The sequence below is a fragment of the Apis cerana genome, linkage group LG2 (assembly GCF_029169275.1).
Source record: "Apis cerana isolate GH-2021 linkage group LG2, AcerK_1.0, whole genome shotgun sequence".
Classification (NCBI taxonomy): Eukaryota; Metazoa; Arthropoda; class Insecta; order Hymenoptera; family Apidae; genus Apis; species Apis cerana.
The window spans coordinates 10,971,839-11,036,877 of NC_083853.1; the positions used below are offsets into that span (position 1 = coordinate 10,971,839).

The window sequence follows — 65,039 nt, forward strand, 5'->3', positions numbered from 1 at the left end:
TTTATGGAATCCATCGAAGAATCTGTCTACTCAAGTATCTCAAGTATCAAGTTTAAAAAAAAAAAATGCAAATTATAAAATCTTTTCGAACAATTGGAATCCCGTATCAATCTGTGGAATACACGCCCGCAGAACACGCCCCATAACGACAACAACAGACGCGTGAAAAATCGTGGTACCAAGTTGCGGGTGGTTCCACGCGAAAGACAAGACGAGAATCTGGGGGCCTGGTCTCGATTATACCGATCCGCGCTCAATGGAACATTGTGGAACTCTTTTTTTCGATATTCCGGACATGGTCCATGGACGGAGCGGAGAGGATGGTGGAAGTTTTACCCCGGCGATATCGAGTGTCCGTAATTCGAGATCGAATCCGTGCGAGCCAATTTGGCGAGCCAACGGAAAAATAATACACCGCCTACCAGCGTGGACGAGGCACGGGACGTCGCGAGAAAGAGGCCGTGGCGCGGAGAGACGAATTTTAACGGTCAACGTAAAACACGTGGGCAGGCAGCCCCGAGTATATCGAGGATATCGTGTTTCCGGCCAAGTAAATACGAGATCCTCCCTTAAGACGCCTCGATAGCCCTGCCGATATTTTCGACGAGGAAAAAGAAAGAGGAGGGTGGGGGGAAAGAAGAGAGAGAGAGAGAGAAAAGTGGTGTACAAAGATGGTCGGAAATGATTGGAGGAATCGAAGGGGAGAGGAAAGATAAATTCGAAGGAAAAGGGGGATGATGGTTCGCTCGATGGAACGTGTCCTTTCTTTCTTTTTTTTTTTTTTCTTATTCGACATCGAATCTCGGTTCTATATACATACGTATAGAAGGTTAATCAAACGCGTACACGGCTTACTTAGCACTCGGTGAAACGTATTTTCGAAATATCACACTTTCCATTACGATTCGTTAAGCCGGTGCTCTTGCATTAACTAAGCTGACCTGCTAATTACCGTACCTCCGATAGTTCGCCCCGTTTCCTTTCTCCTCTCGTTTCCCTCCCGTTTCCTCCGACATTCCGCCTACTGTTTGAAACGACGGCCGAGGCCGCCGGAAACGCGGAAAAAAAAAAGGAACTGCCGCGACGGCTTCGAGCCGAGCGCAGGGAGAGAGAGAAGAGGTTCGACGCAACGAGAGATCGGGATCTCGTTGGTTGTAATTTCATTTTCGTTTTTTTTTCTTTTTTTTTTTTTTTTTCCATTCCATTCCTTCGTGCCGTTGTACTTCGTCGAAAGGATAAAAGAGGTTTGTTTATTCGGAGATTTTTAAATCTAAGATTTCAAAGATCACGTTTTTAGCGAATGATTATAGCGACGATTTAAAAGATTTCGCATATACGGATGATTATTATTCGTTTCTCCCCTTCTTTCTCTTTCTTTCCACATATCCGCGCTCCTTCTCCTCTTTCATTAATCATATTTGATTGGATTACAAACAAGATAAGCGATTGTTCGTAAGTCCAAAGGATATACGTGTATCTATGGTAATAGAAGAAGAATTATGGGCGAGATGATTAATTATCTTCGGTTTGTGGAGCACACTTTGTACAGTTTTTAAAGAAATTAAATATTTTCCCATCCTTTCTAACATCCTCCTCACCGATCTGATTAAAATCTAAACAAACATCAACACGACACATACCATAACCCATTATACACATTATAACTTTTACTACATTTCTCAAACTTTCCTCAATTCTACGATGCATACTATTAAATCATTATGCATTTCACGCATAAAAAGAAATACCGAAACCGAGCTACTATAAAACCCACCAAAATTTCTTCCAATTGATTCCAAAATATTCCAAAAAATCCCTGCATAAGTATACATACATATTTCAAAATTTTTCTTTTTCAAACACACATTTCTCCACATCGCTCCATCCTATTTTCCTACGCTTCAAAGAAAAAAAAAAGAAGAAGAAGAAACGTTATGGACGAGACGAATTTTGTCAATGGACAAAAGCGAGAACTCGAAGGGTGTCGAAAATATCGGGGTCGCACTTTTTTTCCCCCTTTTTTTTTTTTTTTCCTTGACGAAGAAAGAGCGGAACGGCGCGGCTCGGTTTAGCGTGCGGCGATTTTTGGCGTTCCGGGGTTTTATCTGATTAAACCAACATAGAAACACGGGGTTACGCGTGTAAGCTTCCCTGCCATCATCCATGGGGGAACGGGGCGAACAAATGAATAATGAAAATAAAACCCACGATGGTATCGGTAAGCACCACGGGATTACATACGCATCAGCGCGCCCGCGATGAACTTACTTACACATTATGGAGTTCCCTCCCTGTCCCCTCCCCCTGTGAAGAGACTCGGTGTACTGTACGGTGAGACTACTTAGAGACGCGTGCACACGCGCTCGTTTAAGCGCGTACGTTACGCGCGCGAGCGCAACGCCTGCGAAGAAAACTGCAGTTTTTCCTCCCCTCCCTCCTCCGAGATTTAAACGGCAAATCAGGGATTCCGCGATTGCAAATGGTAGTTTTCCCTTGTGCAATTTCTCTAAACTCGGGAAATCGTGGATGGAGAAGAGTACGATAAATGTACGTATATATATATATATATATGTGTGTGTGTGTGTATTGTCGATATAATAATTTTGAAATTATGCACTGCTTCGTGGTTTAATTCTTTACACTTTTTCGTTACAATGTTAGAAGAATGATACAAGTAGAGGAAACGATATTAATACGAAAATTGCATCTAATCGGTTTTTAAATTTTAACTTTGTAAATTTTTTCGAGATCATCGATAATGAAAATGGGAAATTGGCTCGTACGATTGGTAATTAGAATGCTTCTGTTCCCTTCAAGATCGAATGGAATTAAAAATTGCATCGAACTTAAAAGTAAGGCGGCGGTAAAGGAAAAATTATTTTCACACGAATCGGGGCCATTTAAATGCGTGTTCCCTTTTGTGGGATGGGCGCGTGAGAGTGTCCGTTTACGGTGTAAATGTCGCGGCTCTAATGGTCGGCCGCATTCCTGCTTTCCCGGATACTCCGATTATGCCAAGGTGTGAACTTACGAGGCCGGGCGAATGGTGAGGCACAAAGGTAAAGTCCCCACAGGGCAAGCCGCTTACGATCAATACCTCGATCCTTCGATCTCTCGTCTCGCCTGCCTCTCCTCTCTCAACGCCCAACGACCGAAAGTGTCCATTCGACGGCGCACAATGCCAAATGGACGGAATATGCTTCTTAAATACCCAACGGGCACTTCTCGGGGATGAGAGGCTCCCTCAAGCTTCGGCAATTCAGGCCGAGGCACGTTCCGGCCCGCGAAATAATATCGCAACGAGAATCGAATTCGAATTCGCCGAGACGCGACCCGTCATTTCCGCCCACCCGTCAAATCTCTCTCCTCCGTTTCTCGATTTCTTTTTTCCTTTTTTATCGCGTGGACATATCCGGGATACATCTTCCACGCGTGCGGAATATTTTTTCGTATTCAAAGATCAGAAAATTTAACGCACCGTTTCTGGAATTCCCTTTCGCAAATTCGTTGTATCTTAGAATTTGGAAATATTTAGTTTAAGGAGCTGAACGATGGACGTGAAAGTAATCGGTAGATTAAAAACAGCCTCTCAAACAAGTTCCACCGAATTTCATTCACCAAACGAAGTCGGTGTATAATACAACACAATCTCCTCCAGGCTAGTAATACACCTTGTCTCGGTATACAGTTACAGGCTGTGTGCACCGTTTCGAAATCTCGTACGAAGAGAGTGAGAGAGAGAGAGAGAGATGGTATCGCGACTTCTTCCGCAAGGGAGAGAGGAAAAGCATCGGTCACTAATCCCTATGCCCGTGGAATCGTCACGTTCGGCATCGCGACGAACCTTGCTCTCCTCTCCTTTCCACCTTTCGTTTTCCACTTTTGAAGGATCTTCTACACCTGAAACTTCTTCGTAGAAAGAAGACCTCTGTTGTATCCTTCGTAATTACTTCCAGATGTGACGTTTGCCAGGTTATAGGGAATATATTCGGGAAACGGCGAGTGTAAGTCGATTTCGACTTTACTGTCGTTCCTATGGGCCCGACATACAATGCCGTTTCGCTTCTCTCGAACGACCTGTCGAAACTCGGCAATATTGCCAGAACCTGTCCGGGATCGGGGCATTCGGCCTCGTCGCGTGCACGCTTTATACACGAGAATACTTGGGACCCACTTCAGATCGATAACGTTATTGATCATCGCCAGTTGTAAACTTGTAAAAAAGACGGACAACGGTTTAGAGCTAAGGTGCGTGCTATTAGGCACCTTAGCGACTCGTTACAGTCGATTTTTAACGCGACAATCTCTTCATCTTTAAGAGCTTTCTTTTTCCTTTTTGTCGTCAAACGTTGAACGAGAAGTATGCGCTATGTATCGATGATAATAATCTTTTCGTATTATTCATTATACATATTCGTTCAATATATATTTTATAGATAGTATCTTTTTAATTACGAAATAACTTTAACAGGATTACTCGATTATTATTATCTATATATGTGTATCGTAAAATACAAATTTTCGTTTTACAATCTCATCTTCCTCAAAATATAAACACTTTTTGACTCGCAATTTACTATACATACACACACACACTCTCTCTTTCTCTCTCTGTAACAGGCGGCAAAGCTCCAAACGAATCTTTTCCCTGTTACAAATCACCAGTCCGCGAGAACGTAGCGTTTGTTATTCCAATCCAAAGATTTGTCCGCGCGAAACCTGTCGCCTCCACCAATATTTTCCAACCAACGCGTATTTTCGTACGTCGGTGCGTCTTTTTTCCATTTTTTCTTCGATCGAAGCGAAAGAGAGAGAGAGAAAAAATATATATATATACTGGCGACTAAATGCACTGGTGAGAAGGTCCGTCTATTCCTGATGCGCGCAAGGGTGGGACTCGTCACCCGGACGAGAGACGTCCCGGACGGGATCGGCGAGTGCAACGGCGCCACGAGCGCGAGAAGACGATGAAGAAGCGCAGGAAGTGGAACTCGATCTCGAGCCGGGCAAATACGTTTGGGGCTGTTTGTTATGTTACATCTTTGCTCGGCGAACGGGGTGGCCTTTTAAAACGCCTTCGTTGTCACTTGGTGTGCCGCTCGTCTCCCTTGGAAACAGGGGCGACAAAGGGGCGCTGTCTAATCCTCGAAAAATCCGCGAGCTTTCACGCGGCTCGCCTTTCTCCGCCCCCTCCTCCTCCCATTATCATCCCACGGATAACAAACGCGGAGCTGAAATTAAACGTTACACCCGGTCCTCGTCCATCCTCGTCCATTCCAACCCCGCTTAATACGCCAAAATTTTTGCGACGCGCAAAGTGGCAATAAAGCTGCACCGCGGATGAAGGAGGAGGGGGGAAGGAAATCGAGCAGTCGGACATTTTTGGATCCTTCCACTTGGATTTAAAATTTCCCCAGCGAGGAATTGTCGATGATATTTTTTCTCGACAATATTCCCAAGTATCTTAAGTTTCTATCCACCTTTCCTTGCCCAATACATTCGTATTATTAAAATTACACTCCATCGACCTGACGAGTTGCATTAATTACAACGCGTGCACGCGTAACAAACGATAATCTCCCCCCTCGTGCAAACGCGGGATCCCTCGGTCGCGAGTCTCATTAATATTCGCGGAAACGAGGAGGATTTTCGTCGAAATGAAAAATCAGGAGAACGGAAAACGAAAAAGCAAAAAAAAAAAAAAAGGGGGAAAAAGAAAAGCGAAAAGCGAAAAAAAGGGAAAGAAAAAAGAGGGAAGAAAAAAGAGGTGGGGGGGGAAAAAAAAGGGAAGATGAACGGTGAACGATGGTTATGGAGGAAAGGAGGGGGGAGAAAAACAGCGGAGCAACAACACATTCGCGGAATGAAGGGACGGGAGATTGGCCGGCGATAATCATCGGGGCCGTCAATTTTCCGGCGAATGTAAAATCACCGTCACGTCGGCGAATTATGGCCGCGTCAGGCCGCGTTCTTTGTACATATTTCGCCCGAAATTCGAGTGTCAGTGCATGGGATAAAACGTAATGAGCCACGCGTTCCGGTCGGCCAGCTTTGGCCACCAGCGGGGAAATTATGGCGGAGGCGACCGATGTTAAAAGCGCGATGTAAATTCGGGCCAACGTGGATGCATGCACGCGCCTCCCATACACGAGCAGAGTAGAGGAGCGCGTGTATATATATATGTGTGGCCGATATATATATATATATATAGAGAGAGAGAGAGATACACGGACGATACGGGCGGCGAAGGGCGGCAAGGAAGGTACTTGGCGCTCATGATTGCGATAATGCCAAACGCAATATCGCGGCAAAATTTATCGGTCGCTCGAGCAACGGCACGCGTAGCGAACCATGCGAAAAATAGTAATGAGTTGCCGGAGAGAGCACGAAAAAGCGCGATAATGAGAGGACGCGCGCGGACGACGAAAAGAGAGGGGCATGTTGGGATGGAGGGTGATAAACGTGGAGAAATGGAATAGAGAGGAGGAGAGAGAGAGAGAAAGAGAGAGAGAGAGTTGGAACAAGGATAGGGATGTGTACGGGAGCAAAAAGATAATGGAAGAGTGTGGGAATAAAAATCACGAGGGTAGAGGGGCCGGGAGTGGAGGGGGCTGGGATGGAGAGGAATCGAGAGGACCGCGATAAGGGGATAAAATCGAGAAAGAGAATAAAAGAGCGGGATGGAGAAGTGTTGGGAGAAGAGTAGAGACTGGTAAAGAATATAAAATGACGATCTCGCGAAGTGGGAAAGGGAGAGAGGGTTTAAAAAAAGAAAAAAGAGAAAGAGAAAAGAGGAACGCGAAAGGAGGGAATCGGTGGGCGAGGAAGAGTCGAAGATGGAATGAAAAAAAGCGTGGAACGTTTAATCGGCGCATGGCAAAGCTCTATTCCTCTTCTTCCGTTTCTCTGGCGAGGTGTATTTGAGGAGGAAAAAACGAGGAGGAAAGGGTTTGCCTTGAAAAAGCCTGTCGCTGCCAGTCTTTCGCGATTCGGATATGAACGGATATGAACGATGAGGTTTTCCCGGCGCGAAGCTAAAAAAGCGCGGGCTAGATGAACGCAGCAAACAGGATTCCGCAGAAAAGCAATTTTTTAATAAATCCACTTTGCACCGGGATACATTTTCTCCGACGTGCGCTGTTTAAAAGTTTGACGACCGAGCAAGGATGGACGTTGCAACGATTTCAAAAATGAATCGTTGTTAATCCGGGAGGCGGACCCTTGCAAGCGATCAATTATGCGCGATTTTAAGTCTATTACGGGTGACGTAAAAGAGAAATGAAAAAAAATACCACGTTCGTTCGATTGTTTTATTAAACGAATTAAAAACGATTTAAAAAGAAAAAAGAGGGGAGGAGAAAATAAAAAAAAAAAAAGGAAAGAAAAGAAAAATGCGCGAGAGATGGAGCTGAAAGGAAAAGGACGATACGAAACGAACGAGTCAAGATCACGGTGTTGCTGCTCGAACGAAAATGAAACAAAACTATCATGGACCAATCATTGGAACGGAGGATACGATATTATCTCGACGGAAAGAAGGCGCGGCACAACTTCTCGGCCAAGATAGCGGAATTAGTTGGGAGCCTCGTTAACGACCTCATTAACTCATCGGTTTAGAGTCGATGGAGGGCCGGGTTAGAAGGTAGCCTGCCCAGAAAAGTAAAACAAACAAATGGCCGTGGCGCCATCGCGCAGATGAGTCCTGTCAGAGTGGGCCCGATCCGCGTCAGCTTTTCCCCCCCGTTTCCGACCTCAAATTTCATCCCCGGTTTCCGAGGTTCCTCTGTAAACATGCCATGCAACGAGGAGGGACATCCCGGGCGCCACTTGCGACCCTCGACGACCACCTATCCTCCAAAAATCGACTTCTCGACTTCTCTACCAACTTTTTCCTTACTCCTCCGCCTCTCCTCCCACCTTCTACCGTGCTTAGCAACGTTTCTGTTAGCTGATCGCCGCAGATAAGAAGTTAAGCTTCCCGAATACTTTGTCGGGAAAATGGTGGCGGAGGGAGGGGAAGATATTTTAAGGAAGGGAAAAAAAACGAAGGAGAGAATCGATGGAAGAATAAATATGAAAACGAAGCGAGGTTACGTTGGATAATCCGTAAAGGAGATTTTAATAGGGGGCGCGAATCTTGATTCGACCCCAATCCCGAAATGCATTCGCACGCGAGATTGCACAATAATACGAGTAGCGGGGCAAGCAACGCCCCATTAGGATACCGTTAAATAATAAAACCTCCATATTAGAAACGGGCACCCCATGTAGGCCGCGCAACCAGAAGAGGATTATCCCACAACGATATGTCTCGCTCTCCCCCTTTCGCTGTGCAAGCAACCAGCAACACCAACGTAAGTTGGCGTCACCAATTCGATACGAAAGGCTTCCTCGTTCGATCCGGGCCGGGTTTGAGAGCACCACGGAATCGTTTCGACGAGTGATTTATACGATTTAATCCGGCGACAAACAGGAAGGTTTTATTCGACGACGTAATACTGAATAATCCGTGCGCGTTTTCACGCGTTGCCTTGTTAGCTTTTAAACGTTGCCAAATGTGTAATCTTTCAGTATTCGATTATAGAGTTTGAACGAGGAGAGGGATATCTTTTATATTATTAATTACAGCGTGAAAAAAATCTTTCTCTTCGCCAATATTTTCGAGTGAATAACTCTCGAAATTCATCCCATCGTTGAAAATTAATCCTAGAAATTTTCTTAAATTTATTCTTTCGCCCGACCATTATCGAATCACCTTACTTGATATATATATATATATCGAGTTCGTTTGCCCGATATTCTAATCCGTGGAGACACGCGTAATTCATTATGCGTGTCGCTATAGTACAATCCGCGCGATACGCGTTGAAACGCCACTCCGACGTTTTCCTTTCTTTGGTTTCTAGACCGTGATTAATCTACCCTCGGTAACGAGTCCGAGCTTGACAGTTTCTCATCGCGGAAAGTAATAGTTGCGCCCGATGGAATTCAATGAAAGAACCTTTGCACGTACAGAGATGGCGCCTTGTTACGTTAGTCGGCACGAGCTTGTACGAGGAACGCGTGTCTCTCGCCCGCCGCGTGAGAGATTTCCACGTCGAATTTGAGGAAAGGATGGTCGGAGAAAGGGTGAAAGAAAGATTGTTGGAAGGGAAAGGAACGAGCGAAGTCTGGAAACTGGAACTGGAATTGGGATAGCGTAAGTATGTGTGCAGTCACATGCGCGGAAGAAGAGAGGTGAAAGGAGAGGAGAAGAAAAGTGGGGAAGAAGAAGAAAGGGAGAAATGGTTGTCGTGCGACGAAATCATTTGTCCAGGAAGATCAGCAAACAAACGGACGCCGGCAACCGGCCACCCCCTCCCTCTCAAGATAGGTCGATCTGCGTAATCGGGGGTTGGATGATGGAACGATGTAATGCGCCCAGCTAGGCCTAACCTGTCGTTATCGTGACATTTATCTGCGAGACATTCCTCGCCCGATATTCTATTATATCGGACGGTGAATGTGATTCGTCATCGTCAGTGGCGCACCGTTAAACGCGTTTATCCTTAAGGCAATTAAGAATGAAATTTCACGTGTATCGGGCGTGTGAATAAACATTGTGAATAACGTCCCTCAAATTTTGAATTTTTATCGCGGTATATTGTATTTTTACTCGCGAGGGAACGAGATGGCGTAATTATTTTTTAACTTTTCCTTTTTCTTTTCTTCTTTTTTTCAAATTCAATTCGAGAATTGAGAAATTGGTAATTGCCTTAACTGATAAATGAAACGGGATTGACAGAATTTGTTCGTAACATTACGTACGGGCGGATGATCGATATTCTATTTCAGAGAGTGGAATATATTGTGAAACGAGAAAACCAATTTTGAAGAGTTTATAAAGGAGATGCTAACTAATAGGATTAATTAATTTTAATAATGCGTTCGCACGTTCGTTGATTACGTGTATTTATTGAAAACGATTGGAAGGGCTACCCGCGAACAATCGTCCATCCGTTATCGTATTATACGATGTGCGTAGTCTACCGTCGCCTATGCAACTGTACGAACGTGCATTCGTCGCTTTCCCTACTAATGCGCGCAATCAGAGGAATTTATCCATTAGACGGGACGATTAATTGTTTATTATTCGCGGGAATTAAAGGCAAGGTCCAGATCGACCAAGAATTCTTTAAACGCGTCTCGTCTATTAGTCGAAGATTAAAAATTTTCTGCAAACTACCTGCGATGTACCTCGTTTTAATTAATCCTGTTATTCGTGCTTTTATACCTTACTTTCGAAATAAAATCGATATAGGAATAAAAAATTACAAATGTTAACTACGATTTTATTACATTGTTTATATATGTAATCTCAATTCGAAACGTTGATTCATGGACCATCGAGCGCAAACGTATTTATTAATCATTAGTATATCTGACAATATACGTTCGATCAAATAGAAATCCACTCGATCATCAATCAAACAAACATCAATGATTGGTATTTAATAGCGGCGCAAGTCTATTTGCAACAGTCTGTCTGTTAATAAAGCGATTTATTGGCAGGTATCAGAAAGAATGGTCATCGTCGTATCGAAAATTCGATAATCGTCCATTTACAAATCTGGTTAAAACGAATGGATCGAAATTCGTATCTTCGGGCAGTGTGATTCGTAAGGAGCGAGATATAAATTGGAATTGGAAGAAACGCAAGAAAACGGAGAAAGAGGAATCTTAAAGAGCACAAGATGAGATGATATCATCGTGTCGTTGATTGGAAAGAATAGAATAAAACCACCGCCAGTCGGAGGATAATCGAGTCCTATAGGTATTTACCAACTTTCGAATTTACTGGTCGGTCAGTACTCTCGGCAGGGGACTGTTAGTCTTTATTGTCTCCTCTCCATCTAATTGACTGTACATTGTCGAGAATTTTCTTGGGGAAAACCCAAGCTTCGCACTTTTCAAGGATCCACCGGTGTGAAACATGTGTTTTGGATTTGAATAAATCATTTTCTAGAAACATAGCAAACCGATTTTTAACGCTTTCAGGAGAATGGAGAAGAATTCGTTCCGCTCGTAAATTATCTTTTCCAAATCTCATCTCCTCCGTCGATTATCCATCTTCCATTACAGATTCGTAGCTAAAAAAAATATTCGAAATCGATCAGACGTGTATCTCTCTGTCCGTATACCTACGGACACGACGAGAACCTGAAGAAAGGCGCAGATCCTCCCTCTTATCTATTTTAACCATTTTAATTGTCATTCAACATTTTCCAACTTCACTCTCAATTACAAAACACTGCAATTATAACTTGTAACAGGCACAGATTTAAATATTTAACGAAGTCGACGCGTTCCCGTTCCCACGAGACATCAATCGAGCTCTCCGACGACAGGACGAAGAATTAATTATTTTTCATATTTATCGAGGAGACCGATAATGCATCCTTGCGTCCTTTCGTCGAACGAAAACGTAAATTGGCCGGTGTGAAAGTGGTTGCGAGCGATAAAAACGATCGACGAGCGAGCAAGAGGAAACGCGATTTAACGCGGCCAGGTTTGAATCGGGGTCAAAGTGGTAGGCTGGGGAAAATGGCATAAATTTACGTAGACTCCTCCGGTAACAAAGTCGCGTCATTATCCGGCTCTAATGCTATGAGAGCTGTATTGTCGCGTAGCTAGATTACACGAGGCGATTTCGTGTCACGGTTACTCTGAAAATTTGCACCGCCGGTAACCCTCCCCTCCCCTCTTCGAGCCCCCTCCCCGCGTCATGCGCGCCGGGGTAGGCTATCGAGTAATGACTGTTATACGAATCGACGTTGCGCAGACGGATGGATGGCGGATCGTAACGTAACGCAGGTAGCAGGCAGGGAAGCAGGGCGGTGTGTTTCGTGCGTTTCGATAAAAACTATCGATAATCCAGCTTTTCGCTATAATCCGATTTAACTAGGGCCAATGTCGTCCTCCTCCTCCTCCCGACGACAACGAGAACGAGACCAAACGAGACGGCGAGCGAACGGCGATTCATCGACGAATCGAGAATTATTATATTTCCTTCCTTCCGTTTCGTCGGACCGGCTAACAAACTTATCGAGCAACGAATATTCGCGATTGTTCGCTTCTCCATTCTCGAGAAGAATTTACTTAATTACATTTAAGATAATTCGTCGAAAACGCAGGCGTTCGAGGATTTCGTCGGATCGTTTCATCAATCTTTTAACGTGAGTCGGTGTTAAAGGAACTGTGGAACTGTAACGCGCGAGTTTCTTTGAGGATAAACGAGGAGGAAGCGCGGTGAAAAAGAGGTTGGTAAAGAGGCTGGCGACCAATATTGGCGAGGAAGGAAGGAAGGAAGGAAGGAAATAGACACGTCGGCCTGGATACGTCAGAGTTACAAATCGGAATATTTATCACGAGACTGAAGCTCCTGCGGCGGCTGTGCGCTCGATAAAACGCGGAGACGCCTTCGGCGCCGTCGCGCGTCCTCGGCTTCTCGATACGCGTGCACCTGTCGTCTTGACGAGAAATGAAATCTAGTCGCGTGTCGATAAAGGGCTTCTATCCGTATTGCCCCGATACGATCGAGATAGAAATTCTGTCCAAGTTCCAAGAATGGAAAATGGAGCGAGAATTCCTTCGCGGTTCAACGTCCTCGGTGCGCTCCGTTTTAAAGGAAGACTCGGTTAAAATTAAAATTCTCTCTGTTTGAAGAAAAAAAAGAAAAAAAAAGAAGAAGAAACACGAACTTCAACTCCAAAACGCGATATCCTAAAAAACACCCCTTTCGCGAGTCTCGCGTTCCCGATTCGTTGGAAGATCGAGAAGAAAGAAAGAGAAAGAAAAAAAATCGAATCCCTTCGAAATGGAATCGCGACAAACGAGTTTCGTATCAGCGTTGGGAAACGAGGGAAGGCACGTCGCGGGGGCGACAAACGTAGAGGCGGAAAGCCCGAACGGACCTTAGCTCGGCCGTGGTGCACGAAAACGAGAGCGGTGAGCCTCGGTCGAAAGCAGCTCGTCGAGAGATCACGGCAGCAGGAGCAACAGAAGGTACGGAACGGCAGCAGGAACGGCAGCGGTTGAACGTGGGGATCATGCCTTCGCGTTTCCCCGTTCCTCGCTTCCTCCCCACTTCCCTTCCACGCCGGCATCGATCGTTCTCACTCTCCTCGTTCTCCGTCTCGCTCGGTTCTCGGTTCGCGAGCGAGAGGGAGGGGGGGCGTGAGAGACGTCTCTGGCGGGAGCATTCGCGGATCCGTGGCACGGGAGGACGGGCGAGGGAGCGCGGGGAGAGGGCGCGAAGGGTTGGGGAGTGGGGTGGGGGCAGCGTAGCTGGTGGTGGGGAGGTGGCGAACAGTGGTGGCGCGGTGGTGGCACGTGGAAGGGATAATTAAACGGACACGAACGTGAACACGGACACTGGTGTACGGAAGGACGAAGAAAGGTTGCCATGGCGACGTGGATGGGATCCGGCCAATCCCGGTATGGCTGGTGGGCGTGGCCTGTACATTGGCCCCCCGAGCGCCGTGCACCCGTCTCTTTTTCTCCAGCTACCCCTCCGCGGTGGGACGTTGCCGGGGCAGGGAGAAAGGACGAGGACACGGGCGAGGGAGTGGGAGAGAGAGAGAGAGGGAGTGAAAGAGAGGACGAGGTAGAGGTAGGTCGCAAGAGCCGGCGGGACTACCCGGTTGCAACGGGCGCGTACAAACGTATCATGCTGGGTAGGGCCGGTGCCGAGATGCCGGCTTGTAAACGAAACCAGTTTGCTATCCGATACGATCCAGGCAACAGCGGCCTCGCGTGATATCCCCACGGCCGAGGAGAACGTCAGCGTGCGCTTTTCGCCCGATGTGACCCCGGAGGATATCTAGCTGGAGAACTCGGCATCGGGGCTCACCTGACGCATACCTGCTCGGGGGTGAGATTCAGTCGGTGAGAGGCGAAGCGGCGAACAACCAGCCCATCGGTCACTCTCGTTCCGAAAGTCAACCCCGTTCCGAGATTTTATCCGAGATCTTCGAATAATCGATAGTGCGGCAACATTTTCGGCAGGCTCGAGATTAGAATAGGAACGGACTTAGGGGACGATCAGGATCGAGGATCGAAGCGATTTCGTCGAGAAACGGGTTTCATTTCGTCGACGAAAATTCGATCGAGTGACTTCGAATCCTGTGCTCCGTACCGATATTCGAAACGATATATATATATATACATATATATATATATATGTATATATATATATATGTATATATATATATACACATATATATATATCATAATTCAGTGTCGTATTCCGTATTGCCGTGAAGTGATGACGTACGTATTGATCGAGTGATCGAGGAGAGTAACGGGGGAGTAATGACAACCGTTGGAGACGGACGGAAGACACGATGAGAAGCGCGAAGAGCAAACACAAATCGAGTCGGATAATTTCTTGAGCCCGATTGAGAGGAGGAGAGGAGAACGGTGACATCGATGCTTTGAAGTAGATCCTGTTGGCGCAGACACGGAGCATAAGTGGATCCTGGAGCGGGAAGGATCTTGGACAATCGAGACGGAAGAGATGTCAGCCGTAGCACCAGCGGGGACCGGTGCCACGGCACCCTCCGCCAACGGTCCAATCGTACCTGCTCCGGTTTTTGCATTGCCAACGTTATCGTTCACCGTCGGCCAAGTCGCCACCGTGTGCGAAACCCTGGAAGAGAGCGGGGACATCGAGAGGCTGGCGAGGTTCCTTTGGAGCCTTCCAGTCGCGCATCCCAACATCCAGGAACTGAATCAAAGCGAGGCTGTGCTGAGAGCAAGAGCTATCGTCGCTTTCCACTCGGGACATTACAGAGAATTGTACGCCATACTGGAGAGGCACAAGTTCACCAAGGATTCCCATGGTAAACTCCAAGCGATGTGGCTGGAAGCGCATTACCAGGAAGCCGAGAAGCTTCGAGGAAGGCCCCTAGGCCCAGTGGATAAGTACAGGGTTAGAAAGAAATTTCCATTACCGAGGACGATCTGGGATGGGGAACAAAAGACTCATTGCTTCAAGGAGAGAACCAGATCGTTGTTGAGGGAGTGGTACCTCCAGGATCCGTATCCGAATCCCGGGAAGAAGAGGGAACTCGCCGCGGCGACGGGCCTTACGCCGACACAGGTTGGTAATTGGTTCAAGAACAGGAGGCAAAGGGATCGTGCTGCCGCAGCAAAAAATAGGTACGTCTTCTGCGGAATTTCATTCACTTGCCGTTTCATTTATATTGTGATCGCGAGATTAATTGATAATTCTCGTCAAAGAAAAAAAAAAAATGAGCACAATTGAAAGTAAGATAAAACCGAATCTAGATTACTTTCTAGAAATTCGTAAAAATTATATTTTTAGAAAGGTAACGAAATAAACGATCGTTGAGATCGCGCGATCACAAGTGAATTTTATATATATATATATAAAACTCGAAGAATTGGAAATCTAAAAGGGATTTCGCAATTTTCGCGAGAGATCAAAAGTGATTTAACGAGAGGAATTTTACCTGTACGTTTCGATTGCGGTTGGTCGCGGGAGGACACGAAAGTTTTGTTCATTAAGTAGCGTTTAATGGAAGTTAATCGCGAAACGATTAGTGGTTTAGATCCCTTCAGCCGGATTGTTGTGCCGTATCCTCGGCAAACGAGCCTTTGTGCCTTGTGTCCCAAGGTCCCCGCGTGGAGGGTCGCGTAATTTCATTTTGACGTCCGACGGAGGGTCGCTGCCGTCGGGCGTACAACGATTTTCGAATTACGTCTTTCAAATTGTATTTCGTCGATGCTTTCCTCTCCTTTCGTTCCGTGGATAGGCGTTCTCTGCATAGGCGAGTCCTTCCCAAATCGACTCTGAACACCATCCCAGTCAATTTCGTAGCGCTTTACGTTTGAAAACGGGACGTGAAACGAGTTCTCAGAATGATGTAACCGTTTCCATCTTTCTCTACCTTTGACAAATATTAATTCTAACTGTCGTCTATCTATCTGTCGTTTAATCAAATTAACCTAAGAATTTTAAACCATTGAAAATCATTTAATTTTCGCACGCGATAAAATTTTGTTGGAAAAAATTATAAAAATTAATTTAACGTGTTACGTGAATCAGTGAAATGAGAAAATAATACGTAAAGATTACGTAAAGTTAATTAGGATGTAGGATTATCATAATTGTCGAGACATATTTCGAATACCGCTATTAAAATAAAAGAAAGGAAAATAATAATCCGACCCAACCTCGATTAGTCACGACTGATCGTCGCTAAGAGGTCGACGTTCGAGCGACTGGATCGTGGAAGAAGAGGAAGAAGAAGAAGTGGTTGCACCACCTGTCGTTTCGATTCGAAGCATCTCGAAAGAACACCTCCAGGTAACGTCTGGTGGCAGTACTGTTGGATTGTTCCCCGTAAATGAATAGCGCCACTATTGTCTCCCTTACAAGGAAATTTTACACTGGGTTTTCCCCAAGCTTACGAATCCGTCTTTCTCCAACGGACGTTTCACTTGCTCTTCATTTTCTTCTTCGTCGTTCAACACTCAAGTACGGTCCTGAATTTCTTCTTTGATTTACGACTTTAGGGAAGGAGGACCATAAGTTTTACGAGGATTGTATATTTCATTCGAGTACGCGCATGTTGCGCAGCTCCACGTGTGCGAAAACGTTTTGCGAAGACATATATGCGAGTTAGAATTGGAGAGCGCGTGTGTTGAAGTTAGCGTAGGGGAGTCTGAAACGCTCGACGATTGAATCTTTTTTGTTTGCGCGGTAACAAGATGTTTTGAAATTTTTACGCGACGCGAGGAAGAGGATCGATTTCGAAGATCGACTCGAAAATGATAGAGAAACACCGCGTTTACAATTTCGTTTCAAAACGCGTTGACTGTTAAGTTTGTAAATACATTCTCTGTTTCTGCTTATATCGATATTTATAAATAATCGGCGATATCCCGATTTGTTTCGTGTCATCGATACAATGTTACGTTCTCTTTCATACGTTGTTGATTTTCGTATCGGCTGAGTCTTTCATTCTACGTTTGATTACAATTAGGTAAATGAAATTAAATTTCAAAATAAACATTTCAATTTTTTTTCTATTAATTCGTAAAACTTATGCTCATAAAAAACATGTTTGCTATATATCCATTTACAAATTATTCCAATCGAATGAAATTGGAATATAAGTAAATAAAAAGTTAATGACTGGAATCAAATTGTAATATGGCCTATATTCAATAGATACATAATCTACGCAACGACACTTTTACTTGAGTTTAAACTTTATAATGCGCTAAATAGATTTTTAAATTCTTATCTCTTCCAAAAACGAAACCTCTATATTTTTTGCTCTCATTTTCTCGACAAGTCATCGTCGTTAATTTGCAAGCCCAATTTCTCCGTTAATTGATACATCTTCAAGCAGAAAAGATTTCCTTTTCCAAAATTTGTGAATCAAATTTACTTTCACACGGAGACCGATACGAAACAAGGGTTGTCGCGTCCGTTTTTTCTGCCGTGGAAATTTTATTTTCGAGAAGAAGAACCTCGAGAACGAAAATTTGTTTTAAAATAACGGATCGTTTTATTTGCAAATGAATTGGTCGATTTATTGCTTTTTTCTCTCTCTCTGCCATTTCGAAAGCTGTAAAGTAAATTCGCTGGTTCTAAAATCGTCCCGACCCAGATTCTCGGTCGTGCGCGGACATCTGTAATTACTCTGCCCTGAATGAAGTCATTAATAGTTATTACCTACGTCTATGCTGTAATTGATATATCGTTAACGGTCAAGGATCGTACGACTATACTGGTCTAATTGATCTTGATGAGGCCGCGCAACGGGAAAAAGATTACACGTTTCAAGCGTTGCGCCGTCTCTACTCTCTCTCTGCATCCAGATCCATTTTCTTACCGTTTAAACACCCTAGGAATTCTAGTAATTTCGCAATTTGCATTTGGATACCCGTTTTCTAATTGCTCCCGCCGTATTCAATAGCGATGATTTTGGCCAAATTAGTGGATGGTAGAGAAATTAGCTTTGCTTAGTGATCGAGCTATTGCGCTGCATTTCAAAGTAGACGAGCCCGATTGCAAATCGGACGCCTTCTTCGATTCTCGATTAACGTTTCAAACTTATCCCCTTTTCATCCCCCCTTCCAACTTTCCAACCCTTTTTCGAACTTTCGAACCGCAAATCGACCGCAATTACCCGACGTTTCGCTGCATAAAAACACAGCTAGCAACACAATTGGACACTTAAAATATTTCAAGTGCTGGTAACAAAAGTGCGCGCAACTCGGTTCCTCCCTGTATCCTGGATTGAAAAGGAGAGTTCGTTCAAAGAAGAGAAAACGGACCAATTAACGGAGAGGGGGGGAAAAAATGTCAGGGGAGGGTGAGTCTCCGCGATTCGTTATGGATTTGCAAAGAAATTCGAGATGCTCGGATGACCAATTCTCTTTACCTCTCCTCCTCCGATACAACGTCTGTGTATTCTAGTCAGGTTATCCGACAATGGCCGTGCCCTCCCCCCCGTACCTATCGTTACCCCCGGCGTAACGACATTCCGTTCCTGGCCTCGAGCCACATTTTCCTGCACGTAATCCCGCGAATCCCCCGGACGAATCCACCTCCGCTTCCCTTACGTATCCACGTCCTATATATATATGTGTGTGTATAATACACACACGCACATGTACATATACATCTGCACACGAGAAACGGAAAACCGGGAAAACGGAACGCGGAAAAGCATCGGCTGGCTTCTCTAAAAAAACATCGATTCCCGGTATTGAACTCGACGCCCGTACGCATCTATACCGCCGTTACCCCTCCCCCTTTTCTCGCTCCCTTTCTCTTTTTTTTTCCTCCTTTCCTTCTCGCCTTCCCACTTGTCATCGAACGCGAGCGCGGAAACATTCCTCTCCTCCCCGCACGCAACACATTTCCACCACATGAATTACCCATAAACCCCTCTTGGAACAAACCGATAAACCGAAAGCGGAGAAACGCGTTGTATCCCTTTCCCGCAAAAGAGAGAGAGGGAGAGTGTCCATCATCGATTTTAGATTTTGGTTCCTCGAATCGGAGAAACGATTAAAACGTTATTACCTGGTACCAGTATTGCCGTAACGCGCAGGATGGAAACAGGAAAAAGACGATACACTCTCTCGTTATACTACGTGTATATATATATATATATATACGTTGCAGAGGACAGGTCCGTGGAACGCTATCGCAACGCGAAATTCCCTTAGCGATGCATTTTCAGCATCGGCACAGAGGTAATACACGCGGCAATGTCTCTCCCTCTCTCTTCCTGGTGTATACGTATGTATAGTCGTCGTTATTTCGCTCGGGGTGGGTTAGGTGGTAGACACTGTAGACAGGATACAGTGCCCGCCCCGAGGATCCTGGAAGGTCCTTTCAGGAACGTCGATCCGCATACTACCAGCCTCGCGGTATATTTTCGCGGTCCAGCGAGCGAGTTATTCAATATGCTCAACCCCGAAAGCCCCGGAGCAATCTCCGTGCTCGCACGTACTTGCATATATATATATACACACCTATGTATCTTGTCTGAACCTCACCCTGCCTCTGTATGCGTGTGTGTGTGTACACGACGAGAAACGACGTATGCTCGTCTCTATGTAGAAGCTATATATATATATATATATATTACGGGGACGAAGCTGGGACACGTACGTTCCGTCTGCTGGTACTCCCCGCTACATGAGCGCGCAATCGGTCACGTTCTAAACCGCGCTACGTTGCGGCAACTTGCAGATCGGGAGAAGTTCGCATTCGAATCGGGTGTATAAGCGTGTTTCGCTCGAATAATTTTGATAAACCGGGCAGAATAGGGATAAATGCGGTAAATTTCGGGATGGATATTGTGGCGGTCGGGTCTAAGGGGATTCTCGTTCGTTAGTTTCCACTCATCTCTTTTCTGCCCTTGTGGGACTTGAAATAGAGCGGTGAATGAAGTTTATAAGAGAGAAGTTTGGAGATTTCTTTTAGTCTGGACAGAGATATTAGTATCGAAATCGAAATATCAGCTGTTTACAAAATAGGTTGTGCAGAATCTGTCTGAGATTTGAAACAGAGTAGTAAATTTTAGTTTCTATTAATCTGGATACGAATTAGAGGTATTCGTATCATAGATATAGGCCTATTGATAGAATAGGGATATTGTCGATCGAGTTTAAAGGTTTAAGTTTCCATTCATTTCATTTTGTTTGGGCTTGAAGTAGTAGAGTAAATTTTAAGAGAAAAGTTTAGAGATCGATTAGTTTGTTTTAATCTATATATATATATATATATAGAAAGAGATATCGAACTTGAAATATTTATAAAATTATAGAAAGACATCATCATCGAAGGTTAAATCTATTTCAAAAAAAAAAAAATTCACGTTATACCGAGTCAAAGAAAATGGTGTCCAATTTTCCAAGATATCCGCGAAACGGATAGACGAATTCGACGTTGCCCGCAAACTGCACAAAAAGCTTCCCTCGAACGCAAATTTTCGGTCGCGCGATAAACGCGCGTTAGATCGAAGGAGAGATGTAGCTCTTACAGGAGTGGCATAGGGCTTTTCATAGGGATGCCGGTGAAGGTAGAGGGGATAACCACCTCAACAACCCTCCGCGTTGGCGGCTTTTCGGGGGTGGCTTAGCTCGAGCGTGTTTCACCTCTCCTCTCTCGCTGTTGCCTTCGCCTCTGAAGTTATCAGATTTTGATAAAGTCCCCGGTGTATTAGAGACCGGGGCGCTGTTTGCGTTTCCACGCGGATCCTGTCTGGCTGCCACCTCGTTCGCTCCACCCTCCCTCGTCCTCGCTCTTTCCTTCTTTCTTTCTTTCTTTCTTTCTTTCTGCTTCTGTTCCATCAGGAATCCACGGGGTGCCGGTTGTTGTTGCCTTTCTTTCTTTGTGATCGACCAATTCATCGGCGGCGCGAGATGCCATTTCTTTTCTCTTCTACTTGGACTGAAAGAGGGTGCGAATGAAATTGGTCGTTACAAGCACGCGTGTATCCCAACCTCCGAGATTATTTTCCTTAATGAAAACTCCTTTGATCGCTCCTTTCTCCTCGTCGTCGTCGTCGTCGTCGTCGTCGTGTTCCGCAGAGATTTCGATTAGCCAACGATTGAGATAATGTCGCCGATTCCGCGGCGCTTAAACGCCAAAGAATTCCACTTTAATTTTCAATAAGCAGCGTAAAGAGTGGCCGCGGAGGATTTATGACCGCTTCCTGAAGCCGAGCCTCCGCAGCAATCATTATCGCGAGAATACCTGTTGGCTCGTTCGCTCACGTGACCGTGCGTCAGTCAGACGCATCTTCTCCTCCGTTATCTTGATGACCTTAAACGTGAAAGGAGACTGCAAGAAGAGACTCGCGAATGTCATCGCGAATATGTACGTTGCGCAATCTTGGCTCTCGATACGAGGAAGAGAAGAATGGGAGAAGGGGAGAAATGAAAAGAGAAAGAGGGAGAAGAAACACGTTGTCGCCGATGTGTCTTTAGGAACGACAGCTGTTCGACGAAACGGACAGAATTCCGGTTTAAAACCACGTAGGCTGCTACCCACGCGGTCAAATCACCGATGTTTCTTCCTTCACCTCGGGTTAATCGGGTTCCGAGCGCTAGCCAAATCACGTAATATCCCTCTGTTCTTAATATTCCTTGAAAATAAACTAAGAGTCGGATTGTCGGAAGGAATATTTTTCGTGCCTCCGAAAGTGGCAGAGCAACCTCGAAACGGGAGAGTCGATCGTTTAAGAAACACGAGAAATCTGTCGACGACATTAACGATAATAATAACGAGAATAAAGCGGAGAGAGGAGCACGCGAATCGGAAGAGGGAAAGGCGAGGGAGCCGAAAAGGCATCGCGTACGACGTGGCGAAAAAAGGAAGAAAAGAAAAAGGAGAGAAGGAAAAAAAAGCAGAGGAGAGACAAAGGCAATGATTAATTCCACGTTGGATGTCCAGGATCATTAGCGGCAGACTGCCATGACACCTGCTCGCACGAGCCCTTCGTGATAGATTACCATGGCCAGCGACGGAGGGAAGAGGGGAGAGAAGGAGAGATGATCTCGCGGCCGGATCGTCCACGCCGGTTACTAATGATTCCGTATTTCGACGTATTCTGAGCGATATTCAGGAAGCCACGGGGAAGAAAACGGGGTATTACGAGGCGGCCTCTCGGGGTGGCCACGGAATTCGCGTGGCAGCTTTTTGTCAAAGCCTGTCACGATGTAACGTGATTGATGGTGCAACGGTGGCACGGTTCAAAATCACGTAGAAATTCGTGTTCTCGCGCCACGTGAACGAAACCGCCGGGAAAAACGGTGAATTAATAAGGCAGAGAGATGGCGGTGGCCGTCGTAATTAAACGGCAGCTAAAACGCGATCGCATTAGAGGCGTTGTTAATTGTCGCGGCAAGGCTAGTTGAAGGATTCGCTCGAAAGATCGAATCTTCTCATCGCCAATCATTTTCCATCTTCTAATGCACCTTCACCTTAAACCCACACTTTGCTCTCATCAACAATCCTTAACGTTTCCTCGATTTTATCTTACTTTCTCGTTTCTCGAATCTCGTTTTCGTGATTCATTCGCGCGAATTCTTTGAAATAGTTCCAAATAAGTCAGATTAATTCGAACCGATATACTCCACCACTTCTTCTTATAACTCGAAATACAAAAACACTTTCTTCGAAACGCTATATCGAATAAACGTTGTAACATCGGAATTAATTTATGAAATAACCATTTTACCGTTACGTTGCGGAAGAGTTATCCTCTCCACCTTTACCGCCTCTTCGAACATTCTTCAAACTCCAACCCCACGAGAGGCCTTATTCCTTGTTCCACGTCGCGCGCGCGTCACCCGAACATCTCGTTCCCTTCGTTCGGCAATCCGGTCGACGACGTAATTAGACGACACCAGTGACAGAGTGGAGGAAACGTAGTAGGTGTTGGTAATTGACGCGGTGGTGTTCCGCTGTCACTTGTTTCCGTGACGATCGCTTTTTGTTTCGCCGCGGACCAAGGCGAAGCGGCCGAGCCCCGGTCACTGTTTTCACGCCATCGCCATGGGGGTTCCCCTTCGTGCGCACGCACACACACACACACATAGGTGTCGTGTGGATATATAGAAATATAGGTGAGAAGGAGAGGGGGCGAACTCGCAGGAGGGCGGCATTTCGGCTCGAAATATTAGGGGTGAGATATTGGACCGCAACCTACTAATTCGTAGGATGATATCGATTCGGACACGGAATCGTTCGGGTGACGTGCATCCGGCAATTTCTCTCGTTTCGTGTACCGTTCACCCTCCTCCCTCTTCCATCCCCAGGTATCCTGCGGTTAATGCCTCAGACAAAGGTTGGACGGAACCTTTGTCCCCGTTAGACACGAGATTCGAAGCGAGAATTTGATCGAAGATCCCGTTTCGTGACGGATACCTATACCGATACGGTGGAAATCGTTCGATTCGATCTTTATTACGTCTCCTCTTTATATATCGTGGCGCATATCGTGATATTATACATCGTCGAGCGAGAGAAAGAGAGAGAGAGAGATGAAAATGTGTGTACGAGGATTTGAGAGAAAAGGATTTGCTTTTCTCACGCATGTGCGATCGGAGACGGAAATAATTTGGAATTGTCGATCGATGAAACGAGACGATATAAATAATTCGGTCACGTGAAGCGTTTAATCGCGTGGCTAATATTAAACCGCAAACGAAGCCGTATTGAGCGCATTGCCATTCATGCAAAGGTTAACTCTACTTGAACCACCGATGTTTCGTTAATGGAGTCGATCGACCTTCGGTTACTCATTCAGACGTTATTTTTCCAAGGATCGCCTTTCCTCCGCCCATATATTACCCTCCCATAAATATCAATCCCCTTTCCGTCCTTTTTCCTTCTTCCCAACTTTCCCTACGTATACGTAGCCATGTATTTTTGCAACCGACTTTTAATTCGCAGAGATTCACACGGAGATAAGGGATGCCTCGTACGCTAACCGCGAAACTAATTCAATTACACGCAACGCAACGAACCTTGTTCCTTTCTCCATCGAAATTATTATTCCTGAAACCGGGAGGAATCGAGGCGAATTCGTGCGAAGATCACGCCTTCGATCCCTTTCCATCGTTTTCCACGGACGGAGCGACGCACACGTGCGACCTCATCGGTTCATTCAACAACGGCGTTACACACGCTCCTTCTCTCCTTTGTTTTGTTCCTGGCGAACAAATGACCGCCGGTTCACGCGGAGGGCGTGCTCTCCCTCCGCGAGAGGGATCATCGATCGTCACTGATCGTTAGCCGTAGAGACACCGTAATTGCCGCTCATTAGGGGGCTAAAGGAGCGTATTATGCGCGCTGAAAAGAAGGAACCGTCGAGCCGTCGAGCAAGGAGCCTTGGAAGGAGAAAGGGGATATCGCGTTCACGATAATATGCGAGAGAAAGAGTTATGGAAAAGAAGGGGAGAGAGAGAGAGAGAGGAAAAAGATGTAGAAAAAAGAAGAAAAAAGATTTTGTGCGGGAGGAACCGTGGAAGGCGTTGAAAAGAGTGGTCGAGGTACGCGAGGGGGGCTCGTGAGGTAACCGATACCCTTTCTCTCGACACCGCTTTGTTCACGGGACCTGGAAATGAAATATAGCGATGAAACGCAGTCGCGAGAGAGCCAGGATCCTCTCTCCGTGGCGCGCGGCCCTCGCTTCCACAGTCGTTGTTGTCGTTCGAATTTACGAGGAATTTACGTTTACTCAAAAACACGATGCACCGCGCAGTTTACAATTTTTAATTATATACGTTGTTGTCGTTTCCCCCACGAGGAAATCCTATTCAAATTGGCTACTTAAATTAGTCGAATCGAATCGAATCGAAGCGTTGAATTTTTAATAAACGATAGGATCGGTAAAGAAAAATCATAAATACGAAGAGATTGCATGATCTCTCCTCGCTTGCGCTCATCAAAATCGACGCTCGACCTACATACGTACATTTCTTGGCTAAAATTGACAAGCATCGAAAAGAGAAAAGGAAAAAAGAAGAAGAAGTTCATAAATATCTCAAGATATTAATTATATATCGTAGAATATATTGACGAAACCAATCGGGCGGCAATTAAATTCTTCCGAAAATTCTTTCGTCGTTCTTAAACATCTCCCGTCTTAATGCACTCGTTGTAAATAACAGAACGTGGATCGTAAAATCGTAATCCGTTCGAAAGACGCTCGTCAGACGGCGGAAATGAAATATAAAATTCTATCGCGTGAATCGAATTCAGAATGAAGGGCACCGCCGTCGGGATATTCTGCGTTCATCGAGGGCCCCGCGCCGCAGTTCATCGACTTCTCTCTCTCTTTCTCTCTCTCCCCCCTCTCCTTCTTTCTCTCAGACAAGGAGGTGCAGCTTCGCCCCGGATCCTTTTGAAATCCGGTTGCTTCTAGGCAGGTGTCGAAGAACGCGTAACGAGCAATGAATCACCACGCCACGGTATCGCATGATATTAAGTAACTCGGAAAGGGGATGCACGAGGATACCTCGTGTCGTTGGCTGACCTCAGCCACGCCAACCGATCCGATCGAAACGAGCTTCGATCACCCGACACTGTTCGTTACAAGCGTGCCGTGCGCAACCTGCTGCTCGTACCTCGTGTAATTAACGATATCACGGATGAGGAACGAGCCAAGGTCGTTTGGAAAATTTCTCTCTCTCTCCACTGTCTCGAGTTTCTGTTTGATTTCGTCCGAGTTTGCTCTGACGGTGTTTCGCTGGGGGAGGAGGGGGTTGGTTGATCGGTTCCACGAGCGGCAAATCGAGTCGAGGTCGGTATTACGCTAATCGATAGAGCTACGAATCAATTAACGTCACCGCCAGTAGGGTAGTCGGAGTCGGCCGACGACTGGGAAACTTGCCGTGTTGCCCGAACTCGAGATCATCGAGAGGATCCTTAAACCTCGTTCACCTTGCCCGCGAGAAAATTAACGGTATCGGGAGCGAAACTTGGATCGAAAGATTGAAAAGCTACGTGTATATATATATATATAAAGATACGTTGAGCTCAATCTAGTCAATTGTCAAGCGTGGATCGATTTGTTTCTCTCTCTCTCTTTTTTTTCCTTCAAATTTTCTAAAATCTACAGCTACGATCGACGATGCACGAGAAAAAAAGAAAAAGAAAAAAGAAAAAAGATAAACTGGTTACTGATCACTGGTTACTGAAATTGGAACGAATGACTAATACGATTGCTCCCAATAAAGCGACACTAGTTACGAACATCGCAATTGTTCCGAGCCGCCTTAATACGTTCTATTACCGTAACGATCCAGGAGAGAAGCGTTTCTTAGAAGGGAATAAAAAAGAGAAAACAAGAGGGAAAAAAAGAGCATCTTTGACAGTCAGAGGACCTTCGTACGCAGCCACTACCACCTGTGATATAGAGTTCCAACGGTCCGTGATCAGGGTGTCCGGTTACCTGGTTGGAGCAACCTACCTACGTTGCTCTTCAAGGACTACCTTGTATAGAGAGTTGAATCTCGTCTACTTCGTCTCCCTCTCTCTCTCTTTGCAAGAGTTGTTGCTCTAGCAAAAGAGAGTAAGAGAGAGAGCGAGAGAGAGTTCGGGGGTGTATCGAATGTCCTGCCATCGTGCGGTCTCGTCTATGGTGTCCGACTACCCCTCGCTCGTTTCACGGTTAATTAAGCGGCTGACAATCTGACCACGAGACGGTTAGCGGCCAGGGGGGCCCGCGATCTTCAGGAACTCGTAAACAGAAGGAATTCCTCGAGCATGAATGAAGACGAGAAGAGGAAGGAAAAAAGAAAAGTAAGGTAGTGAGAGAATAGAGAGAGAGAGAGGGACGGTCGAGGGACCGAACCGAGATATCGATCATCCTGATTACCAAAAGGGCCCATCTCGCCATCGAGAAACTATCCACCACGTAGGGATCGTTTTTTTTACAACTTTCCACCGAATAGTGTCGTGTCTCTCTCCCCGTTGCTGGATCGGTGGTGCTGCGCGTACGCGTACGCGTAGAGCCGGCGACTTTGGTTACCGGAGGAGGAGAGAGAAAAAAAGAGAGATCGGATGTATCGATGAATGTGGGAGGGAAGGGAATCGAGGGTTTTTCGAAACGCGAAGGTAGGTTTACGGGAATCGATGCGTGGCCCCCATGGTTGGTCGCTTTTGTCAAGTATATATGGATCGAATGTGTCGGACGCTTGACTCGGGGATTTGAAACTTAACCCTGCGCAGCGGGCTATGATCGGGAACGATCGATTTCTCTTTTTTCTCTCGCCAGCATTTTGGTAAAGTTTCCACGTGAAATTCCGCCGTGTCGTCGTATCAACTGTTCCGTTCGATTGAAAAAATCGCGCGCGTTGATTATTGCAAGCCTCGTACGGAGGATAAGAAGGAGAGACTTCGGATGACACTTTTATCCAGGAGGAAATCGTGGTCGTTAAGTTCGCAAGAGCGAAAGAACAAAGAATCTTGTTCGTCCCTTGAAGATTCACTTAGCTCGGAGAGGAAGGGGGGTCTGGACGAATTCACCGATTCATGGTGAGATGGATCGAAGAGGGAGGAAACGAGAGCGGATTATATCTTTCGGAGTATCGAAGGCGTCGTCTCTCGTTTCTTGAGCCCCCACGGCTGATAGTTACACCAGGAGGCGGCCCCGGTGTACCTGCCAACAAACGACCAGCAGATGATTTAGCACATATTCCGAGCCGGGAGAGGCTCGTTCGCGTCTCGATCGCCTTTTACGCCGTACACCAACGGTGCCCGTCCAAACCGTGATTGTTTTATAATTAAGCCGTTACTGGATACAAGGCACGGGCGAGCGCGAGCGCGCGCGGGAGGCGGTGGTGATTAATTGTTTTCGAATTGAAAACCTATCGCCGTGCCGTCTTAATTTCATCGTGGCCTAGAGTACGAGACGTGGAACTTATATAGGCGTAATTACTCGCCCGGTTCCCCTGACCCCCTCCTCATCCACGTTAAAAAACTAATGAATAACAAACACCGGCGAAACCAGTCTGCATCCTTTTGTATACACGTACATCGTAAACACGGTTCGATGGAGTGGGAGGGGAGAGAGAAAAGAAACGGAAACCACGGTTATTTTCAAGTTATCGACTCTTTATGCCCGATCCCCCGTACAAAAGGATGATTTTACGCCGAATTTACGCGTACGTTTCAATGGAATCACTTTGTACGATAATAGAGAGTTCTTCCAACGAGTTCGTAGCGTTTAACGGGGGATAATAAATGATCTTTCGATTATTTCATACTCCATTTTATTAAACGTGTTGGTTCTAAATCGCAGAGTTTTGAGATCGACATTCGGATATTCGATACTAGTATCGATCGATTCCAACGGAATATTTTCATCGCAACATTGGTCGCACGATTGGCGGATACTTTTCGTCTCTCTCTTCGTGAAAGAACGCGAAGATTCTTTCGCGCGATTCTACGGAAATTTGCCCTGCAATTCTCCGCGCGCGAACCTCCTCTCGTTCTCCCCTCTCCCTGCCTGCCCCTCCGTTCGAAACTTTCTCGCGCTCACCCCTCGACGGAACACGACGAGGACGAGGACGAAGACGACTCGAGCCCCTCTCCCTTCCTCTCGCACTCTCGCTCTCTTTCTCCGCCGGTGGAAAATTCGGCGAGTCTCGAAAGCGCGCCACATTAAACGGAGCAAATAGACGGTGCCGTGCGGCAAAAGGGTGCCGACTGAAAGGCAAACAGTTTAGCTGGAAACAATTGACTGCAGATTGAAGAGAGAGAAGGAGGGGCTCGGGGAGAGGGCTCGCGGGAGAGACATCTGACGATCGATGCACGCGTCGCTGCCACGAGAGAGCGAAGTTACATCTGTCCGACGATGAAAATAGAATTTTGAGAGAGCAGGGGCAGCGGGGGGTCCGCGAGGGAGGGAGTTGTTAAAACACTCGTTTCCAGACCAGGAATTCGTGTTTCTCGTCACAATGCCATCGTACACCGCATCGTTCCCGCTTTGATCGCCCGTTCCACACCATTCTCGCGAACGAGCCCGACCACGACCTCCTCCACCCGCTATTTTGCGTAACGTTTCATAAATTGAAAAAATTATCAACGGTATTATACGAGCCGATGCCGATACAAAAGGTTGGCGGTGGGTGGGAGAGTCGGGGGAGGGGAGTCGGGGAAATTGCGCGTTCCACGCGTGCCTGCATATTTTATATATGGACGAGTTCGTTCATACTTAATGCCTGCGTGGTTCTTTTCGATTCGATTCGATTCGATTCGCGGTTGAAACGCGGTTTGTGCGGCGAAACGCGCGCGAAAAAACCCAACCCAACGACCGACCGACCGCGCGCCCGGGAATCGAATCATCGATGTTTCGTTGCCCGGTTTTATTAAACAAAGCCCCACCACGCGATGCAAACGTCCAGGATTTTCCTTTTCCACCCCCCGACCCGCGCGCTTCCACCTCTCTCGTTCCGATTTCTCTCGCATTCGTCGAGGGAACGCGTCGTGGAGAACGTTGAAAAAGCTGGACGAGAGAGAGGAGAGAGAGAGAGAGAGAGGAGGGGAGGGAGATTTTTAAGGATATCGGGAAGGACAATGGGTCGTGGATGAAAAGGAGGAGAACATAGATGGAGGAGAAATTGCAACGCACCGCGGCACGGGGTGAAATGCTTCGTTCCATCCCTCCCCGCCCGATGTTTTGTCTCGCCCGATCCTTTTAACGTCACTTAAAACAAAAACACTGTATCGATTTGACCGCTTCTCCCCCTTGGCGAACGCCACACTCGACGAGCGTGCCCAGGGGGGATGTTCGAAGACAAGTGACACTCGATTCGACCCTGTGCGTCCTCCGGTGTGTGTTTCGTTTCTCTTCACGCTCTTCAACCGTTCCGCTCCTCCGCTTCTCGCCACCCTCGTTGTGTACCGATGCGATCTCCAGCAAAAAAATAGTGTCCGATCGACCGATATCTCTCTCTCTCTATTTTCCTTCCTTCAACAATTCTTCGAAATACGTTTTTAGATTTCAAAAAATTCAACGAAGATATTGCGCGAATTTTAACGAGAGAATTATATGTATAAAATAACCGAGCATATATTATTGCGATAATCGTGCATCGTTTTAATTCGAAAATGGAGGGCGTTTAGGAAGCGTAATCTCGCGATAAAATAAGCCGCCATGGAACGATTACGTTACCGTGTAGAATTATAGGACGTCGCTTGGGTCGATGAATCTTTAATCCTCTTTAACGCGGCCACGCAATGGTCGAAGAACCGCCCATCGAACGGTAATCGGCCGTGAAACGTTAGAGAGAGCGTGTTTTTCTCTTTTTTTTTCTGGATAAAACTCACACGGCGGTGGCCACGGTGATAAATTCGACGATTACTGGAATGGGAGACGCGCAGAATCGCGGGACCCCCGTGCATCGAACAACCGTTGTCTTCGTTGCTCGTCATCGCGCAGCATAAAAGAACCTTCGAACATTCGAGCTTCCCTCAACCACCAAAAATTAAACTTTGTTCTATTATTAAGCCGCGTTCTCATCGAGAATATTTTCGTTAAAATATTGTTCTAACGATGACGATTCGTTTCTCGATCATATCCAGCTCGAGATTAGACTTTGTTCTATTACTAAGCCATGTTCTCATCCAGAATATTTTCGTTAAAATATTCTCACAAATTATTGTCTTAAACGATGACGATTCGTTTCTCGATCATATCCATCTCGAGATTAGACTTTGTTCTATTACTAAGCTGTGTTCTCATCCAGAATATTTTCGTTAAAATATTCTCAAAAGTTATTGTCCTAAATATTTCTCGATCATATCCATCTCGAGATTAGACTTTTTATTATTAAGCCGCGTTCTCATCCAGAATATTTTCGTTAAAATATTGTCCTAACGATGACGATTCGTTTCTCGATCATATCCAGCTCGAGATTAGACTTTGTTCTATTACTAAGCTGCGTTCTCATCCAGAATATTTTCGTTAAAATATTCTCACAAATTATTGTCTTAAACGATGACGATTCGTTTCTCGATCATATCCATCTCGAGATTAGACTTTGTTCTATTACTAAGCCATGTTCTCATCCAGAATATTTTCGTTAAAATATTGTCCTAACGATGACGGTTCGTTTCTCGATCATATCCAGCTCGAGATTAGACTTTGTTCTATTACTAAGCTGTGTTCTCATCCAGAATATTTTCGTTAAAATATTGTCCTAACGATGACGGTTCGTTTCTCGATCATATCCAGCTCGACTTAGACTTTGTTCTATTACTAAGCTGCGTTCTCATCCAGAATATTTTCGTTAAAATATTCTCAAAAGTTATTGTCCTAAATATTTCTCGATCATATCCATCTCGAGATGAAAGATAAAAGATACTTTTCGGGGCGATGATTTAGAAGATCGAATGTGCGTCGATTCTTTTCTTTCTCTCCCCTCCATTTCCACCTGGATGGATGACCTCCTCTCCTCCTCCTCCTCCCCCCACAACTGTCGTCGTCCACCACCTCTATTATAAAGTATAATACCGGACTCGATGTTTCCCAGATTATCGTCGCTCGGCCACGACGACGCGATACCCTACGCCTCGCGTGTCAATTAGACACGGTATATGAGGTTACAAAGTATGCCAGGTCTTTGCACCGCGCGTACCAGCCTCGTCGAGCCACGACATCGTTTCCGATCGTTAGTTAAAAGTCTAACCGGACGAGAGAACCGATCCGAGCTCGGTTATAACCAACAACTTACGTATACACTTAACGATCCGTTCACCAAGAGGAACGAAACGGATATACGATTGCTTCGAATTTCCATGATAAAAATCGGGACGAGACGAAAATTCGCACGGATTTTCCCTCTCTTTCGAGGATCGATCCCGAATATTATAACCGATGGACTTGGCGATTCGTTACGAGCGTTACGGTAACCCGATGGTACCGTTGCATTTATTGCGCGTTTCCAATGGGCCCGCACTCGAGATTGAGTCGTCCGCCTCGGGAACAGGATGCCCGGGAGCCATTGTTTGTTAAGGATCGAGGTATGCAAATGACGAATTCAGCCGGTTCCATCTTTATTTTCGACTCAGCCTCCTCGAGCTTCGAGCAGTCCGGACTCGGAGTAGCCGGAGCGGTAAATCTCGGTCGAGTTGCTCCCTTTTTTGGAGCAGCGCTTCGATTCGTCTGCAGTTGCATAAATTGTGCAACAACCGATTAACCGAGTTGTTAGCCAGCCGGCACCCGCGAAAAAAGGCGCACCTCGATCATCGTGCGTCGCGATACGATCGACCTCGCGTTTCGAGAGTTTCGAGAAAAGATCGATGGTGAACATAGAGAAAAACACGTTGATTTGTAACGCGTTTTGATTTATTTCTCGACGGAGGAAGAACGGAAAAAAGGAAGAAAGAATGAATATTAACGCGCATTACATATTAATGAATGGAATGTTTGGTTGGGATAAATGACACCGAAAGATAGCCACGGATCGTGGACTTTTGTAACTTTATTCCTTTTCCAGCGGCACAATGAAAATTTACGATATCATCGCGAGTTTACTCGCGCGTGGTGCGATTAACGTGGGGAGAAGGTGGGGAGGAATACTATCTTTTCGTGTGCTTGATGATTTTAACACACAGAGGTGTCTCGAAACATTCTCAGGATATCGTTAGCTGTATAATTATGCCGTGGCACACTAATGACTTCAGGGAGCAGACTAGTGATTTCAACGTGGTGCTCGCTATTCCCTGGAAGGCGTCACGAAAGGAAGGTGAAAAGAAAAAGGAAAGAAAAGGATTGTTTGAATAAGATTAAAAAGCGTCTTAAAGATTTTGCATAGAAATCAAATTAATGTCTCGTTTCAGATAAAATACTCAAGGAAAATACTCGAAGAACTCGTAATTTCTTTTCTTTTTTTCTTTTTTTTTACATTTAGATGGAAATTATAAATGATGACTCGTTCTTAAAAAGAGAGACTCGGAAAGTATCACTTTCAACGTTGCTGGGCATCTACTACTACTGTGGTCCACGTTGACTGTCTCGCGGCCACGTTCCTTAAAAGGCAGTAAATCACGCGTTTCGCCTTCCTTTTTACCGGCCTCCGAGGCCGCTGATTGTGCCATACATAAAATTACGATAAATTCACAGGGTTTCTCGTGCTGTCATGACCCGCGGCGCTCGATTGTTCCCGGATGCTAATAGCCGAGCATCTCGGTGGGTGGTGCCACCGATTGTCAACGAAATGGATCCCGTTCGTTGTGCCCGAGTAATAACAAGAATAGAGAAGAATAACAAGTGGAATATTTGAACATTAAATACCGAGAAACGATCATTTTTCCGATCGATCGTTTTGCATTATATTTCGGAACAAACGATTGTTATTAATATGAAATGTATTTTTTCTCGAATTGCACAAATTTCTTTTTCAACGCGTTCAACGTACTTTTTTAATAATAACCTTCTTACAGGATACGTTAATTCCATAAATGTTTGGAAGCGAGCAGATAGAACGAGGAGAAATAATAATTGGTTTTAATATACTCGTTCATTATAATCTCGTTCACGATAACGAATTTCGAAAAAAAAAAAAATGTAACACAGAAAGAATTAAAAAGAATTATGATCCAATTAAAAACTAGGATATTATCCCTCGTTGTGACAATTATCCAGGTGTTAACACGTACCCGATATATAATTCTATAAAGAGATATTGAAAAAAAGAAAAAAGAAAAAAAATCGATAGTTGGATATTTGAATATCAAAATCATGGTAAATAACAAGCAATTATCGTCGAAAATTTTTCAACGTGCCGATCAAATAAACGAGTAATTTCGAACGTGGAAAAAAAGGAAAATAACCTGATCGATGAACCAGTTTTCTCAAAAAAAAAAAAAAAAAAAAAAGGAAGAAGGAGAATGCGAGGCGAACGAGAATATCGCGAAGCTGGAAATCGTCGAATTCTTTAATTACGCACAAGATGATATCTGCAATTTCTATTCCGCAAGGAGTACCGCAAGAGGAAGGGACGCTTGAGAAACGAGCGGTTTATAATTTCGCTATGGAACTAGTTTGATTAATGTTTCGCCGATCGCCGACAGGTCTAAAACGTTGTGCCAGACCGTGCGATATCTATTAAAACCCGATAGGAATTACGCGCCATTAATTAACCGACTCGCCGAACCTTTTGCAGCGCGGTTTCCAATCATTTTTAATTTCGCGTATCTCGGTTAAGTGAGTTGTCGTAACATACACGGGACATTGCGAAATCCTAGATCCGAGGATTGAACGAGATTTCGGCCGGAATAAATTTGCCCAAGTTTCAACCGGAGTAGATCTAATCTAGCCCAATTATACTTATATTTTTAAAAAAGTAATTATTGGAAATTATTATATCTCGTTACCGATTTTTAAAACGCGTATCAAAATTTTCTGTCGAACGACACTCGTGTTACTTTCTTTCTTTATTTTTTATTTTTCCAACTCGATTGCACGACGCTTGAAATAATAATTATTGCAAGGTGCCAATTGTGCTTCGTTGCCATTTACTCGTGACGAACTTTGACATCTCTATTCAATTGTTTTTTTTTCTAAACTTGTGATCCAATCATACCTATTATGCGTTATTTCCCGTCACGCAACGAATTTTCTTCCCCGATGACTAACAACACATTTTTCCACCTCGTCACGATTATTTCTTTCGAAACCATCGTGGTAATTGGTTGGAGAACTTTGGAAATTCGACGATTTTCAGGAATCGGCGCGAATCGTAGCGAGGAAGATTTTTGATAAACGCGCGATTAGACGCGTGAATGAAACGACGATGGACCGGTTGTTGTGTATCGGTTGGAAGAGGGTGGCGCGAGATGGACGTCGTTAGGAGCGGCACAATGCTGTTTTGACGGTGTAACAAAAGACAGGCCGGCCCGTGAGCAGACAAATGACCGTGGATCCGAGAACAAATGACAGTGGCTGTCCAAACGTGAACGCGGCCCTTTTGTGAACGCACCTCATTACCGGCTGCTCGAAATTTTTCATATCCGCGCTCCTCACGCCCGCCCTCCTCTCGCGTTCAAGAAAAATTGATCGTCGCTCGCTCGTGCCCGATACCTAAAACCGATCCCTCCCCACGATAATTCACCGCGTTCACCGTGAATTATAATCATCCGCTCCGTGAAACGAGGCGAGGCGAGGCGGTGGCCTCTCGTCAAACGCGAATCGGCCGCAGTTTACATTGCAATCGAGGTATTGCGCGTCGAGGAATTTGCTCGTAGCCACGTCGAATCGGCGATACACAGGGATGAAACAACTCGACGAGTGCGGTAGAACGGTCTAAGGCGCAAAGGCAGGCGTTCCTTTTTTTTCTTTTCCCTCGCCGAGAAGAGCGAGGAAGTCGAGTGAAGTAAGTAAGTAAGGATATTTGCTTTTTCCATTGGAAAAAGTGCGAGGCTGGGGTCTGTGAAATCTCAGCCTTATGTTGCGAGCCTCGCGAGCGGACGCGAGAGACGGGGAGGGCAAATAGGCGTCAAATGAAGCGTGCTCGAAGATCAAACGAGCGGGCAAACACGAAACAAGTGACGGGGCGTTAACGTGTGTCCCCGTTGGAAAAACATCGCCGCTACCGGCCTGTGTGCAATGCCACGCTTTGCCTATGGGATTACCATTTCGACTAATCCCGCCTCCACGTCGCGACTCTACACCGTCAAGAAACGCAAACATACACCGTGTAAAATGGAAAACAACCAAGCTGGAGGGTGAAGTAAGAGGATAGGTTTAATCCTCGGCCAAGAGAAATCGTCATCTGCTCGTCGATAATATATACATATATATATATATATTAACAATACATGTTCGAACGATCCAATCGTTCGGCTTTCTATTTGCTCAATAAAAGATTTCCAACAGACTCGACTTCTGAAAGGATACAAGGATACAACGGATCAGCGCATTCTTTCACCTCAACCCTCCTCAACAATCGAAGCGACTACTGCCTACGCCTGCCTACCTAAAACGTTCACCATTCTCTATCTCCTCTCACAGCGTCGCCACGTCCACGTTATGATCGTCCACGCACTCGATCTCGTATCTGGAAAATCTGCAAATCTCTCCCTCCCTCTCCCTCTCTCGCGGGAGGAAAACTCTTTATTTAATTAAACGGACGGAAAGCCGACTCGAAGAATTCGTATTAATCGGTCGGCGATGATCGGTCGAGTTGGCAGCGCGCACAGGCGCGCGTTACTTTGTCGAGTCATGAAAGAAAGATGGCCGCCGGTTCCTGCGGCGTCGAGTGCCATATTTGTAAAACAAAGAGGGGCTAGCGGGTCGGCGGCCGGCCATTTACATAAATATGTGCAGTTTCTGTGGATTCATCTACCACATCGGCGCGCGATCCCCGATTCCTCCTTCGGGGATCGCTCCTTCTCCGCGTGATTAACTTGTCACGAAACGCTGTAGTCACGTCTCGGGCTATTTATTAGACGGATAAGGATCGGCCGGCGAGGTTGTTCGCGCCGACCAACGCTCGCTCCATTCCGCCTCGAGAGAAAGAACGACTTTCGACTTGGCGACGATCACGCCACCCCTTCGGGATCGCGCTCCCCTCTTCTCTTCAACCCTGTCTAACCCTCGTCCCGGGCTATTCGATATCCTAAACGGAAGCGGATAGAAAGTCGATGATTCGTTATCTCTTCGGATTCAGCTCTCTTAGTCGAGCGAATCGTGTTCCGCGATCGTATTCTTCCCCTTCGCCTCCTCTCTCGTCGGTCATCGCATCTTTCCGCGATTAAACGTTCCTGTCCAGGAAACGAAGCCTCTTAACGGGTCTATCCATCCTCTGTGCAGGGATGCAGGCTGGAAAAATTTCTCAGGCAAGGAAGAGGTGTAGGAGAGTTATCGAAATTGGAAGAGGCAATTTGGAATAGTATAGGAGGAGGGAGAAAAGACGCGTCGTTTCCATTTTTTTCGGTATCCAGTCGCGAATAAGTCGTGGTGGCTTACCAGAAACGATAATTTGAATAATGACTCTCGGCTTCCTCGCATTCAATTACTGAATAATTGGCGGGGAGGAAGGGAGTGGGGAGGTCGAAAGGGCTCTCGAGGAACGCGCTGCGCGCTCCATCCTCGCTTCCCCTCCCCCGTCCTGATTCCCTCTCGTTCCCGATCCTCGGCCATTTCGCAGTCGAGGTGACGAGCGTGACTTATCTCTCGCAAATTATAATCCAATTTGCGATTATCGTCGCGGCCATCGCGGCCTCGCTCGCCTCTGGGCCTTCCCCGAAGGACCAGATGGACGAGTCACCTCTGGCTGATTAGTAAGGGATAATTAACCGCGTAGCTGACACGACTCGATCCACCTTTCGTTTCGTGACGAAGACACGGCATGCGATACTATACTCGCGTGCTCTATATCTCCCAGCCTCGCAGCGAGCAAATCTTCCAACTTTTCCGCATGTCTCGCAATTCCTCACTGATTAGGCGCGACACGGTTGTCGCTTGGTTGAAAATTGTTTTGTTGTTTTATAAACGATTCGAAGGAGGAGGAGGAGGAGGAGGAACAAGTATACTCGTATAAAATTAGTGACTCGACGCCTGTCTGGTTACGCAAGGTATAACAGGAGTTGGCCCTTAGATCAGAAAAGTTTGAGAAGATGGAACCGTTGGTTTCACACGTATCCTGTCCCGAGCGTAAATATCGTCTTAGCTTCATCATCGTGGAACGAAGCTGTGCAGATGGAGCGTAACCAAGAAGCGCTATATTCCTTTCTTCTTTCTCTTCCCTCCCCCCTTCAATATCTCGCATCGTTGGATGATTAAGCTCGCAGTCACACTCGAGGATGGATTCGCATCTCTCGCATACTTGGCGATCCATCTGTCAAACGGAGGGGCGAGTGGTGGTGGCCGGTCGTTGGCGTCTGCACGAAATCGCGGATGACACGCGGCGTCAAAGCGGAAAGCCGCGTAACTAGGCAGGAACGACAGGTGGTACAGCTCCGCGCGGTGAATTTCCTGCTTCTCATCCCGCGAAATTGCGAACACGCGTTTCAACCACGGTGAAATCCATTGGCCGATCAAACGCAGACCGATCGAGGAAGGAAGAAATCGCGAGAGCCAAATCGTCGAGATTCCAATTCTTTTTTCCCTCCGCCAATTACACTTGGACGGACATCGTCGCTATTCTCTGTGCTACGGCGGAACGCGCATTCTCGATAATAAGTGAGGAAGAGAGAGAAAAAAAGAAGGATCAGATTTCAATTCAACAATTGATCGTCGATCACCCGATAAACGGATAAGGTTAACGCATTCTAACATCCAGTACGCTTAATAGTTTTAAAGAAATAAAGAAGAGGGCAGGTTCGACGTCGCATTGCGTATAATTAGAAAAGAATCGTTCGTTCGTTCGCTTCGACACTTTCGATTCAGGGACTGAAACGTTTAACGAGACCTCGATAATCCCCCGTTACTAACATCGTCGTTTACGCGAATGACTGCACGCCTGTTAAGACGGCGGGAAGAAAATCGCGGCCCGTTCGTCCGAGGTTCGTACGAAAAAGGGGACGTAAAAATAAAGGAGCCCTCGTCTTTCGTCTTACAGAACCTTCCTCGCGTTTCTTGTACTCGCGCGGAATTATCCGTGGATCGTTTCGACGGTTTTTCTCTCCGCGAATAACGCACAAGGGTGGATACCTTCGAATCCGAATCCTATCCCCCGGTTATCTATCGATCAAGCCCGGCTAGCTGACACTCTCGAACGCTCTTACCCACTTACTTGCAACTTCGTGTAATTAATTTAACGTGCCCCGATACCCCGAGCTCGTATCTCGAGCTACACGTGTTACTACTCGTGTCCAAAGATTCGCATTTAGATGGAAGATAGATTATCGGAGGGTAACGTGTAACGAAGTAACCGGTGTAGTTCTTTATCTGGAACAAGCCTCTCTCGACGGGGCAAAGTGAATATTTTTTATCGAGGGAACGAGGTCCGAAAACGGAGGTAAAGAGGGAGGGGGGAAGAAAGAAAAAGAGAGAGAGAGAGAGAGAGAGCGCTAAAAAGCGCGATGGTTAACAGCAAACGAGGAGAAAGGGCAGCAAACCGCTATTAACGGCGGGCAGGCAAGCGGATGGTCCGCGGCTCCTAACAAAAAGGGCCACTTCCGAAGGCTGCAACGTCACATCCGCCATCGAAAATAGCCACGGGCCCCTAATTTACGGAGAAAAGCGAGGTTTTCGACCGAGGAAAAGATTCCACACGGCGATAAACTCCTGTTGCACCGAATACGACGAATGCGTGAACGCTTCGTGACTCGCTTTATATACCTGCTTCATACGTTCTACGGTATCTCTTCTACAGTGTCTTCTCTCTATAATACGGGCACAGTACGCCAAGTATTTTTAATCAAGCACTCGTGGAGGGGAGGGGGAAACAGTTTGTTTCTTCCATCGGTTGGAGATCGGTAATACGAGTAGGTAGAGATCGAACGGAGCAAGGTAGAGAGAGAGACACAGTGGGGCGATGTAAATCCCCACGCTCGTTCAAAGTCGACTAAAAAGCGTTATTAATCCATCGGGATCGTTCAAAACCGGTTTTATCGTTTTGTCCAATCGAAATTTCTGTGGATATACACGTATCCTCGCACGGAGGAGAGAGATTGTTCTGTAAGAATGTGGAACAAGCATGAAAATTATTACGTATTTTTATCGTATTATTCCTTTTTTTTTTTATATTGGATATCGATGAAGTTATATCGAGGATCATCACGCGAGGGTCTCGATCGTTTCTTTAATCGAATAATTTTGGAAACGTTTGGTTTTTGCGAATGACTTTCGAGAATGAATAGCCAGTAATAGCCTTGCAGTTTTTGTTCGCGAGATTTGTTCGATGATTCAAGAATGATACGAAACGGAGACTCCAAGAATTAAATATATAATATATTCAGCGCTCTGGTCTCGCTTCATTTAACGTAAACTTAAATAGCCTATAACAAGTATTGCTCAACCGACTTTTTCTTCTTTTCTATTTCTTTTTTAACTCTCTAGGCTCTTCAAAGATCTTCCACCAATATAATGTATTAAATTATACCTCGTTAATTACTTCTCGAGAGACGTGTGCACTGGCACATGGAAGAAATTCGATCTTATTCGATCTTCCGTGCAAGACACGCCAACCTGCTCGACACCACGAACGTGCGAGTCGAGTCGCGCGTATTTTTATAATCGATCGCATTTATCAATCGACAACACGATTAGACTCACTAGACTCCCGTTAATAAACGTTATACGAAATCGGAATATCACATACCTGTTTAAGAAAACGATCTAATGCTAATTTCGATTCTCAAATCAACTTAATCCCTTTGTTATCGCATATGAAAGAACTCGTACGTGTCGAACTCGCCTCAAACTCAACCACCATTTAAATCGCGTATATATAAAATACTCGTACAGTTCCAGTAGAAAATCATCAACGCGAAGGAAGAAGGAAAAAAAAAAACAAGGAAGAAAAACAAGCATACACGAACAATAGGGGCCGAGAAGTAATTTCGTTCTCGCGTTACGCAAAAGCCTACCGCTAATTTCGCCACGAGACTGCCAAGATACGAGCTCGTGGTTCACCTCTGACTGTTCTAATTACACCGGAAATGGAAAAGCGACCAACGTATGCTCCCACCGTTCACCATCACCGCGATATCGACACACATATATACATATGTTCTCGGATGGAAAAAATAGTTTCGCGAAATGTTGGTTGCGTAATAATTGCAACGATCAAACGGGCGGGCCATGACGCGAACAGGTCGCTCGAACGCGTGGGTATCGTTTAAAGCGCGATTTCCTCTCCGCTCGCCTCTCTCTTTCTCTCTCTGTATTTCCTGCCGTGGAGTGAGGAGGGGGAGGAGCATTTTTCGTGTAATAACACGGTGTAATTACCGGCGGACAAAGTAGCGATAATTACACCCGTGTTTTTAGATACGGTAGCCGTGTATGCGATCCGCGTTACCAGATGGATTTATAGCGCGGCTGTGAATTAAAGAGGGAAGAACGCGGCAAGAGTCGACGCGTATTACGAATTACGTGATTTGGAAAATATTTTTGGGCAAGAGAGAGAGAGAGAGGAGAGAATTTAATCGGAGAATCTGTTGGAAATAGCGATCGTATTATTTATTATTATTATTTCGTCGGTTGGTTGGCGATGGCCAGCGCGCGATCGATACAATGGGGGAAAAAACGGGTCGCTTTCTAGGTAATCGAGAAACCGGTTATATTGCAAAATATCTAAAAATCAATCTGTAGCCGGTAGCGCGGTAAACGCGTTCCCGAAGAATTCGCGCGTATCACGAGCTCGAGGATCGATATCGTGCGCTTTATTCGCGCGAATAATCACGAGTTTCCGAGCGCGGAAAGGATCGATGACACAGCCAATGATGTGATCGTGAATTAAATAAAAGAAAAAGGGGAAAAAGAGGATCTCGCCAAGAGAATCGTTGATTTTTCATCCATTGGATCATCCGAACGAATGATCAACGCATTAATACCTCGAAACACGCGCGATGAACAGTCGACGAACTCCTTCTCCAGGGGCGAGAAATTAATCGTGGTGGAGATAACGGATTAATTCTTGACTCGCGTTTCCCTCGTGCGCGAGTCAGGTTTAAGCGCAGCTTGACTCGTCTAAAAATCATCGACGAAAGTGTGTAAAGCCAAAAAGAGGAAATGCTGTAAAATCAGCAATCTGCCAGTGTATTTCGGGGAATACGTAGCAGTAGGATCGATGGGACGAGTAGATAATTTCAGGAAATTCTTCAGGTAGCCTGTTATCGCTGAATCGAAACACTCTTCCCTTCCATTAAGCTTCTTTGCGCCTCTGTGGAGCGTAATGTCGTTTCCACGAGTGTCAAGTGGAATGAAAAGTTTTTACGAATGCATTCGAACGATAAAAATAAGGTCTCTCTCTCTCTCTCGATGCAAATACGCGACCTTAATGTTTTGTCAAGGTGCAAGGTGGTGTGGAACAACGGTGGTGTTAATGACACTGTATCCGCATGCAACGTTGTCAACGTCGATCTCAAACGTCTTAACAAGGGGTGGGCCTTTATGCGCGTAGTCGTAATTATCCGGCCGAAGTGTGCAGTAGTAACACGTTAAACGGCAAACGTTCCGATCTTTCCGTCCGATACGTTTATTACATTCCCACGATACACACCACTTGCTCTCCGCATGCACGCCCGTATGCTTTTACGTATATTTCCACGCGAAAAAATTCGTTCGAATTCTTCCTTTCCAACTCGACAATTCACGACATTCGTGACTTCGCTACCACCGTTCTTTTCTTTTTCACTTGTTTCTTTATATCTCACAACAACAGTTTGCTCCATTACCTCTGCATTTCTAAAAATGGATGATTTTTTTTAGATATTGCCTCGATCTGCGGATGCTCGTCCGCGGGAAGGGGAAGGAATCGCCCCTCTGATATTCCTCTTCCAACGATTTTACTACACCGATATCGAGATATATAATAACAAAATTTGCGAACGAACGAAATATTGTCCTCGACTTGTCCGTTGAGGAAGCTGAAGTTGAGGAAGGGGGGAGAAACAAAATGGAATCACGGAGGAGAAGGAAAAGCGAGGAAGGGAGAGGGAGCTATCGGCAATTTATGCGCCCCCTCCCCCTCGGTAATCGAGTTTCCCTGAAACGCAAGGTTGACTCCTTTGTGGGGTGCGTAATAAATTGCTCGACGACGTCTAGGCAAATTACGCGGCTTGGATGTATTACTATTTAACGCGTCGTGGGGGGAGGAGGGTAATAACGTATCCGGGTGAAATGGAAAAAGTTCTCCTATCCTCTCGTCGAAGAATATTCCCGTCTCGAGAGGAACGATATCGAGCGAATTTCAGCTCGCAATTCCGGAGGTTGCCTCGTTCTTAATACGGCGAAAGGACGGCGGCGTGCGGCCTTTGCGTATTCCGGACGGAGGAAAATCGAGATAGCGAGCTTATTAAATTTGACACTCGAAGAGGCCGGAACATTGAAAAGGGAGAGGGAGGGGGAGGAATATCAAGCGACGCGTGCGTCGTTGGCCGCGTCTAACGCAAACCGTGTCCTCGGGGAGCAGGGATTCGTTAATTTCGGGACGTCACGGGGTTGCGTGAAAATACTGGCGATAAAACGCAGTGCGCGGGAGATTCAATTCCCTTGGGAGAAGAGATTCCAGAGAAGCTCTCTCTCTCTCTTTCTCTCTCGAATCCGTTGTTCCTTTCGAATCGAGAACCGAGTCGAAGGCGGATGGCGATATCGAGATTTTTATCGGTGTTGATGCGTGGAAGAAACACGTCCCGATTTGATCGATCAAAATTATTATCGTCGTTATCGAGTTATCGTAGTAACGTCTATAACGGGATAACACAAAACCCGGTTCTTTGTCGAAAATGCTTTTGCAAAAATAAGGGAGGGGGGAGAGGAAAGGAAAAAAATAGAAAATGAGATTTTTCACCGGAATTATACGCTTCGTCTCGAAATCGAGAGTTAAAATTTTTCGGATGGAGGGGAAGAGAGAGAGAGAGAGAGAGAGAGATCTCGTTGACGTCGAAGGGGAGTAACGGTGGAGGCCGGCCCGTTCCCGAAGAAGTATCCTCGAGATCGGTTAAAATTGGAAAGGTCCTCGCGTGGGGTCAATTCATTGTTGAAGAGGCTATTCTTGACGCGAAATTGCCTGAAATTGGTTTACACGGGCACGGCCACGGCACGTCAGAAATTGATTCGCACTCTCTCCCCCTTCTTCTCTGGCTGGGCCCACCCTACGAGATACTGAATGCGTTTAATTTTTCTGCTCGGCTACGTTTATTCCCTGTGGACCGTCCTTTCTATTCTCCGCGTCGATGACAGTGAGGAGAGAATATATAAAAGAAAAAGAAAAAAAAAAAGAAAAAGCGTACAAGAAATACGGTTGAAAAGGACGTTGATCAAGAGTATTTCTACGAATTACGAATTACGAACAATTTAGAAATGATAATGAGAGCTCGAGAAAAGGTGGTAATAATAAATCCGACGAGCTAACCGTGTCGTCGAATTTTTTTCACGGAGCTTGCAATTTCCTCGCTTACACTCTCTCTTTCTCTCCTCCGAGAAAGAACAGAAGAAGATCTCGCTCGAACGGACCGATTTCGGGGGTGACTCGTCGTAATGTCTTTAATTCACCAGTCGTCGAAGACGCCTCTGCTTTCGTCTCCGGATCGAGTTATCGTGGGGAATGAGAAAAATTAATAAAATGAATCAACAGAGAGAGAGAGAGAGAGAGAACGCCGTGGGGGGTCTCCTCCCGCGCCTCCTCGCCCCGATGTCTGCCGGGGAAGAAATTAGCTAAACGGATTCTTCTTTCTCAGACGTGACTCCGCTCTCTCGACACTCTCCACGTTCGTTCGTTCGTTCGTTCGTTAATTCGAAATCGCTTCTAATCACCGTTAAATAATTGCCCGGCGAATCCCCGACGCCTCTCCTACTCTCCCTTTTCCTGCCTTTCGTAATAACACGCGCATAAATCAATCCTTGATTAACTCGGCCCGAGTTTGCGCAAAATCGATACCAACACCGGCATCGTATAATCGTATACGGCTCGAAAATTAATATGTCCGCTGTTTTTCACGAAGACGTTTTCCGGAGACGTTCCATTCCGTTCCATTAATATAACCCGTAATACCTACACTTCCCGGCCGAATAAGCCTTTGGAAACTCTTTCGCGGCCCCGCGCGAGCCTTCGTTATTAGCCAGGATAATTAACGTCTCCCCTCCGCACGTCCCCGCAATCGTTAGCATCTAACAACTTGGAATTTCGGTCCCGCCGCGTAGATTATAGCGACAATTAGCAGCGACCTATACCGTGACGAGTATTTCTTACGACTTTTTATTCTTCCTCCCTCTTCTCCCCTCGACGCATAATAACGTAGGCCGACGAGAAAGACAGCCACGAAATCTGGCAATCTTCCGATCAGATAGAGAACAAATTCGTAACTTGGAGAGAATCGTCGATACGTTTTAATTGTAGTAAATCTTGCCACAGATTTTCGTTCGTTCCGAATAAAACGTTGGAGAAAGGAGCGTCGCGTCGAAAATGCGACACGTTCGGGCCGCGATTGGACGCGACACGTGAGAGGCCGCCGAGTTGTTCATTCGGGACTGGGATGATATTTAACAGAAATAATCGGTAATAACGGGCCGTAAATGCGCTCGATTAGATGTCAAACGATGACAAGGCGCGGTTTATAATTTGGGCTTCGATCGCGGCTTCCACTCCCCCGTCATATTTTAACCGCGTAATTGCACGCGAACGTCGCGAAATTCCATTCGAAGATTGAAATAACGAGCCTGATCAATTCGTCGTCGTCCTTTTCCTTTCGTCCTTTTCGAATTTCGTCTCTTCCTCTTTTTCGTTTCCTTCTTCTTTCCTCTTCTTGAAACGACGACCGATCCCTTCCGTCCGTTCCTCTTCCGAGTAACACGACTCTCTCGTTTACTCGGGCTCGTTAAGGGAACACCCGGTATATTAAGGGATAACCGTGACCGGGTGATGTAACGCAACACTGTACTCCTGATCCTGATCCTTAAATGAGATGGTATCTCCTGGACGCGTACATTTAACGCGTACATACCTGGCCGCAAACGCGTTCCACGCACGTATACGGTGCGCGTATTATGCCACGGCAAGGTATCGAGTAACCCCCACGGTATATAAATTCTTTGTCGCTCGAACGAGCCAGGGAAAGAGTTATTTCCTATACGAGCAGGCATCAGGCCCGATGATCCTTCTGGTAAGAAGAAAGTGGATACGTAAGAGTTAAAGAGCTTCATTTTTCTTTTCTTTTTTTTTTTTTTTCGATTTCGAACGTTCTTCTTTTTATTCCTCTTTATTCGTGGAATATTTTCTTTAAGAAACGTACGCTACAATGTACGTATATATATATATATATATATATATATATATATATATGTGTGTGTATCGATTTTTATCCTCCTCGAGATAAGCATCATCGTAATCACGTAATACCACGACGCACGGATAACGCGGAATAAAAGGTTTGACATTTCACAGGAAGTTTCAGCGTTTGATGGATCGGCCGTTATTAGGTATTAACCGATTTAACCGAGCGATAGAAAAAAAATGACGGGGCGAGAGTGTTAGAGAAATCGAACGAGATTTCCAACCGTGCCGTGCAAGTAAGCGAGCAAGTAAAGAAAATAAAAAGGGATTACGGAAATGTGTGTCGCATCGATAAGAGATTTGACTTTTGCGTCACGCGATTCGTGAATTATTTTCGGGTTATAACGGGGACAAATGATGAGCGGGTATGAAAAGGGGTGTCTCAAACGTGGCAATCTTTTCGGTCATGGAATTACCGAAATTATCGTCCCGGTTACGATTTTTACATTTGAATCTTGACAATGATGACGACGACGACGACGACGACGACGACGATGGGGACCACCCCTCCCCACCCCCGCCGGGGGCTATGAAAACGTTACCCCTATCGCGCGCAATGATATCCCCCTAGTCGGTCACTGGTGCATGAAACAGTTAAGCATCGACAATGTAAGCCAATCAAGGGGTGGATACATAAGGGGTGTATCACAGGGCCGTGGTAATCACTTGGAATTGCGTTAAATTTTTACTCCACCGCCCCGAGGGCCTCGCGTCTTCGCCTTTTGATGCTGGCATTGAAAGCTAAAGAAGATAGATTTAGCCAGCTATCCGTATCCTGTTATAGCTGTTTTCTCTCAATACACTTTCGACTGGATTTACTCGCAAATTGAAATTTCCACTCTCTTTGGCTATGAGCAATCTCGATCAATTTTTTCGACAAAATTGAGATTGGTGTGTATATGTGTGTGTGTGTTTTTCACTTTTTATATTTCAACGGTTGATCTATCAATTTGCAAAGATAGGTGTTTAAAAAAAAAAGAAAATAAAATGGTTTTTTAAAAAACGTTAAACATTTATACCGTTCAACTGTTCGCTAAATTATGAGGTCTGAAGGAACTCTAGAGGAAAATAATTATAAGTTAAAATGGCTATATCTTAAAATTAGAGAAACGCATAACGTGTACGATCTGATTACGGAATAATTTTGTCGGATAAACGATCTGAAGATATAAAAATGTGAATAAATCGAGAAAGTAAACACAAGTTTGGACATTGAATAAACGTAATTACCACGGAATTATTAACGCACATAATAAATGCTCTAGCGTGTATCATATCACATTATCTAGCAACTGAATAGATAGTCACGAAATACACGTTTATTACACGTTTTCTTGATCCAACAACGTATAAATGTTCGTAATTTTAACGAGCTCGCAACACTTTGATTCGCTGCGCGAGCATCGTTCAACTAAGTAATCTCTGGAATTATTAAATTTAAAATTACGAAATTCCATATCTCTTTAATTAAAAAACAAATCTTTATCACTTTGTTTCCGCCGTGATTCCTCCGTGATCTCGACGTATATTTTACAAGAACAACGCTAGAAAATACTCCGCTGCGTACGATATTTTCCTAACGATACAAGAAAAGTACAAAGGAATTGCCTCTTCCCTCATCGGACGGCATTAAGCGCGAAAAGCGTTCGTATCCAATTTAAAGTTGTCCGCTTGTCGCGAACTTCGAAGGGATAAAAGGCGGTGCCCGATTTCGATAATTCGCCGAGGAGTTTAGAACTATTTCTGTAACGTGCACCCCTCCCTCCCTCCTAGACCGCGAGCTCCGGTTAGATTCCCTTTAGAGTGGCCTGGGCAAAGCCCCATGGGGGTTTCGGGGGATATTACCGGGCAACAAAATAATAACGCGTAGCGGAGCGAGGGGAGGGCAACGGCGCGGTTGGCGAGGATAGGAAAGGTGGATGGAGGAGGTTTAGTAGGGTGCAGCCAGCAAAACACACGCACACACACGGCGACTAAAAGGCTTACGGGGTAATTTGCGACGGCTTAAGGCCAGGCCAATCTGATCTATCCCCCGCGTACACGTGAAATCTTATACCCAACGGTGCGGTACGATCCTCGATGTACGGAGAGAGAGAGAGAGAGAGAGAGAAAGGAGAAGAAGACAAGGAGAGGACGAGAAAACAGAGGTGGACGAGATGGAAGCAAAGTCGAGGTTAAGAAACGAAGCGAACGAAAGGGGGTAGTAGGTAAGATTCACCTCTTTGAAAAACGATACAGGGTTACCTCCGATGCTCGTCCTTCCCTTACTTCCCTTCCCTTTCTGCCCCCCTCTTTGTCTCCTCCTTTCCATACTCTTCTCTCCTTTTTCTTTTCTTTCTCTCCTCCCATTTCCTCCTTTCGATATGCGTGCGTGTCCCCCTTTTCGATCTACTTCTTCTCCTTCTCCTTCTCGATTCTTCTACGTTCCGTCCGTCGTCCCCTCCCCCCAAGCTCGGTTGCCTCGCGGTGAACACGAGCCGCGGACTTCACGGGCTGTCGCGCAGAATTTGGCCGGCGAATTTTTTCCCTGGAAATGGTTAATTGAGCGTGCGCCGGTGCAAACGAGAGGTTACCGGGGGCTATTTCCTCTTTTTTGCGAGCGGCTCGTCCTCCTTCTCGCTTCGCTAACGCTCCACGCCGGACCTCCTTAAGTTACCGGCTCCTACGGGTCCGCCCGTGTATTAGGAATTAAATCCACCCATCTATCCCCTTCATTCATCCGGCCGGCGAGACCGATTTTTATTCTGGAATTCGATACACCCCCTCGTATTGTCGAATATTTTGCTCCCTTTTAGAAGCCACGTATACGCACGAGATACACGCGCGTTCGAGAATACGCCTCGAAGAAATCGAGATGGACGAGGAGGCGGGGGAGAAGCGGGAGATTCTTTTTCTTCCTCCTCCTCCTCTTCTTCTTCTTTTCCTCCTCCTTTTTCCCCTTTCTTTCGGAGGGACGTTTCGGCGTGTCGCGATCTCCCGCCGTCCCCAATATCGTGGTCGACTTTTTTCCCAGCAAAACAATCACTCCCGATGCGATTCGCAACGGCACCGAGCGGCACGGTCCGCTGAAGCGATCCTCGCGGATAAAAGACGAGCAAAGATGAATGGCGGTGGAAAGGAGGAAAGGGGAGGTCCGAGGAGGGCGGGTGAGAGAAAAGGGGAGGAGGGAGGGAGGGAGAAGGAGCATATTTCAGAAGCGAAACTTAATTTGCCCCGAAGTGTGCCACGGGACTCGAATCAATTCGAGGGCTCTCGAATCTCGGAGAGAGGCTCCTCCGAGCGACGGCGCGTGCCTCGATCGGATGCCATTCAACGTTTCCTCTCTTTCCTCGTCGTGCGATAATTGAGAGACGTCGATTGTGGTGCACTCGTCTCGCCCCTGGGAAACTTCTCTCTCTCTTTCTCTCTCTCTTATCCTTTAAGTAACGAGGCTTCTTGTCCGCGTTTAAAAAAAAAAAAAGAAGAAGGATGGAAAAGAAGGAGAGAAAATTGGTGGAAAAAAAAGGAGGTTACGCGGCGAAATTCTGTTTTCCAAGCTGGGTTAATACACTCTCGAACAGAATTCCTCGGGCAAATATTGCCCGTCGGATTTCTCGAGAAGATGCAGAACAGGAATTAAAAGACGAGCACGAGGCTCCCGCCACTTCCCTGATACCCGTCGTTCCACGTCACTTTGCCCGAAGAACGAAAAGAGCCCCACGCATAGGTTTAGAATGCGTTAAGAGGTCCTCCATGGTGTTTGCTGGCAAACACCCTTCGTTCTCGCGTTGCCCTCGATGGCGCCCTTGCTACTGCCATTCCACCCGGCCCCGACGCATTCGTCGTTCGACCCTTTCACTCATGCACACAAACCGAGTCTGATTACACATTAATTATTTACCAAGTGATTTCTCGTGTACGGGCCGACCCAAGTTTCTCGAAAACGGGTCATTAAATTAAATGAGACGCCGGATTCTCATCGTTACGGCGTGCCTCTAAACCTACGCGAATGTACCTCTCTCAGAGGACACAGAGAGAGAAAAAAGTAAGTTAGAAAATAAAGATTTACCAGGCTCGACTAATATCGCAATAACGATTACCCGTATAAATAGGCATTCTCGCTCGACGGACGGATCTCGTCCAAGCAGAAAATAACCGTCTCAACACGGCGTGCGTAAAAATGAAAAGATTCGGCGATGATCCGCCGTCCGTGAAAAGATATGATCGTTAATTAGCCTCTTGGATCATTAGACTGATCGGTAAATTGTGTTTTCGAACGAGAAACTGGCGATATAAGAAGAGGAGGCGCCGCCGCCGCCGCCGCCTGAACAGAAAATTATCCTCTTTCCTCTCATTTATCTCGGTCGAGTGCAAATATTTTTTCTACGACTCGTTGGACGAGAATTTTCCGTAGCCGCGTTCCGCTTTCGGGGTTGCCCGCGATGACTAACCAACCGGGAGTAATTTTTCCCCGGGAGCAAGCCCGGGAAAGCCTAAAACAACGGGATTAGTCTGGACCGGGGCATCCTCTTTGGTGGAGGCCGAGGCAAGGATTTAATTTCCGAGGATTTTCCCACGGAACGGTCCAGGTTAGCGGATGCCTCGGCGGAGGACCTCGGCAAACACTCGAGATGTCTATGCCTCTGTAGGAAATTATTTGTCGTTCTTCTGGTAGAAGAATCGCTCCTGCCCTCGCGAGGAAACAATGTCCTGCCCGAGGTCGTTCGAGAAATTTTTTTCGAGAGACCGGTGCGCGTTCGTTCTACCCCTTCCACCCTTAATTTCTTCGTGACATTTCGATATTCGATAAAACAAAACGGTGGACGATAATCCGATAGAATTTTTCCCCGACTCGTTAATAAATTTTCGTTTCCTGTGTATCTGATAGGAGTATTCCAGATTATTTTCGATAAATTCTAAAAATTATCATGGAAAAAAAATTGCTCGTTAAAAAGCTCTCGTAAACAAACCGTGACAAAAACACGGACGCGAAACGTTTTTTCGAGCGAAAACGGGAGGGAGGGGGGATCGAGGCGATGAGAAAGGGAGAGGATCGTTTTTCTGCTCGCTTAAAAATCTCTTTAAACAGATCGTGATTTCGAAGGGCGGAACAGGCGGAACGGACGAGAGAGAAAGAGAGAGAGAGACGGTGGAGATACTCTCTTTGTTCGGGGACAAACATTTGCCAGCAGTTTCTCAGGAGTCGTCTCCCGGCGACGACAGGAAGACGAAAACGATCGAGGCCGCAAACGAGGCCACTCTCGTTCGCTTTTAGACGGCCATGTTGGAACAACGACGTCGTCGACGACGACGACGACGACGAAAACGACGAATGCCGATCCTCGGCCCGGATTAAAAATACTGCAAATCACGGGCTACCTGTGAACGAGCCTCACGCTTTTCATTGCCTCGTTTCGAGCCCGCCAGACGCCTCTTGCAACGCCGATACCGCATAGAAGAAACTCGTCGAGGATGAAATTTTCGCGAAAGCGCGGATGCCACGATTCGTCTCGCCGCTTCTTCCTCGAAACAACTTCGCGTTCTTCATTTCCTTTCGCGCGTATATAACAGCGTAACATTGTGCGAGCAAACAAATCGCTTCGCTCGATGATTCACTTCACGAGGAAATCAACGCCACGCTTTCCACTCTCTGCTCCCTCGAAATATCTCTCATCGATTTCTAATACACGAAGGAAACAGAACACATTTTATATATATATATATAAAATCGAGAATGGAAAACTATATTTTAAGGAATGTACATATATATCGTATACAAGGAATGGAGGAAGAAAGAGAGGGAGGGAGAGCGGGCAAAGAAAGAATATGAGCATCGGAACCGAGTCGACCGAGAGGGCCCGTATCGTTTTAACGTCTCTATTAGCGGCTATTAAAAATGAGCTAGAGACGAAAAAAAAGCTGTGGAACGAGGGTAAGGGGTGGTAGGAGGGGGTGGGTAGGGGTCCAGGTTCGCTTGAAATCGCGGGCCCTCTGTTCACATGCCGTCTCCTCCTCGTACCGGTATCCAGTTACCTTTTGTGGAGGCCCTCGTATAGCTCAGATTTTCGAATGATATGTTCTCCATTGTGCTCGCCGAGTATTTAGCATGGCACGGGGTTGGTCTAAATCGAGGGTTCGCCAGGGTGAGGAGGGATACAGAGGGGGGGCTGGTCCGAGATCGGCTCGTACCACGACGACGACACGAAAAATTTACGCTTTCTCTCTCTCTCTCTCTCTCTCTCTCTCTGTGTTCGACACGGGGGTAGATTCTGTTAAAATGATATCCCCCGTCACTCTACTGGAGTTGAGGATAGATCCGATTCTGATATCGAGGTTGAAATTGATCGTTCTCCAAGTGTTCTCTTTTTTTTTATCCCGCCTCTCTTTCCCCCGCGCTTTGTTGTTACCTGGGAAGAGTCGTAGAAACTAGTTTCGAGAGGAGAGAGAGAAGGACGATTGGCTCGGGTATTCTTTTGAAAGGTGCAATTTTTATTGAACGGAATTTCTTTGCATTCTCTTCGTTTTTGCAGTTAGCCTTTATTTTTATAAAGAAAGAAGAATCTTTTTTTTTTATCGAAAAGAGAGAGAGACAGATTATTGGAAATCTTTCTAAAGGTGTAATTTTATCAAAGCGAATGAAATTTTTTTGTATTTTTAATTTTATTCGTTTTATAGGTTTATTTTTTTACCAAAGAAATCGTCCTTTATCGAAAATACGAAGAGAGGAGAGGGAGAAGAACGATTGGGAATCGTTTCAAAGATGCAATTTTTACCCGATTGAACGGAATGCCCTCGCATTTTTTATTAAAGATTACCATTCATTATAAGTAGCTATCCGAAAACCCGAATGAAAAAATTCTTCGAAAAACTTTCTATTCGAGCCAATATGATATCTCGAGATAAAGAAATTCATATTGGAGAATTGGCGTGGAAAAATGGCGAATAAATTACGGACACAGTATCGATGTTAACCACGTTTAAACGTCGAAAAAGATCGAATCACTCTTTAAAGAGGCTGTCAGTCCTCGGCGGGGCGAAAAGCGGGGGATCCTTTCACCGCGGTAAGTTTCTTCTCGATCGGGGATCGATCGGGTGGGTTCCACAAGGACGACCATCTTGCGCGTAATTACAGTAGCTTCCGTCACGGTTCGAGCCGCCCCGTCCTCCGCGCATAATACTTTACAACGTATAACGCATACAGGAGGGATTACAAAAGTGACTCGTCATGCGGCATAAATACTTAACGGCGGAGCGGCATCCTCGTCGCCGTCTTCCTCGCGTTGCACCTGATACTTTCCCCGCGGGCGCGGGTTTTGATGAATTTCTTTTTTTAATCATTCGCCACCGCCGAAAACTTACCTCGTCACCTGTGCGCGCCTCGTTCGACGCGGGCCCTCGATTCGCCACGCGAATACGCCTCGAATTTGGCCGAACGCGTGCGGCCCAAGTGGACCAAGTGAGGCCGCGAATACATTATATACGTACGTTTTACATAAGGAGAGAGAGAGAGAGAGAGAAAGAGAAAGAAAAAGGAAAGAAAGAAAGGAAAAGAGGAGAGAGAAGGGGAAACTCGCTGCAAAATTCGTCGAACCGTGGCCCTTTTTCGTCGGAGAGCTCGTTGAGTTTTAACGAGCGACCGAACCGTGAACCTCTGTATCCCTCGTTAACCGCGGAAACAATATACCGCGGCAACACCGTTTCATGATATGAACCTGCGATGCTTAATTCTAATTATAATTTTAATTATTCGCGTTTTGAAATTGATGCGAACGGCGATAACAACAATTTATTAGAAAGGGAGGAAGATGATGAGTCGAGAGTTTTTTTTTTTTTTTTCGTTCTCTTTGGGGAAGAAACGAGTCGCGAATTCGTAATAAGCTCGTCAATTTTCACAACGGAATTGTGGAATGGAGAATACGAAGAGAGAGAGAGAGAGAGAAAGAGAGAGGAGGAGGATTTTTGATCGTTCGACGAATTGATACCGGTTCTTCGTGATTCGAGATTCATTCGAGGGGGAAAAAAATTGACACCGTAAGCTCGAGCCTCCGCACTTTAATTCCACGACATTAAGAAGCGTTGAATAGGGACAGGACGATCGGTCGGACGAGGCACTAAGCGGAACAAAACGGAAAGAGGCTGGCACACATAATAAGTCGCGCCCGCTCGTGCGGGTGTCTCGTGAAAGGGCCAAGACAAAGGGGGAGCGGTCTTGGGGGGCATAATTAAAACGCGTCGAGTGTCCCGTTGATCTGAGACACGTTGAAGAAAAAAAGGAAAAAGAAAAGAGAACAAAACGAGGGAGGAAGAGGGAGGAGGAAGGGTATACGGGTTCGATTACCGTGTCCAACGCGTTTCAAAAGTCCACGTGAGAGTGGCCTCTACACGAATCGCGTTTCTACCGCCTTTATACCCTCCTCCTCTGTGTCCCCGGAATCGAATAAATCGCTTTCATACCTTCGTCAGGGAAATTGACGTCTCGTTATATATTTCTGTATGGAGAAAGTGCGAAGAAAACGTCAGATTTACCAGGGAAACTGATTCAACCCCTTCGCGATGAGTACAGCAGTTGTGAAAATTTTTCATCTCTTTTCTCTGATCTGATAATACAATTTTCGAGAAATAATATATATATATATATTTATATATATATATATATAATATATATATATATATTTATCTAATATTCGAGTCTTTGATTTATAATTTCGTTCTTTCGACGTAGAATATATCTCATCTCGTTCTGATGAAGAAAATGAATTTATCGAACGTTTCTTTTCGTTCTCAGTTTGAAAATTGATACATCCAACTGGATGATTGGATAAATAGTGCACGTTTTTTTTACACTGGATACGAATAAAAATATGAAAAATTTATATGTGAAAATAGACTCGTAAAGGAGAGGATCTTAGACAGCTTAGGCAGGCGTAGGACAGGCGTGCCACGTTAAAAAGGCGAATCAGTTCGAGAGTTGGCGCTTCTCCTGCCGAACGCCCTCCTCTTTTTGGAGCGTGAGGAAGCCTCCATCCGGACGATTCTCGTTTCGAGCAGCGAACCTGTTCGAAATCACTCGAGGTGTTACCGTGGTAACAGTGCGGGCTCGAAACTCGATTAGCAAAGAAAATACGGGAGTATCTCAGGAGCCCAGGAGTTGAATCGATCTGGAGCGAAGAGGCTTTTAAGGCGACCACAACATCTCATTGTCTCTGGCAGACTTGCGAATGATTCTCCTTTCTCTTAATACCGGGATCGGGAGGTGGCTTACTTTTCCACGCTCAAAGTAAATTCCCTTCACAGTGTTTTCCTTTTCCGCGTTTTATTACACGATTACACGATGGAAGGAAAAATTATTTTCACCTAAGTTCGAGGTGTTTGCAGTTTTCATCTTGCATATTCCGTTTGAAAATTTCTTCTTCTTCTTCTTCTTCTTCTTCTTTTATCCATCTTCGAGGATAAGAACGAGAAAAAAAAAGAGAAAGAAAAGAAAGAGAATTGACGTTAGCCGGTAATACGAATTATAAAATGGATTTTCTCGATAATGGCGGCCTAAAGCGTTTAAAACTCGCTCGTGGGTGACGTGGGTGAGTAATACTTTCCTGTCGACAAGTCGGGACATCCGTTCCGATCGTGCCACGACCGCGTTCGCCATTTATCTCCCTGACCACGAAGGATGAGTCGTGTGAGAAGTTTTCGTGCGAGCCGTTTCTATATCTATCCGTAATCTCCCGAGTAATGAGGTGAATCCTTCTTTTGTACGTCGCCCGTCGCCCGAGAATCGTCGTTCACTCTCCCGTGAATCCTTCTGCTCACCTGGGAAGGATGGGCCCGCTCATTAATTATAGTCCGCTCCGCGGCGATGACTGGAAACAAAGTGTTTTTCCAGTGCCGGGTAACAGGCTGGATTAGCTTTACCCTAGGTCGGGCAACGAATTGAAATTCTCATCGCTCTCGTCCGCAACGCGCCTACGCGAGCCTTAGCTGCTCGAGAGACGGGGCTGACCGACTTGCTACCAATAATCGGTGACCTCTCTTGTTAACCCTTCGACGGGAGATGCATGCTCGAGTAAGCGATCCTCCAACGAGTAACCAAAGACGGACGTGGTGGAAAATATTGCGCGGCCAACGATTCTTTTTTTTTTCCTTTCAAAATAAATTCTCGAAGATTCGAATTGAGTTTTGCTTGACACATCGACGAAAACGAAAACGAAAGTAATTGTTAATAAAAAAAAAAATAAAGAAAGAAAGATTTACGCGGAAGATTCGAATTTTCTTGATTTAATTCTCGGAAACGGATATCGATAAAATAGTTGAAAATTCGAATTAACTTGATTCTCAAAACGAAAGCGATACGAGAATAGACAAAAACAAAAAAAAAAAAATAAAGAAAGATTTATGCGGAAGATTCGAATTTTCTTGACTTTACTCTCACAATGAAAATGAAAACGGATGTCAATGATGAAATAGTGGAAAATTTGAATTAACTTGATCTAGAAAAAAAATAAAGATTTACGCAGGAGATTCGAATTTTCTTGACTTCATTCTCGGAAACGGATGTCGATGAAATAATTGAAAATTCGAATTAACTTGATTCTCAAAACGAAAGCGATACGAGAGTAGATGTTAACAAAAAAAAAAATAAATAAAGAAAGATTACGCGGAAGATTCGAATTTTCTTGACTTCACTCTCACTATGAAAACGGATGTCAATGATGAAATAGTGGAAAATTCGAATTAACTTGATCTCGAAACGAAAACGATACGAGAGCAGATATTAAAAACAAAATAAAGATTTACGCGGGAGATTCGAATTTCCTCGGCTTCTGGAATCAAAGAGACGGAAAGTCAACGATGAAATAAAGAAACATTTGGATGGAAAATTGGAATTAGCTTGATTTCGATCTGGAACGAAAGCGGACGTTAGGAAAGAAAATAGAGGAAAGGTTTGCGCGCGAGATTCGAGTTCGATCTCGACGCGAAATCGAAAAAGTAAAAGTAAAAGTTTCCTCGACGTTATGTTTCAGAATGCAACAACAATCCGGTACAGGAAACGGGAATACGCGACGCGCGTTGAGTCCAGGACCGGGCGGCAGCGATTCGGAGGATTCGGATATCTCGCTCGGTGGCACGTCGCCCGCGTCACCGAGTTCTTCGCCTCCGCCAACTCATCAACCATCTCCTGTTCCTCTCGGGCCCCTTGGTCCCCTGCCACCGCCATCCTTAAATTTCCGTTTCGATCCTTCGCAATCGCAGTTTCGATTCAACCACGCGACGGCCTTCAAATTCCCGCCGACAGGCTTCCGGTTTGGACCGCACAGCCCGCAACACAATCATCCCAACATCTCGGGCGGTGGAATCTTCAGGCTGACGGAAACGAGCCCGTTCCAAGCTGTAGGGCCCAGGGGAGATCTCGGATCCAGGTGAGTTTTGAAAACTTTATCCTTCATCGCGTGACACTCATCACTCCATCTCGAAACAGATATTCAAAGAGTACTGTTGTTTCGTTTATGTATTAGATGGAATATCCTTTTCAATTCTATCTTTTGAAAAATAAGAATTAAAGAAATTTCATTTATCGAATGAAAAATTTTTAACTGTAAAACTATAAAAGCTACTTTCGTGTGTTTTTCCTTTTATTAAATATCTTTTTGCAAAGTCGACTCGTTGAAAAAGTACCTAGCAGTTAAAAATCTCGAATAAAGTTACTTCAACTAATTACTAATTAAAATGTTTGAAACATTATTCCTGGCTATTATAATTGATCCGTTTTTCATACAATCCCGGCGTTGAACAATTATCCGCGATTGTTATTATATTTCTATAACAAACTACAATCGAAGCAACTTTACTCGTCAACTTCAACCGTTGAACTTTGCCCGTCAAACGTAACGTTACGTAACCGTGTTAACGAACAAAGCGAAGAATCGAGGTCGAAGAATCGTTCGTACCGAAGGAAATAGCAATCTGAAAGCTGCAATGCTTTCCAATTCCAGATTACCCGATCCTCTGGGGCTGCCACCCCCGAGGTTGCATCCGCACGAGGGCCTGCTCCACCATCCCCACGTACAGCACCAGCTGCCGGAACGAATATCGGATGGCTCGCGGCTCTCGGATGGTGGAATCTCGCGTCTGTCGGACAGCCTGTCGGAAGCGCACAGCCCGCCATTAATGGCCACGAACCTGTCCGTGACGGGCCCTCTGAGGGTTGCTGTGCCCAGCCCTCACACGCCCTCCTCGCGAGGCAGCCCTCCACCACCGGCCAGTCAACCGACACCTCAGGCTCAGTCTCAAGGCCAGGGATTGATAAGGGTCGCCACGCCACCCCCGCCGAATCCGAAACCGCCCCAGATCCACAGACCGTTCTCGCCCGCGTGATACGACAAGGATGACGAGCCGGAGGACACGATCTCGGGGGAGAACGATCATCGACGGCCCGTCGGGGTGTCGGGGAAACCGGTGATGGCCAGTGACGAGCACCAGTTTTTCGAGAAACGGTTCGAGGTTTTGTGAAAAAGAAAAAAAAAAAAGAAAGAGGAAAAGGAGAAGATTGGAATTCGAGGTCGACTTCAAAGGTCCATCGAGAAGATTCTCGAAGAAACTTTGGATGAAATTCGTTCGAAATTCGGGGAGAGAAGAATTTGTTGGATGATGATAATAAAATAATAGAAGAAATTGAAAATTTTTTTCCCCCCCCTCGAGGGAAAAAAATAAAATTAACAATCAAATATTCGTGTTGACTTGTTCGCGTTGTTCAAGTGATAGAGATAGGAGACAAAAATGGACAGGAATGGATAATTTGATAATTAATATCGCGATACAAACAATGACTAGAATTTTTCTAGTCGATTGTGCGTGGGTGGATCGCGGGAGCGGACGTGTGCAATTAGACGAAGATGACGCGAGAGAGTGAGTGATCGTCACGTGTAAATAGCCTTAAATCATCGAGGAAACGACGGCCACGCGAGGATGGATACATTTTTCGTTGAACAAAAAACCCGAATATGAGATCGATCCGCTTCGAGGCTAATGAACTCAGTGCTAGTGGTGTTTTCTTTTCGATTTTTTTCTCTTTCTCTCTCTCTCTTTCTCTCTCTCTCTCTCTCTCTCTCTCTCTCTCTCTCTCTCTCTCTCTCTCTCTCTCTCTCTCTCTCTCTCTTCTTTTTGCGTAGTCTGTACATAGCGATGCTTTCGAATAAAAATAAAAAGATGTTATTCGGTGTAATCGTTGCCTGAAACTGTTGTTCGTCGTCATTTCAAACGTACGTGCTTACATGATGTATTGTCGATCTGTTTAAAATCAATCGATTCGGAAATGGAAAAATGGTAAAAAATGATTCGAGGACGTACGAAACGTAAGCCTGAAACGTCGATCGAGAACGAGATTCGAAAAAAAGAAAGAGGAAAAAATAACGTTGTTCAGCATACGATAAAATCGTATCGTATAAGTGAGCCTTCTAATCTCGTTAGAACGTCGAGATATCAACGGATACACCGAGAGATGCGCGGATGCTCGTCGAACAAATCGGGCTGACAAGAGACACTCTGTAACTCGATCCAACGAAACGAACCGATCTGTTGTAATGTATTAAAAATATCGTCTAAACATCTTTTCCCAAATTGAAATCGCACAATGCTGTCGTTCGAGCCAACGCGAACGTGTATATGTATAAACGCGAGTTGAAAATAATGGACGAGAGATGGAACGAGAGACGGAGCATCGGTGGTATTAATTTAAGATACTTGGCGAAACCTTCCCCATCTAGCTTAAGTAGGGATTAGCAATTTGTAAATTTCCTTAATCTCTCGACACGGTCGCCGTACGAAGTAATCGTTTATTCTCCGTGGAGTTGCACGCGGTTCGAGGGAGCTCGATTGTCAAGGAACACGATCGATCGATCGACCCACTCGAGCCTGGTTGGAGGAGAAGAGGAAGAAGAGGAGGAAGAAGAATATAAGAAGAAGAATATAAAAAGGAGAAGATGCGAGAATAAGAAGAAGAGGATGCAAGAAGAAACCGTGCGAACACGGTGGTTTCCCCTCCCCCCCCTTCTGTCTTTGTAGATACACACGAGAATACACAACACGTTAGCAGAATTTCTTGTATAATCGGCCCTTACCACCTTATAAATATGAACATACTACCACAGCCCATGTATACATAGCTACCTTACGTAAAGACTATTAACACGGAATTATACATATATAAATATACGAGAGGAAGATGAAGCATTATTATTATTAATATTATTAATAATTATTATTAATATTATTTGCGCCTGTAAATACATTCACGCGAAAATATATTAACAGATTATTATTATGACATTACAACAAAAACTATCACCGAGTGAGTCTTCAATTATCGTTAATTATCCCTGTATCGATCTCAACTCAACAACCCGTTCCGATATCCACAAAATTCGAAATTAAGCAGCGTAACAATATTCGTCAAATTTACGCCGGAATTAACGGGTTAACCGGTTAAAATCGTTTCACGACGATTATCGAAGCCCCCTTTCGCCGTTTCGTCCGAATATCGCCGCGTCGTTCGTATCGTTTCTCTATTTAATGTCGTCGTTTCTCCAATCTCGAGAAGCGAGAGGCGCGTTTTTTAGGTTTTTAGGCGTTGCGCGAGCGCGGGGAAACAATTAAAATAACTTCTCGCCGAGGCGAGAAAGAGCCGAGGCAATTCAGGTGGCGGCCGCGTCCTTCCTACAATTTAAACTGGCTGCTGGCAAGGGGCCTCCTCCTCTCTCCCTCCCCCCTCTTCCCCACGGAATACGCTGTATAACCAGCGAATTCGCACAGTCACCCGACTCTCTGTTAACGAACCCAAAAGAGACGAAGACGAAGGAGGAAGAAAAAAAAAAAGGAAGAGAAGGAGGAATACGAAGAAGAGGTCGCGGTTCGTTCGAAACACACGAATCTTTTTCACTCGAAGGTCAATGGGTGCGCGTCGACGGTTCGTGAAGGGACAAGGAGCGTGGCAAGGTGGAGAAGGCGAGAGAGACACGAGGGGTGAGAAAGATGGAGTGAGAGAGGGAGAAAGGGAGAGAGAGAGAGAGAGACTCGTCGTGGAGACAGTTAAAAGCGTGTGCGAAAAGAGGGAGAGATAGAGGAGAGAGATCAAGCGTAGGAGAGGTTATCGACACGGGCCACGGCGTGGAGGAGGAAAGCGAGGGAAATATGGAGATAGGATGGAGAGAAAGGGAGAAGGATATAGGAAGCGAGAGGTAGTTGCGCGATAACGTGGCGTGGGCGGGTGTCGCTGACAAAATGGACCAATCGGGTGGCCGGGTTGGCTTGTAACCGATCCCGCGGGTTAACCAGGAACCAGGAACATCGACCAAGAACTCTCCAAAAAGCCGATATGCCCAGAGCGCACGCCTAACCGTCCTCGTCGTCGACTCCACCCTGCCTGCCTGCCGATGCTCCACATGCGACCACTTCCTCTTTTCCTCTCTATATACATTCCCTCTCACCCTTCCACTCTCGTGCCTGTCTACCGTGCGCGTCGCCTTTCCTATACCGATATCACGTATCACCCTTTCTCTCTCGCTCACCCCGTCTTCTTTCACCCTCTCTCTCTCTCTCTCTCTCTGCATACGATAATGCGTATAACAGCGCGATTCGTCTCTCTCTCTCTCTCTCTCGGTTCCTCCTCGGTTGGTTGGCGAAAGTTCTCGACAGCTGGGTGGATTCTTCGCTGGAAGATGGAGTCGTTAGAGGCTACTGGAGGAATGGAGAGAGGGAACGGATCCCTCGGCGCGTTTCCCCGGCTAGTTGTTAAATTACTTCGATGAAGTTGGCGTAATTGAAACTGGTCATTGTGCGAAATGTTGTTTAGAGGCGAGCTTCGAGAGAGCTAATCGCCGCGTAACGCCTGATCAACGGCCGATAATCGATGCGAAAATTGTTTCTTGGCCGTCGAGATAACGATTGCACGGGAATCTCTTTGCATAATTGAATCAAAGTATTATTCATATGGAATAAAGTTGGAAGTAATAACGTTTCATCGTTCGTGGAAAGATCGGATTGACTCGATCCGAAGATGAAATTACCCGTATCATAGGTGAATAAATATTATCAGGTTGATAAATAGGAGCGAGTTGTTCGTTGGATGATATAACGAGCTAAGCGTTAAACGAGTTATTAATTTCTGGTTTCTGCTCGTTCCTTTAAAAAAACATCCGTCCTGGCCTTCTTGATAACCATCGTCTGCAATTCAATGAGCGGAAGGCCGGATAACCGTTGTGCAACAAACACGGCCAACGTGAACAATGCCTCGTTTCAACGTCGCGTATCGTATCGTATCGTATCGTATCGTATCGTATACGCGCGGCAAAAATTTCGTAGCGGGGAAATGAAAGGATGAATATCGCGATTATCGATACGCATCGGTTTCGTGTACCGTTTCCAAGGCACATATATACCCAATATGGCGTGAAAAAGGACCGTTCCGTCTACCCCAGTTTCGTGTCCTTGTCGCACACTGGATGCCACGGCCGTCTTGCCGCTCGTGTTTTGACAGTTGCTGCTCTAACACCTCTGCCACATTCATTAGAAAATGGTTCTCAGCCGAAACTGAGAAATGGAACCGGATTTCAATACAATTATGGATATTCCATCGTAAATGTTCCATCAAATATCTTTACGATATTAAAATTTATCGAATAAATGGCATTTACATTAGAAAAATTTTCATAAGTATTATTATCTCCGATAATGTTGCTCCGTATTTCGATTTTTCTACTCGAATATTAATCGTTCGAGCAAAGATCGTTCGATCGAATTAAAGAAATTCTTCGTATTTTCGTGGAAAAATGTTTATCGAATGAACGAGTAGCGAACGGTGTTGAGTAATAAATAAAACCGAAAAGCTAGGCGTGCCTATTAGAAATACGAGGCGCTCCGGTTGAGAGACTCTGATAGACATCCAGCTGTCCGGATTTAGATGTTAGGATAATACGGTGTGGTCGAGGCCTTACAACAAAATAATGTAGTCCACTCTGAATGGGGGGGAGAATCCGGAATGAGCGCGGGCGAGAGGGAAAGCGGGGCTGTCGACAGAGGGAAAAGAGAAATGGAGTTGGAGCGAGAGTGGAAGAAGGAGGGTGAGAGCGGATCGTAGAAGAGTATCGACAGTGAATAACCATTTCTCTAGTGGTTATTTGTAGACAGATTCGACACCGTGACAATGCCGCGAAAATCATAATGGGGGCCCACAAGGGACCCCCACTATGGGAGGCCTTAGCGAGATTACGATGCCCACCAGGTATTTGTTGTAGGTCTTAGACAGGCGCTGGGGTGCCATGGAGAGGTGTGAAAGTGATGGTAAATCTTCGTAGGATCTTTTTAAAATCGCTACTCGCCATTGTTGCGGTAAGAAGTTTTTCAGGCTTTACGGATCTTTCTCACTCCATCCCCCTCCCCTCTCCTGTGTTCGTACAACCCCCTGTTCGCTCGTGCACACGTTCTATATTTTCGATCTCCTCTTCCGGCCTCTTCCTTGTCGACCAGATCATGGGCTCTTGGCTGCTTAAGGGTGCGAGCAGACCTCGGAGGGAGGAGGGGAGGGAAGCCACGAAATCGACATTCTTGACAGATTGAGAATGGCGATGATCGTACGTGCGATAAATCGCATTTTGATTTGAAAAAAAAATATGTGTATATTTCTCACGAAAATTAAAACTCAACTTTATTCCCACCCTATATTTATATATATGCGATCATAAGTCTATAATTAAGAATTCTTTTCTTTCACGATTCTTTACGAATTTTTCAGACCATCTGATGGACGAATATGTATCCATGATCGGTTGAAAAGTTTCGCATGACCTGCTGCAACCCATAATAAACTGCTCCCCCTCTCCCCTCCCATTGCAAATTACGAATTCGAAAATCGGCGTGTCGGCTTTCATCGAGGGTTCTCGTATCCGAGTTCACACGGGGGTTAATGAGAGGTTAGATATAACTTGCCATTTTGGACCATAATGCGACACCGGCGTCCGTTTAATTTAAGTATATCCCGTGCATAGGATTTCAATGGGGGTGTGTCACGCGTCACCCCAGCTCCCTTCGAGAACGGTCTGCGTCAACTCCATGAGAAAAACATAATATTTGACTAACTGGAATAACTGGGCGAAAAACATTTTCGTTTCTCGACAGATTATTATATCGACAATAGATCGTTCTGTTATCGGATCGGAGAATGATGAATTGTAATGGACGAATTCGAGGGAAAGATCGAAGAGGATAAAGGAAATTTAAGCGAAAAATAAAAATAAAAATAAAAATGGAAATACGAAAATGTTAAAATTTTGTTAAAATATAGACGTAAGTAACAGATTTTCTAGTAGGTGAAGAAGAAAATTCATCGTACATCTATGTCCGAGCTGTCACGTATCTGGACCCGGTATATATGGATATGTCAGGCGTCACTGCCCTTGCGAGGTACTAAGCTGCTTAGCACTATGGGGTTTATGCTGTATTATGTTCGATGGGGTATCTTCTAACTCTGCAGAACTTATATTATGGGAATCCGTACCCCGCTTACCGTTATCTTATCCTTCGACCATACGCAAAACGTAGATCGTATCGATCTGATGTTTCTCGAAATCCAAATGAATTCCACGTGGATCGATAATAATGATTTCGATCATTTTTCCTTTTTTTTTTCTTTTTAAATGTATTCAAAGCAAACCTGTTCGTTTTCTCGAACAAAATTGAGAGACAGAATTGAATAAAAATTGGAAAAAAATTTCATTCGTTGGATATCGATGAACGAACCTTGATTAATTGGACTTTCATTGTCGTTGCAATCTGTACACGAAACATCCCTCTGCATCACTCTGCTTTCCTTTTTTTTCCTCTTTCCCTCTCTCTCTCTCCCTTCACGATCCTCTCCCTTTAAGCAACAGGACCGACATTTCGAGGAAGTTTCTGACGAGGGTATTACGCAAAACTGTATCGGCTTTTCCGTGTTTTGATTTCGCTCGAAAAGCGATGGAACGAGAATGGAGGGTAAGAGGAGGGCAGATACTTAGCCGAGGACTAACAGCAGGCTACGGATT

The 65,039-nt window shown here is 45.5% G+C and overlaps 1 protein-coding gene across 4 annotated transcripts; it reads left to right on the forward strand.

Moving 5' to 3' along the window:
• Positions 1 to 13,459: 13,459 nt before the first annotated feature.
• Positions 13,460 to 60,309, forward strand: LOC107996894 (homeobox protein SIX3). Of its 4 annotated transcripts, XM_062071130.1 has the most exons (5): positions 13,460 to 13,926; positions 14,279 to 14,971; positions 15,038 to 15,201; positions 56,991 to 57,386; positions 57,960 to 60,309. In XM_062071130.1, the coding sequence occupies exons 2-5, from the start codon at positions 14,558 to 14,560 to the stop codon at positions 58,339 to 58,341; spliced, it is 1,356 nt and encodes a 451-aa protein (XP_061927114.1). In that variant the 5' UTR covers positions 13,460 to 13,926; positions 14,279 to 14,557; the 3' UTR covers positions 58,342 to 60,309. The 4 variants fall into 4 exon arrangements, with proteins under 4 accessions (XP_061927114.1, XP_061927111.1, XP_061927112.1 ...); XM_062071127.1 differs by having other exon boundaries at positions 13,610 to 13,926; positions 14,279 to 15,201; XM_062071128.1 differs by having other exon boundaries at positions 13,610 to 13,926; positions 14,304 to 15,201.
• The last annotated feature ends 4,730 nt before the right edge of the window (positions 60,310 to 65,039 follow it).

Bases quoted from the DNA above. Each gene is read 5' to 3' on its own strand.
- LOC107996894 (XM_062071127.1), top strand. From the start codon at position 14,558: ATGTCAGCCGTAGCACCAGCGGGGACCGGTGCCACGGCACCCTCCGCC. The intron at 15,202-56,990 runs GTACGTCTTCTG...GTTATGTTTCAG, and splicing joins GCTGCCGCAGCAAAAAATAG to AATGCAACAACAATCCGGTA. The intron at 57,387-57,959 runs GTGAGTTTTGAA...TTCCAATTCCAG, and splicing joins AGGGGAGATCTCGGATCCAG to ATTACCCGATCCTCTGGGGC.